Source organism: Pararge aegeria, chromosome 20 (genome assembly GCF_905163445.1).
Source record: "Pararge aegeria chromosome 20, ilParAegt1.1, whole genome shotgun sequence".
Classification (NCBI taxonomy): Eukaryota; Metazoa; Arthropoda; class Insecta; order Lepidoptera; family Nymphalidae; genus Pararge; species Pararge aegeria.
In genome coordinates, this window is record NC_053199.1 from 825,978 (window position 1) to 894,832 (window position 68,855).

General features: G+C 35.2%; 1 protein-coding gene across 3 annotated transcripts; it reads right to left on the reverse strand.

Moving 5' to 3' along the window:
• Positions 1-18,985: 18,985 nt before the first annotated feature.
• On the reverse strand, positions 18,986-38,992 carry LOC120632716 (cytochrome P450 6k1-like). 3 transcript variants are annotated; one of them, XM_039902695.1, is made up of 10 exons: positions 38,917-38,992; positions 33,239-33,402; positions 31,563-31,763; positions 26,001-26,147; positions 24,877-25,061; positions 22,591-22,748; positions 22,052-22,170; positions 21,375-21,480; positions 20,691-20,939; positions 18,986-19,199 (listed from the first exon to the last, which is right to left on the reverse strand). In XM_039902695.1, exons 2-10 carry the CDS (start codon positions 33,392-33,394, stop codon positions 19,027-19,029), a joined length of 1,494 nt encoding a protein of 497 aa, XP_039758629.1. In that variant the 5' UTR covers positions 33,395-33,402; positions 38,917-38,992; the 3' UTR covers positions 18,986-19,026. The 3 variants fall into 3 exon arrangements, with proteins under 3 accessions (XP_039758629.1, XP_039758630.1, XP_039758628.1); XM_039902696.1 differs by lacking the exon at positions 38,917-38,992 and adding an exon at positions 37,094-37,138; XM_039902694.1 differs by lacking the exon at positions 38,917-38,992 and adding an exon at positions 36,782-36,874.
• Positions 38,993-68,855: the final 29,863 nt, after the last annotated feature.

Below are 68,855 nucleotides of genomic sequence, written 5' to 3' on the forward strand. Positions count from 1 at the left end.
TGGAGGCGCGTGCTGGGATTCGAACTCGAATTCCTAAAAGTGACGAGTCGCAGTTCTAACCACTGCTTCCAGTAAAATGTAATAATAATCTTTAAAGCCCACCATCCCGCATTAAAACAGCATGCTCTCTTCTATAAGAAAGCTATGATGACATGGCATAAGAAATCGTTCGGGAGTAGAGTCACTACAAACAGACAGACTTCAAGTCAAGTCATGTCAAGTCAAAAATATCTTTATTCAAGTAGGCCCATAGGCAGTGGCGTGCACTTCATACATGCACAAAAGCACTGCATACCCAAATTATTTTATATATGTCACATTGGAGGGAAAAATTTCCATTTTATGCCACGTACCTGCTTTATGCATACCCTGGTCAAAACCCTGTGCACGCGACTGCCCATAGGTGACACTTTTGATGCGTAGGTACATAAGAATTACACGGTAGTGAGATGATGGCGATAACCACATTCGTAAACTTAAAACTAAAGCTACGAGGGTTCCAAACGCGTCCCGGTCTAAGAAGAAGCCCACAACAAACTTAGCCGGGTGTTTTTTTTTGTTATCGCCATCTCACAATATCATTTAAAATTATTAGAAGAGCAACCTGGTTAGAGCAATCATTCACACCCAAGCTTTTTTATCGATTACGTCGTCCTTTATTCGATAATAGGACTTTTCTGTAAGCTTACGTTTAATACAAACTTTGAACTTCACTTTTCAAAAGTACTTAAAATATATGAATGTAAATATATATTTATATAGTGTGGGCGGGCAACAAGACGCTGTATAGTGACTTTATGTGTTATCACATTTAAACATAAAAAATGTAATAAAAATTTAGAAAATCCATTTTATATTAAAATGCGACCTCCAGATTAGCGCCCTTCTGTCTTAAGCCTTCAGCGTCACTTACCGTCAACTGCGATTGCAGTGAAGCATTACGTTGTAGACGAATAAAAAATAAAGAACATCATAAATTCTAAGCTGGATTTTTTTCACGTCGTTTATTCAAACGCTAAAGTTTCCTATAGCGTAAGGGTGACTGTACATTGAATACTTTGTTAGTTTTTTTTTTTGCATAAAAAATACCTCAAATATCAAAACAATCAAAACAAATAAGAAAATTACTTCACAAATAACAATACTAAAATATAGGGTTACAATTTGTTTTTTATTATTCCAATACAAGTTAGTCCTTTACTGTTATTTGTGTTTGTTTCATTACTTTAGTTATAACCTAAACACACGCATTTATAATATTAGTGTGGGTCTTCTGCAGTTTTTTGTTTTTATAAAGCAGTGATAGCACAGTGGGTAGGATTTCGACTTCACTTTCGGGGAAGCCAGTTCGAATTCCCACACAAACCTCTAACTTATCTAAGTTATGTGCGTTTTAATCAATAAAAATATCACTTGCTTCAACGGTGAAGGAAAACATAGTGAGGAAACCTACATACCTGAGAGTTCTCCATAATATTCTCAAAGCTGTGTGAAGTCCACCAATCCGCAATCGGCCAGGCTGGTGGACTACGGCCTTAACCCCTTCTCTGCCCTGTAGTGGGCCAGTAATGGGTGGATATGATGATGATGATAATGATTGTTTTTTTGTACACCACTACACAGTTAGGAAAATAAAGGACGAATAGAGAGAAACACAAGAGTGGAATACAAAAGGCGGGCTTATCGCTTATTAGCAATCTCTGCCAGGCAACCTTAAAACGTTAGCGTTGTGGCCGCCAAATCGTAAACACTGCGTTGTCATTGCTTCTTCATTGCGTCTTATGTACCTTTTGTTATGTACAGCCGCCAAATCGTAAACACTGCGTTACCATTGCGACTTATGTACCTATTGTTATGTACAACAAAGGTATATGCTAAAGATATATAATTAATTCGTTCATCTTTTAGTAACGGACGAATGTCTGAGTGTTAAAAAAAGAGTATTCTAAACTTGTGAACTTTACTTGCTCACGCTTAGAATGATAGTTTACAATGTGCAATTCTCATTGTGGGAGACGAGTGCCCTGTGGTGGGCCGGTAAGGGGTCGATATGATGATGATGACTCGTTATAACCAGAAACAATTGCTCTAACCAGGTTGCTTCTTAAATGATAACAAAAAGAACACCCGGCTAAGTTTGTTGTGGGCTTCATCTTAGACCAGGGCACGATTGGAACCCTCGTAGCTTTAGTTTTAAGTTTACAATTGTAGTTATCGCCATCACTACTCACTGCTATGTACACATTTTGTATTCTAAACTTGTGAACTTTACTTGCTCAACTTTACTGCAGAATGATAGTTGACAATGTGCAAGCAACCTAAGGCTTACAGATGAAGGCTATAGGCTATATTCGAATAGCCGGGCTTCGTTTTAGCCTTTTGTCGATAGCCCGTGAGTTACGAGCGACACTACGGCTGGGTTTTAATGCTTCGAAAGGATATTTCAATGCCGGTGTTTGACAAACGCTCATGAAGATATTTTTGTTTACGAGTTTTCATAATTCATAGAGTCAAATATTTCTTTATTCAAATAGGCACATAGATGGCACTTTTGATTAGTTGATTATATACAGAATATGTACATAGCAGTGAATAATGAAATAAAAAACCGACTAGCGCGAGTTTGATATCCAACGGTTTCCGAATCAAGGTGCAATATAAAACGTAGTATTATTATAACATTAAAACAGCATGTTAAGCACGTGTAAGTTTTAATTTTCAACTTTTTTGTGTTATAAGGACAACAGAAATCCACATTCTAAGAATAATCTACCAGTTTAGAAGTTTAGCAGTTCATGAGATACAGGCCTGTGACAGGCAAACGGACGAACAACATACGGATAGACAGACAAAGAAGGCTTCGTAATAGAAATCAGAAAATAATCATCCATTATCATATCCAATTTGTTTCTACGTGACATCGCACCGGAACATCGTACAGGAATCTTTCACCTGACCAGAGAAATTACTAATTCCGAAATTGTCGCTACCAGGACATCATAATACCATAACGCTTACAACAGCGTAATCGAGGTCAACACAATGGGCAAGGCCCACCAGTATAAAAGTTATTTATGCAACTGTTTTATAATAAGGGATATTAAAACACAAATGTGGGTATATGATGCTATTAGTATCATGAGTGTTTTAATAACTTATTATCAACGGGAAAAGTAAGAATAAAAATGTAGATAACATACAAGACTTTATCTACCCCAAATATGAATAAAATATTCTGACACAATTCGCTTACTGCTAACGTTAAAGCAGCCAGTCCCAGTAAACTTGTATCATCCATTAGTTAGTAAATACAAATAAACTAAGTATTAATGAAAGAACAATTACTTATTACAGTAGTTATTAACATTATGTATAGTTCAATTATTCAAATACACTTAAATATGTTCTTTAATGTTCGAAGGTTCCGATTCCGATGTAGTCGGTATCGGTAATATTTATATTGACCACTTCACTATTTTTATATATGGAATTCGAAATTTCAATCGTCACGCGGAATGTAATTTGCAGCGTTCAAAAAATCTCGCGGAGCTGTCTAAACCCGAATCGCTTTTTTTTGTAAACGAATTTGACGGCCGATTGGCGCAGTGGAAAGCGACACTGCTTTCTGAATTTAAGGCCGTGGGTTCGATTTCCACAACTGGAAAATGTTTGTGTGATGAACATAAATGTCTTTCAGTGTCTGGGTGTCTATGTGTGTACATTATAAGTATTAATTTATATTATACATAAAAATATTCATCAGTCATTTTAGTACCTATAACAAAAGCTAAATTTACCTTGGGGATAAATGGCGACGTGTGTATTGTCGTAGTATATATATATATTTTTGTTTTGAATAAAAATATATAAGAAAAATGTCGGGGATTCGCAGAACCTACTGTTTTTTAAAGCGCGTGGCTTTCGAGTATTTACGCGCGATTTAAATGAAAATGTTCTTTTTTTTAAATTCATACAGATAACACGCATCTAGCAGTAAGAATTTGGCTGTCTGTTAAGTAAACATTGGTTGTTTTAATGTTGGCAATAAACTAACGGTTACGATTTAAAGCAGAGTACTTAGATTATTAAACAAATACTTTAGCATGTTAAGGCAGCCCTGTTTTTCCACGGTCGGGAAACAATGTTGAACTCCGCCAGCAACTAATGCGGCTAGGGTTGTCAGTCAGAGCAGCCGCGTAATTAAACTTTCAACTGTTGCGGTGCGCATCCGGCATCACTACTCACTGCGAACCGATCTCGCTTTCGTTCGAATATTTTCTACTCATTCAGCTAACATTCTTTATTTGATTTATAGTTTAACTAGCTGTACCCGCGACTTCGTCTGCGTATGATTTTGTTTTTTGATGTGGCATTCAATTTAGTTGTAGTTATAAAAAAATTAAAGTATTCACTATCGCTAAGCCTTAAATGACGTTTTGCTGCTGTCCGCTGAGGAGTTCTGTCCTCTATCTCTATCTACATTCATCAGATCTGCACAAAGTCTTGGAAATTTAAACACATATTATATACTCTATAGTACAAGAATAATTATTTAAATCGGTTATAATTTGTCAGAGTTATGGTGTAAAATCGTCAAACACTTTCATCCCCTCTCCCAAAGGAACCGAGCTTAATGTTGGGATAAAAAGTATTCTATGTTACTTCTTACACTTCCAAGAATATGTGTACAAAGTTTCATGAGTTAAGTAGTTTTGACGTGAAAGCGTAACAAACAAACTTACATTGACATTAGAATATTAGTAGGGATAGGGATATGGCAGGCGATCAGTGGCGTGGAATTTAGACCAGGGTAAGAAGTATAAGGCATTATAATGGCATCATCACTTCAGCCAATTGAAGTCCACTGCTGGACATAGGTCTTTTGTAGGGAGTTCCAAAATCCACGGTCCTGGGCCGCTTGTTTCCAGCGGCTCCCAACGACTCGTTTGATGTCGTCTGCCCACCTCATTGGGGGCCGACCAACGCTGCGTTTACCTTTGCGGGGTCGCTATTCCAGAACTATTCCCCAACGTCCATCGGTTCCCCGAGCTATGTGCTCTGCCCATTTCCACTTCAGCTTTGCGACTCGCTGAGCTATATCTTCTTAAGATCTTCTCATTCCTGATTTCATCACGTAGAGATACTCCCAAAATTGCTCTCTCCATCGCACGCTGAGTGATTCTGAGTCTTCTTATGAGGCCCATAGTAAGCGACCACGTTTTGGATCCGTAAAACAAAATCCACCTCCGTTGCCAGTTATATAAAAATGTTAGGGTAGTCATCGCTTTTGTACATGTATGAAGTGCCACTACCATACCATATTGAAGGTGACCGTAATGAATAAACATAACACATTGAGAAGACAACGTGATTTATCGCCACAAAAGTGTTGAGTGAGCTCAACCTCTGTATGAAAGCTTGAAAAGGTCAAAGTTGACTTTTTCTGGTGATGGATGGGCGGGCTGATGGACGCCGCGTCACCTGATCGATGCGCCTTTGTCCACGCGACAAGTTTTGCGAACCTGTCTAGCAATGTCGAAACAATATTTATCTTTTGTAGTAAAACCCTACCTTTTTTTTTAAAGTGTTTCACCATACGGGAATATTGACTCTGACATATATGAAACAAAAAAAAAAGTTGTTTTGAAACTGGAGGAGTTATCGTGTAACAAATATGCAAAAAAAATACATTCGAGTTGAGAACCTCCTCCTTTTTAAGTCGGTTGAAAATATGAATTTTCCATTTTAAATGCCATTTAATTATCTTCACAACATCTTTATATGCGTATCAGGTGTCGCAAAATTAAGGTTTAGTGTTATAAAGCCAAACTCGAACAATTATAATTCGATAACTTTTAGAAATATGGTTGTTTGGACAACCAATTTTTCTTTCGTTACATATAGTTTGTTTACACTTTTTTTTTCGCTAACCATATAAATGAATACGCAAAACAGATGTTCCTACCATCATATCGACCCATTACCGGCCCACTACGGGGCACGGGTCTCTTCCCACAATGAGAATGGGTTAAGGCCGTAGTCCACCACACTAACTGGGTTAGTAGTCAGATTGGTGAACTCCACACACCTTTAAGAACATTATGTAGAACTCTCAGGCATGCCGGTTTCCTCACGATGTTTTCCTTCACCGTCGAAGCAAGTGATATTTTTAATTACTTAAAACGCGCATAACTTAGTAAAGTTAGAGCTGCGTGCTGGGATTCGAAATTGTCCCCCCGAAAGTGAAGTCGAGCGCTATCACAGCTTTTGCCATAACAGAATATATTTAATTAAACGGAATATTTTAAGTAAGAACTACAGTACTAATAAAAAGTTCGGATTATAAGATCAAATCAGAGAAGAAGTAAAGTGATCGACACAGCTGAGCGAGTAACTAAAATGACTTAGGAATGGCAAGTTTTTGTGTGCTGAAATGGGTCTTGACAAAGCTTAGAACTCTGTCTTGGTTACCTAAGACATCGGCACAAAACCATGCAAATTGACTAGTTTAGGTGTCCTATTTGAATCAGCTGAATATCAAAACATAATAATTATTAAAGGTTTATAATCTTACATGAAGGGTACTGTTTGGAAGTTATATAATTAAGCCATTTGTATTCGCAAACTCGCAGTCACTGTGCTTTCACTTCGATTCGTACTTTGGACGCCGGTGGAAAACTTTGGGTTGCGAGGACTTGCAGATTTTGGGGTTTTGTTTGCAATAATTGTCAAGAGCTTTACCTTCAATTACTTTGATAAACTTATTTGTTTATTGTTGAAATTTATAATTCTGTCTTCTGTACGAGAGGCGTTAAAGCGAGGCTACTAAGTCCATGGGGTTATTGTAAAGAAAAACTTTATTGGCTTTTATCTTCTCAAAAGAAATTACAACTTATTTTTATGTACGTAATATTAAAACTAGTAACAACGTCGCGTAACAAAACAATCTGAAATTACATATATTTATATAGGTTATATATATCATAAAGTGTTTTTATTAAAAATATTGAAACTTTTCCTATTTTAATTTAAACTAAATTTGTCTGAAATTAATACTTTAAATTAGATAGATTAATAATTATTTTGTATTTCTACACTAATAAAATATTTATAAACAAAAAGCCCCTTTAGTAAGCCATGTATGTAGAGATAAATAAAAACAAATTTTAAAAAGTCTTCGTCTTTTTTTAACACTTACTGACTTACTCATAAACACCCAAGACATTGGACATATCAGGCTGAAAAGACCGAGATTCCGTTTATAAAGTAGACAGTGAATGGTCATTGTTGTATTTTTTTCGTATCCAAAAGTGACGTTTGACAGGAAAAATCGCCAGATTTACGCTTGTCACAAGCCTGTTGTGAGATATTCAAATGTGTTTACGGAATAAAAAGGATTTATATTTACGCTTTAGAGTTATCTTATTTTCATTACTTTAATTATTAGATACTTTAAACTAACAATGTAATGAAGTGATAATAAATAATTTATTTATTTACTATACTTACTAGTTTGTTGCAATAATCAATCCAAAAAAGCTCGCTTAACTTGCAGCAATCAGGCGTCCTTTAACTTGATATTTACGATCAGGATTTCGGTAAATGATTTGGCACGTTAAAAGCCATTCTGGTAGTTGGTACTTGTTCAACAAAGTTTCCAACAATAATACACGTGTTACTTAGTACAAAATCAGCTTTTCCGTGTGTTGATACGTAAATCTATTACACAAACAAGGGGATGCAGCCATCGATGGAACTTTTCCAACAACCGGCGTCTTGTAATCCCTGCCTTATGAAATTCAATGAGCACTCCGCCTTAAAACATACACGATCCCGTACCCGAACTTTCACCGCGAGCACCCTATAAATCACAAAGGTTTCCAAATTAAACATACATTGCTTACTCACTTCTAGAAGTTCAAACATATCTGCATTCAATAGCAGCAATGAACGTAATTCACGTGGAGTAACAGATAACGCGCATAGGTTAAAGAGGGTTTTATTTGCTGTCATAATACGGGATGAGAGAAGTAAAGTTTACGGGGATCCAAAAGTTAGAGTCCTTGTGTTAGGGATAAATTCGTGACATCTAAAATATTCACGTTTACTTTAACTTAAGCGGTGAAAGCCTAGTGGTTAGGCCTTCGGCTTCAATTACGGGGTCCGAGTTCGGATCCCAACACGCACCTCTAACTTTTCCAACTTATGTACGTTATGTTCAATTAAAATATCACTTGCTTTTGAAAGAAAGAAAAAAAAAAAGAAAAATCGTATTTATTGTCACACATTTGTGTAAAATGTTACATTTGTGAAATAAAATAATTGTTAAAGTATAAAAATTAAAAAAAAAATGTGTGACAAAGGAGTTGGCTCAGTATAGCTGCAAACTAAAACGCGCAGCACTGGTTTTCAGCCAGCCCCATTAGCTTTGAAACCTGCGTTTCTGAAAGATCTGCATTACATTGTCAAGGGCGTGCGAAATCCACCTATCAACACTGGGCCAGCGTGGTGGGCTATAGCCTAAATCCTTCTCATTGTAGGAGGAGACCCATGCCCTGTAGTGGGTAAAAGGTTGATATGATGATGACTTGCCAATGACTGGTGAAGTGATGTACTTCACCAATAGAATTGCATCAATCTGAAACTGAATTGAAGCAATTCTGGATTTTAGAGATCATAAGGTTGAAAGTTTGTTCCGCGTTTGTTGTCGCATTCCTTCCGTTTTTTTTAATTGATTGTAAACTTCAGCATCTGTAAATCACACATTCACAAAGATAAATTATTTATAAACCAATGCCGTTTGCAGAACGACGATAAGTACGATTATTTTTTAAAGCATTTCTCTGAAAAGTTAAGTTAATGTGGAAAAAAAAAGAAGGTGATAATTATGATTTTAGTGAAAACTGACATTGAAAATTCGGCAACAATTAAAAGGTAGCAGTTACTATGAAGTACGAGTCACACACTCATACTCACAACATAGAATTAAAACAACTTCTTACCGTTAAACAACAAAATATTACGTTTGTCAGATAGAAATAAAAATAATATAGTTTTAGCTATCAAGAGTCTTTTTGCGACAACTTATTAAAGTGAAAGTTCTTTAGCCGCGTTGAGCGATTCTTGGTAGGGGTAAAACTTATGGGCTCGCATCACCGACATGCGACATGCTAATGTGACGGCCTATTTTTGTTTTTGTTTATATAACAGGAGCGTATTTTATACTAGCAGATGCCCGCGACTTTGTCTGTGTAGAATTTCCCATTTTTCGTGCGGAAAAAGATTTTTTTTTCGTCGCACCCTGCCCTGGCACCGTTCTCTAGGTTAATGGCACGTTATAACATAAGATCGTAGTCTATAATTTTCAACTTCTTTTTTTCTACTCTCTGTCTCGTTTTCTATCTATTGTTTTTCTAATTCCCATATCACACTGTAGTAACAGTTTTATTATCTGATCGGACGGAATTTCTTCCTCATCTTCGTCTTTTTCTCTATATAATATAGAGTTTATCTCAAGTAGAACCACTACAAATTATCTTAGTCGGTTAAGAACATGAGTAAGTTAAATATCAATAGTTGTAATATAGTAAAATCTCTTCATACCATATAACTACTAGAACACAAAAGAAAATATAAATACATATTTAGTTTACAACATCATATAACCTAATAATCGGAAGTTTGTGCGCACACACACAAACACACACGTACACATGGACATACATTCACAACATTCACACACAGATGGACGCACAGACACATAAACACAAACGCACACAAGCACACATAAAAACACACACACACACGCGTGTTAGTCAGCATGATATTCTCACTAAACCGTTAGAGAACTCAACAAACCTTTGGTAAGTTTCCAGTGTTAAAGTGCACTTCATAATATTATCTTAATGATTCAATCAATGTGTGAGAGTTCCTAGATTCCAAAGATTTATCGTACTGATATTTTGTATTTCTATTTCTTTAGTTTATTAACAGAATCAACAGTTCAGAGCAAAGTCACCTAGGCATTGAAAATTCCCACATTGATAGGGCAGGGAATTGAATCCGACACCTCCTACATAAAATACACAGCTCACACTAGGCCAGTGAGGTCGTAAAGCCAAGTATCAAGTATAGAGAAGTTATAAATGATTCAATAGTGGAGTGGTAGCCCCTTGCGATAAGGTTTAAGCATCGGTAAAATATATGCAATAGGATTCGTTGGCTCGCGCCCAGTTGGCTGTAACAGGATTCTATCTATTGTTATTATTAAACGTTACGTACGTACTCCGATAGAATAGAACTTTTGTATATTCAAAAATAGTTTTAAGTAAACGTTCATTCCGAACCGAAAGCCTTTTTTAAAACATTATATTTTGGATATGTACTGTTAGAGATTAATTTTCAGAATTGCGTTGATTAATATATTATAGTCTAATTCAAAGTCAAACATGTCTTTATTCGAATACGTACATAGATGGCACATTTGATGCGTACATTACATGTAAAATATGACATAGAAGTGAGTTGATGGCGATATTAAATTTGACATCATAAAACTATAGCTACAAGGATTCCAAACGCGCTCTGATCAAAGTAGAAGCCCACAACAAAGTAAGCCGGTTGTTTTTTTTGTCACTACCATCTCACATTGTCATTTAAAACTATTTAAGAAGTACACAGCAAACAACAACAAAAAAAGCAACAGTGCAGGCTATCGAATTTTGGAATGCTCTCCCTACGAACAAACGACAGGCAAAATCGCTTGATATGTTCAAAAATGCAGTTAGGTAAATCTTATTATCTTGCGCAATAAGACGACTGGGTTTTTTTTTCCATCTATTCATTAATATAGCTTATCATAATAAATATTGGTTTATTATTTTTATATTTATTTTATATATTTTATTTTTTTATTTGTGTATATTTTGTTTATGTAACCGTTTGTAGTTATTTGAATGTAGGTTTATAATAATTTTAGTCCACCTATTTGTTCTCGCACTTGTTGTCCTAATCCTAAGGTTGCCTGGCAGAGATCGCTTTTAAGCGATAAGGCCGCCTTTTGTGTCTACTCCAGTTTTTGTGTTTCTCTCTATTCGTCCTTTATTTCCCTAACTGTGTTGTGTTGTACATAAATAGTTTAAAAAAATAAAAACTCTGGTTAGAGCAATAATTTACACCCAATCTTTTTTATCGTTGACGTAGTCCCTAATACTATAGTAGGACTTGTCTATTAGCTTAAAACTGTAGCGCTCTCCACATTACAGAACTAGATGGATAAATAAAAAGCGGGGATAGCCCTGTTAGGACTTCGACTTCACTTTCTAGTGGACGAGTTCGAATCCCGGCACGTTATGTACGTTCGTACGTTATGTAAGTTCTGCGCGTTTTTAGCAATTAAAATTTCACTTGCTTAACGGTGAAGAAAAACATGGTGAGGGAACCTGCATGCCTGAGAATTCTCCATAATGTTCTCCAAGGTGTGTGGAGTCCACCAATCCGCACAGGGCCAGCGTGGTGGACTACGGCCTTAACCCCTTCTCATTGTGGGAGGAGACCCGTGCCCTGTAGTGGGCCAGTAATTGCTTTATATGAAGATGATGATGATGATGATTGTCTGTGTAATATATAATAATTTATTTTCGACCATAGTTATAGAATTTGTACAGGAGTCATTGTACTAACATTCTCCTCAAATGAAATATAGAGAGACCCAGAGACTGCGTTTTAGGTTTGATTTTAGGATTTCCCTTCTCCTTGTTTTTTTCTCCTAAGAGCGCTCATCTCCCCTGGTGCACATATCCGTATTTCAAAAGTGTAATAAATAAAATGTTAGATACAAAACGGACTTTAATTTTATTTTCGACCTACTTCGTAAGCAAACTGCTCTTTATATAAGTCTTAAAAAAACTTAAATTAGAATTAAATAAGCAACGCTAAAACCCTCCACGAGATCGTGTTGTAGTAGCAAAACAATATACCTACACAAAAGCTATGTAAATAATATGTGAATTCCTCAAGCTTTTGAAGGAATTTCAATTATGTAAAAACAATGATCTTTTGTAAACCGGATGCCGCCGAGTAAACCGACATAAAAGGTTTTTTCCTTAGACTGGCTAATAGCATTAATATCAAAGGGTGAAATTGTTTTACCTTAAAAACGTTTTTGAAGGTTTCGAGTCACAGAACATTGAATATTCATATTTTAAATCCCCAAAGAGAGGCTGTAGCGTAAAAACTTAATTGAATTTTCCGACAAAAAAATTGTTTCAGAAGATTCACCGTGCAATAATATCAGGTTTTATTTTGTTGTTTGTACATACAATTTTATTGTTAGCCTAGTGGTTAGCATGATCGATTACGATTCATCAGGTCGTTGGTTCAATTCCCAGGTCGGGTCATACATTTTTACAGTAGTTAGAAAATTGGCATTGTACCGAAGACCTTTTAGAAAACAAGTTGTCTGATTTGTACGAACATACGAGTACCGACAAATATTCGCACGTATAATACTAGTACGGTTTGTGTGTTAGAGTGAAACAAAACGGCTATTGTTATGAGAAACGTCATGAAACTGCGCTATAGCATATATAACATATATATATATATATATATATATATGTTATATATATATATATATATAGTAAATAGATATATTACTGCAGCGGCAAGCAAAAAAAGCATTGATAGACGAACGTGTGAACGTCGCAGTCGTTAGTCCATCAATACTTACTTGTGGCTAAGATATGTCTTAACCTGAACTAATTTTGTTATATATACTTTCAAGATCAATGACAAATCACGAACAAAAGTAAGCGCAAATTTTTCCAATAATTTACTTTCTATTGGAAAGACAATTCAAATTCAAATTCAAAAATGTTATATTCATGTAGACCTTATCACAGGCACTTATGAAGCGTTCATACATTTTACATTTTACACTAAATATGTTCGTGATGGTGATAACTGCATTCGTTATCTTAAAACTAAGATGGAACGCACCAATTACACGACAGATATGAGTTTATATACGAGTATAATTTATTTTGCCACTTAACCATGACAGGTATTGATTTTCATACAACTTTTGCAGGCCGCTGCTCGCATGTGTTTGGCAAGTACAGCAATTTCGATATATCTCGATGAAGGTTGTCCACATAATACAAAATTTCAAAGCATGTTTGAGAAAAGTTAAAGTTAAGTTTAATTTTAAAAAAAAGCTAATTAATAAAACCTATACACATAAGACTGTTGTTAATTAACTTGATTTGTACCTACCTGCGGAGGCTCCGACTTGGTACACTAATGGATGACAAATTGGATTTGGAGTGAAAGGCAACTAATTATTTCACGTTTAAACGCAAACACTTCGCAAGTCCATTACGGGTGCGGGCGAAGTTGAATGAGAAGTGACACTTCGGATTTCCGTTGGTATTTCAGAAAACGGTTAAGTAGGTAGATAGTAGATGCTATGAAAATACTGAATCGAAGTTAGTCGGATCTACCGGAAATAACCGCGTATCATTTCTCCATACAATATCACGTTAGTTATACAACGTTATTGTATAGAAAAAGTAAAAATTAATTAAAACGATTACCTAATGGCAAATTTGAATGCCAAAATGCTTTTAAAATCGTATTGTACTATACTTTAATAATAGTTCTAAATCTTCCCTAATATTTTACCAATTTAAGAATGGATTCTAAGGGAACCTGGTGTCAAAAGTTCAGGTACAATTAAAAGTATCCTATGTCACGACAACGTACGAGTATGTTTATCTTTTAAGATTCCCTCATACGCGTACCAAGTCGCGGGGTGACCGCTAGTAAATATATAAGCTCAGAGTGAGAATAATGAGATGAATAGCGGAATACGCCATTAGGGCAGCTTCGCGTAGGCCATCGATTACGTCGGTCGATAGAATACCAGAAATAATTAAGCCACTGATGGATATCAAATCGTTAATTGAAGCCCTAATGGGATTAAAATTCGTTTTCTCATTACGAAGGGTCGACGGAAAAAAACATTTGGAATCGATTTAGTTCTATTAATTCCTACAAGTGTTATGACACTTTTTTTTAACAGCTCCTTTTCATTAGGATCTTTTGATTCCTAATTGCCTTTGTGGCCAAAAACTGTGACGAGGTTGAAGGTTAGGAATAATTATCGTAAGATTTACTCATTCAAATTCAAATTTCATTTGTTTTAAGAAGCTTACTAAAATATATTAGTTTAATGATATATATTAGTTTACCAGTTTTTTTTTGTTAATAAATTTCTCTTGTCTATTTATTTATTTATTATTTATGTACCCTAAAATGTGAATGAGAAAATATGACACATGAAGTGTACAAAGGAACGGAGGAAGTGTCTACTTAGTATATTAAATATTTCATAAAAGTACAATGCTTTCAAAGGTACAATTCTTTTCCGCTTTTATTTACTAAACACTATGTTACCCTCGACTTGGTAAAAGTTTTGATAAATATTTATTTTCCTTACAAACTTTCACCGTGACTCTACGCAATACACCCACACCCATTCTGCGCTGTTACTTCCTTTACGCCACAGTCTTTTAGTGTCGTAACCAGATTATAATTATCCTATAACATTTTTCGATTAGTAAGCTATTAAATACAAAAATATTTTTTAATCTGGCAGTTTTTAGTCTGGTAGTTTCAGAGATTACCGCAATCAAACAAACGAACAAAAACGCTAGCGCCCCTTAGCCCTTTGAATACGAAACACTAAAAGTGTGAAAATGAAAGCGATGCGACGTGTGGGTATTAAAGTAATACAATTCTGGCAACTTTGCACTTTCCCGAGCATAAATCAGAAATGGCGTAGCGTTTATTTAAAAAAGAAACCTCTACACATGATTTACCGCGGGTAGATGTAAAATGTAATATCGGACTCCATTTACACCGTCCCGCCCGCTACGTCCCGCCGGGACATATGGAAATGAGACAAAAAAAGTCAATACACTGATAACTCGAAATGTAAGGTTTTCCTTTAGTAAAAATATTGCAGAAAAAATCTTTCTTTTGGTTCTTATTTTCTTGCTATACTTATACCTTTGCCTTATGTAAAAAAAGCAAACCAAATAATTCCTACTTTGATTTTTTTTAAGATCATATTTTCTAGCTATCATTATAAGATCTATGTTAAGACTATACTTCTTAATCACAGTTTTCGCCAAGGCTACAATCAATCTGCCTATTTTTTTTTTCAAACAAATTATAATCCAACAAATTATTTAATAAGAGTATATATGCGTTTATGTGTTAATTACATGGTTCTGATAGTAACATCTTAAATGAAAGCATGGAAGTGTGTTTAATGTTTCTTGATTGATTTAATGAATACTTTATGCAAATTTTAACCGCAAACATTTTCATGTCAAAATTGGCACTTTTAGGAAGATAATTATGGCAAAGTATTTGTTCAAAGCTTTAAAGTTTTTGTTTTTTTTTTTAATTTTGCTGTATAATTTGCGCTAGGTAATTCATTCCTAAGCAATTGTGGTAAATGTTATCGTTTATGTATAACTAAGATGTGGAAACTTCATTGGTTACTTGGTTACTTCAGTACCTACAGTTTGTTTCCCTTTAAAAGGTTATAAAAAAACCTAATAAAAATATGAACATTCTGCACTCCTTCTCTATAAGTGTGGGAAATTACATACTCCTCCGTCCGCGCAGTTTCAGAATAAGAATAGAATAGAAAAGAAATTATTTATTTACCAGAACAACAAAAACAGTTTTTTTTTCTATCTGTGTCGTGCTAGTGTATGATGTGTCGTGCCAATAAAAAGGTTCTGACTCAGCTTAATGTTCCGGATACTAATGTACCCACAATACTTCTATTCTGTCAGTACCTATTTAGTTGAGGGAAGTCCAATTATGAAATCACATATAAAAACAAAAAATAGAAACTTAAAAAAGAAAGTAAACTTCATAATGGAAAGGAGACGAAATTTCATTTTTATTTAAGTAAATTTGCGTTAAAAGGGATACAAAGTTTTTGCTTTACGCATTAATATAGATTATTATTAGTTCTGAATAATCTATGTCATGTTATACTACTTTTTTGACACAAAATTATCGCGTACAATTTTGAAAAAACGAACCATACAACGTATCTGCTCGCTGGATTCGATTTGAGTAAACTGAATAAAGAATGCGTCGTACCTTCGAAGATTACTCGCAACTCGCATCTAAAATATTCCCCCGCAATTTCCACTTTATTGCTATACCAATAAGAGCTTCTATATAATGCGAAGAGGAAATTTTCAATATACACTTGGCAGTCTCGCAAGGGAAAACGCTATTCAATCGAACAGAAAATATTTTATTGCACATGGACGTTCACAAAAGTGCTGTTGGCGCTTATTTCGTACCTTTGTATTTGCACCTAGCTAGTACATCATGTCTCAATGTGTAACTGGTTTCATGCATAACACGTATGTTACTTAGCAATCCCATCTGAACTTATATTAAAAAGTTGGAAGTCAATGAGGGTGTTTCTGATCTAAGCCTCGCCTTGTTCTGCTTAAATATTTGTGTATGAGATAGCATGTTTATTGAAAAGGTTATGTTTGAATGAATGCCACAAATATTCACTTTCAATGTGTGAATATAAAGACAAAAGTATGTGAATAGATATCATCATCAGCCTATTTACGTTAGACTGTTGGACAAAAGCCTTAGGTAAGTGAGTTATAGACGATAAACCAACCAAACTACTCATATGTGGGTTAGCTTACTTTATTTATTACTAGCGGACCCCAGCGCCATCTGTCGGGCTAATTTGTGAATCTAAACCATCCAGGGTGCCACCCAAACGTTTATAAAAAAATCATTCATATCGGTACAGCCGTCTAGGAGGAGTTCAGTGACATACACACGCACACAAGAAATATATATATAAAGATTTTAACTGTACAGAATACATACTTATAAATAAATATGGCAATACCAGTATAAAAGTAGCCCCTGTTTGTACACTTAATTCTTTTAAACTTCGCAACGGATTTTTACGCAGTTTTCAGCAATAGATAAAGTGGTTCAAGAGATATTTGGTAAAGAAACGTTAAAGATTTTTAATGTGATATCGTGACAAGCATATTTTCTTGCGTTACATTGCAAACGCTGGTTACATCTTACTAGATATGTATATTCATTACCTAGCCTACAGCACACTGGGAGGGTTTGCCCATAGTAAATAATTAATTACAGAATATATGGAAATATTGCTCTTACATAATATCTGTATATATATGTGTATTATATTCATAAAAATATTCAACTGCTATCTTAGTACCCATAACACAAGCTACGCTTACTTTGGGGCTAGACGACGGTGTGTGTATTGTTGTAATATATTTATTTATTTATTATAATATTGCTTTTATTTTGTTACAGGCGTTAACATCTTAATATGGTTTAAATCTTTAAAATTATGTACTAGATGTTGTGAAAGTTAGCTGTGTAGCATTTGTTGGTCCGTATTAATATGAATATGGCGTCTGATAATGTAGAATAGTGTAAGCTCGTAGAATACTCCTATTATAATAAAAAGGATTCCATAAAATCAAAAAGCAGGAACAACTGTTTACTGGGGTGGGCGCACTAAGAGTTTCATCGGGCTGATTGGATGCCGTTTGCGGCAAAGGGTATGTGATCCCCGCTCTGGAGATTACCTGGCCCAAATGTTGTCCATCGCTATACAGCGCGGAAATGCTACCAGTCGACAGACGAATTTTTTGGCGAGTCGTAAGCCTATTGATATTTAATTATTTTTATTATTATTACTGAAATTTACATAATTAATGTTTATATTGATCTAAATAAAACACCTATAGTACTTATTTAGTTTTGTAGGAATTATCAAAAACCCATCATCAATATAAAAGTCCTCTGCTGGACTAAAAGCCAAAGACGGGTTGTTAATGGCAGTAGATATTGGTGATAGTCTACCCCTGTCACTTTATTAGAAGCGTGTCGCGTAACGTAAGTACTATGCGCGGTCGGTCTTTTATCTTCAATAGGGTTGTCAATACTTACAATTCTTTGAATTAGTGTGTATGTAAAAATAAATATGCTTCTTTTGATTTAATATTTTTACAGTGTGATATCCTTATGCACACTTCAGTATTTCATTATTCGGTTACACGTTGTATATGTGACGTGAACAATGTGCAATAGGACATACCCTTCAGAAGAATCCAGAATAAAGCGATCAGATGACACTCTCTTCGTCTTCAACCTTCTATCAATAACGGTTGAGAAGAAAAATAATTGAACTCGAACATACAAGTATAAAACACTTATAAAGCATGGTAAACCAAAAATAAAATTGGTTTGTTATCACCAACTGTTCTGCCTTTTGTACCATAGTCTCGAACATTCTTGAGAAACGATTTACGGTTCAACGTCACGATTTCCAATTCCGTTTGTTAACGACATCTCTGTATTGAAATTTATTCTCAAGAAGTTTGGCGCTTAGATTATGATTGGTTAAGAATAAGTGTGATAGGAATCCATTACCATCTGCTTCGAAAACATTTATTATTCCTTTATTTTAATTTGTTATCAGTTTAGCGTGTCTGTGTGTCTGTCAGTAGCATCGTATTATAATTAATCGCGAGTGTTCATAGCTATTTTGTATTTTATTTGTATTTATACTTTGATGGAGTAGTATGGGTATCAAACAAAAGAACTCGATTAGTAGAAAACTGTATTATTAAAGACGGCCTTTTTTCATGGCTATCAAATGAAAGAGCTTGACAAGAATATATAAGAAAAATTGCAAACCCAAGATGGCGCCACCAGAAAATGGCAAATTACATTTTTCACAACCCTCAGTATATCTATAATCTCTCAAAATAATTTAAACTATATTGAAAGCAGAGTTTCTTAATTTTTTTATTTATATATTTATGTAATGTTTTTTATTTATATATTTATGTACTTTAAGAACAAAATTTAAAAAAAAGTCGGAAAATATTTAAATTAACACCGTAAATATTAAACTCTGGGTACAAATTCAACAGATATGACTTGTCCAGGGGAGTAAAAAATTCCTCGTTCATCAATGGTTATGTCAACAGGTTTTGGCATTTCTGGTAATGGAATTACTCTGTAGTTCAAAAATATAGATACCATTGCAAAGCGCATAGTCATCAAGCCAAACCTTTGTCCTGAAAAGGAAACAGAAAAACTTAGAAAATTAAACTTATTGTAATTGAATTGCAGAACGGCGGACATGTATGTCCAAGTAATAATAAAAGGAAATCTTTGTTACAGGCATATGTGTAATGAGTAAGTCATTTTTTTGTCTGGTGTCGGCCGTGGCAAGTTACGACCCTACAAATTAAGACGTGCTGCTAAGCGATTTAGCGTTCCGGTACGATATCGTGTCGAAATCCATTATGGATATGGGTATAATATATCTGTCAAAACCCTTCCAGGTGAGCCCATCCATTACCATATAAGACTGCATAATCACTTAATGAGTGAGATTGCAGTCAAGGGCTAATTTGTAGTGAAATAAAAAGAAACCTGTTTGTATACTCATTGAGAGTACCGGAGCGCAAGCACAGCTAGGCCGGACTGCAGTGTGCACAAGGTGTATTCTGCTCTCACAGTTGACTCACTATTACTCAGTATAGATGAGGAAGAATAATCTTTAACATTATAATGCTTCTTTAAATATTTTTTTATAATAAGTTGAAACGAAGACGCAAAAATGATGTCATGTTAGCTCCGTTATTGCCAGTAAATTACCCTCATATTCTCTGGGACAAAATACATTTACAAAAAATTGCACGATTAATTAATGTGTTCTGTTTTTAAATTGGTCAGCCAATAACCAGCTTTTACCGTTGTAAAATTGATACTGGCAAGTTCAACGATATACGAGTAAGGATATCGTTATTAAATTGGTTTGAAACTCGAATTACAAATGATTACGTAATAAAGTTATGGTAAAATTATTTAAAATGTTCATTATTAATATCTCACTACAGAGCACGGGTCTCCTCCCACATTGAGAAGGGGTTAAGGCCGTAGTCCACCACGCTGGCCCAGTGCGGATTGGTGGACTCAAATGTAACAATAAACGAATTCCAAAAAAAAGTTATTCTAACAGCTTCTTAGTCAGTTTATCTTGATTTTTTTTTCTTGGATTTCTTATCCAAGATATTATATAAAATGGTTTAATTTAGGAAAGCTTTCCAATAAAACCATTTTTTATAACCATTGATTTTTATTACCTTCCTGGCGTGGCGTTGAGCGATGCGGTCTTAAGTTGGAGGTCCCGGGTTCAATCCCCAGCGGGGGCACTTTGGAAATATATAATTTCTGAATTTACTCTGGAATAGTCTGGTGGGAAGATTCAGCCGTGGCTAGTTACCACCCTACCGACAAAGACATGCCGCTAAGCTAAATTTAGCGTTCTGGTAGGATGTCGCGTAGAAACCGATTAGGAGTATGAGTTAAGTATAACTCGGAAAGGAAAATAGATTCAAATAGGACTTTCTTTTGCTTTTCAAACCAAGGTTAACCGTGACATGTTCCTGATGTTTAACCAAGCCCAGTTATGGATAAGTTTATTTTTGCTTTTAATGTTAAGATTCCTAAATTGTATGTTCACCAGATTAATAAAATAGCCTACCTATATATATAATTACCTATGCAAATCCTTGGACCTTCTCCAAAAGGCATGTAAGTATAAGGTTTGATGTCTTTTTCGTTTTCTGGCGAAAATCTATCGGGATCAAACTTGTCTGGATCGGGGAAGTAATCTGGATCGTAATGCATGCCGATACCATTGACGTACACTGGGGTGCCTGCTTTGATTGTCAGCTTATCATCAACCTTGTAGTCTTCAGCGGAGACCCTGTCCAGCCAACTCATAGGAGAATACTTTCGGAGACCCTCTGTTCAAAAGATATTGTAACATTTAAATAAATAAATAAATATACTACGACAATACACACATCGCCACCTAGCCCCAAAGAAAGCATAGCTTGTGTTATGGGTACTAAGATGACTGATGAATATTTTTATGAATAATATACATAAATACTTAGAATATACATATAAACACCCAGACAATGAAAAACATTCATGCTCATCACACAAACATTTTCCGGTTGTGGGAATCGAACCCACGGCCTTGGACTCAGAAAGCAGGGTCAGTGCAAACTGCGCCAACCGGCCGTCATACATTTGTAAATATATATAAATTATATAATCAGTGCCATTAAATAATGTATTTGTAAAATACGTGCTTTCTCATTTGCTCTGTTTACGCCCATATGTTGTGCGTAAGACATAGCATTACCAGGCCATATGTAACATTATTGTTATACCTTTGATAACACTGTTAAGATAGGTCATGTCTGCCAATTGTTCGGAAGTAAAATCATCGCTACCATTGACCTCTTTCGCTTCAAGTAGATATTCGTACAATTTTTCCTAAAATTAAAACAAAAAAAAACATTTTTAGGCAAATCAAAAAAAGAAGTAACGGAAAAATGTTATTAGTAAAAACGCGAAATTTAATTATATGAATATTCATTCAGCCATTATTGCATACAGTGCATTGTGTCCAAAATAAGAGTAGACGTCCCGAGCACGTCTCATAGCTTCACAGCCGCGAAATGTTGCTAGCCCACAAACTTTCCCATTTTCCTCATGTAAGAGTAAACGTTTAGAAAACCAGAGGTAAAATAATTACTGTCAACTGCTAAATGAATAAAGTGACAAACCACCTGTTCGAGAAACACTACTAAAGTGGAGTGGTTTTTGATGCTTCAATATTAATCGTGTACACGGATTCTGTATGTTTTTTATTCTGTGGTTAAAATTTAATTTATATTATAAGGAAATTAAACACTTTTAATGAAGCTTTTATAAAAATTCAATGCCTTAATTATATTTTAAAATTAAAACCTTAAATAAGCACAAATGAATTGCTACGAAATTAAAAAAATAAGATAAAACCTACGTGTTCTTATTTAATATTGCTTCTTAGACTTTAAATTACCTGTAGTTCAGGATGGTAGGCTAATTCATATGTAATAAAAGCCAACAAGGACCCAGAAGTATCATATCCACCGGATAAGATTATTGCTGCCTGGGCAACTATGAAGTCGTCTGAATAACCTGTTCAGTATTAAAATTTAAAAAAAATAATTATCAATTAATTTCAATTATATTACATAATACCTTATTGTGCTGTTGTATTTGTATCTCTGTATTCATTCATTCATTCATTCATAATCGTAAAAAAATATAAAATTAATATTTCTAGCCTATTGTCCTACGACATCAAGGTAAAGTAGAAAAACGTGAATCTTATATTATTTATTTTTATATAATTTAGATTAACTAAGGAATTCTTAGCTTCTATTCCTAAGTTGTTCACTCTTTGATAGCCCAGTGTGTAGTGTTTTATCATTAGTAGGAGCTGAATTGGAAAAGCGCTCAGGCCGCGATTGCAAGAGAGTCGCAGGTTCAAATCCTGTCGGTTCCGAAAAAAAAATTATATGCATTTTATATTTATAAAATTAATTAAAGTGTTACTTTCATTGCGTTCATCACTTTCTTTTTTAATTTTCAACAAAGCATCAAGTAAATCTCTCGGCTCCCCTGCTGCGTCAGTGTTTGCTTCACGCTGCGCTACAGCGGCTCTATAAACCTTTTTAAAGTAATCTGTCGATGATTTTGGAAATAATTTAAATCTGAAATAAATAAAAAGAAATGCATTACATGTATTCTTTCCACGGTATACTTTAATTAAGATGTTATTGTAATACCACGGTATTTAGTGAAATGTTTTACTTAAATTGACTCATCATATGAACCCATTATCGACCGACTATAGGATACGGGTCCCCTCTCACAATGAGAAGGATTTAGGCTCTAGTCCACATTGCTTGTCCAGTTTATTTTTCGTACATCGATAGACCTTTTAATCTTACCGATCAACAGTCAGTTACTAAAGTTTACAACAGCAGTAGGAAAATATAAAAACACTATTTTTTGCATTTAGAAAAATAAGTCCACGCCACCGCACTGCACCCTTACACTAGAAATAGGATACTTCTTACACACCAGATAATTAATTAAATTTTCTTAGCATACGTTTGTGTTTTATTAACACCAATAAATAGTTTGCGAATTAACTGAGTTACTGTTATAAGACGAAAGCCACTATGTATATCTTTTGTGTTAAGAAGCCTCAACACCACTTAAACATACATCTTGACAGCTCTAGCTGAAACTGCAAGCTCTGTAAAAGCTAACAAAGACTGAAGGTTCAATGTACTACTACGGCTAACTTCCACAGCCATAGCACGTAAAGCTTTTACCTCACGTAGCGATCCCCTTTAAAACTACGTTATAACCAGAGAATATAAAAGTAGATTAGATCTAGGAACAGAAATAGATTTAAGTTATGTTATCAGATTAATAGACTAGATTTAATATTTAAAATATTGGTTCGAAGCAGACTTTACGACATACTATTAAAATAAGCTTAATTTGCTATACTCCGCGAAAAGCAGGAGAATCTGTATGGTGTTTTTATAATTTATCCTGTACAATGTTATATATTTTTACCCAATAGGATTTTTTTATTTAACAACATTATTCGGGGCAACCATATTATTTACCTTTTATTTATTATGCCGTTCGCAAATACGCCATCCCTATATTACTCGAGGGCTAAGTATATGAGGGCCGAAGAGGCCTTATTATCCACAAAAGTCACCAACACGTGCCAGATATGTGTTGCTCTAAAATATCTTTCTTAGCACCTCGCCGGAAATCCACCGTCTTATTTCATTACAATTATGTAGGTAGGTACAACCTGATTACCACGAAAGGTTAATTTGACTTTTAAAAATAAAAAATTGTACCTACATGTAGTACTTATCTAAATTACTTACTGATATATTTTAATGCGTTGATAGCCTAATCATTTTACCACTAACTTCACGGAGCATTATGTGCGTTTATAATTTAAGCAATTAAATATCACTTGCTAGAACGATGGAGGAAAATATCGCGAGGAAACCTTTTGGTGCGGTGAAAAAGCTTTATCGCTACCTCTGTCCTCTTGAGCGGGACAGGAGTTGTGTGGTAACCGTACACCTGAACTATGGCTTTACTAGACGCTCGGGAACCCGTCATATAATGCCCGGACGTCTACCAACCGCCCCAGTCGAATGCTAGAACTCCAATGCCAAAGGGATCGGGACCACTTTCCCCGACACCATAATGCTAGAATGTGTCTGGTACCTCCAACCGTCTTCGCTCCACCGTCCGCTCCGTCTTCTGGAGGGCCACTTTTAGCCCCCAACATACCAATTATGTGACCAATTATGTGACCGCGAATTCAGTCATTTTAAATTTGAATTTACTACACACAATGTCACAGAAATCAAAAATAATATGATTACAATACAAATTTAATAATGAAATAAAATAAATAAAGTTGGCAATCCATAAATTAAAATATATAAATATAAATAAATAAATAAGTATAAATATACTACGACAATACACACACCGCCATCAAGTCCCAAAGTAAGCACGTAGCTTGTGTTATTGGTACTAAGATAACTGATGAATATTTTTATGAATAATATACATAAATACTTACAATATGCATATAAACACCCACTGAAAAACATTCACGTTCATCACATAAACTTTTTCCAGTTGTGGGAATCGAACCCACGGCCTTGGACTCTGAAAGCAGGGTCGCTGCCCACTGCGCCAATCGGCCGTCAAAACTATCAAGTTTGTATATTCTTAGTTTTAAGCAAAATGGGTGTTAATGAATAAAATGTGTTATTAACTTACCTGAATAAGTCAACCACTTCCGGAAAGAAGAACATGCTACACCAGCCAACACCCCGCAGGATACTGTATTTCATAAACTCTTCGGTGACTGATCTGAGATGACTTTTGCCAGTCAGGGTTGCATCACAGGCGACACCAAAAGCAGATATTCCTATTACATCGGTAGTGTAATCTGCGTATAATGACTGTAACATAAGACCGACATTAGCTCCTCATAATATCTTCAAATCCACCAGTACATTGCTCAAAATTAAACCAAGTGAAGTTTGATAGGACAGGTTTTCTAGAAAAAATGTGTGTGTGTCTATTGTACACACGTAAGATGTAAACGTCTTTGTTACATCATTTTTATTTTATATATAACAGTTAGACAGTTTATAGATAACAGTTTGTTAATTGTTTATATCGACTGTTTGTTTAAAATTACTACTGTAACCTAAACAACCGCACTTGGCCGACTACGGCTTAAGCCCTTCTCTTTCTGGGGAACCGTACCCTATATAAAATTAAATAAAGAACAAAAACACCTAAGCAGCACTGTCTCCATCCTAACTTATATTATAAATGCGAAAGTTTGTTTGATTGTCCTTCCTGCATGTCCAAAATAAGCAACCAAATACGAGGATCGCGGATTTTACGATGTATTTGTAATGAAAAACTGAGGTTAATCTCACACTCACCCACGTTTTGCATGCATTAGATTAGAAATTAAGATAGCGCGTAACAGAAAAACGTAACATTGCTATAAAATTTCTCCCTTACGTCGATAAAGAAGTGTCACTCCAAAAATTTGTTCATATTTTTGTATTTGTACATCAAAAGTAAGACCCATCAAAATATATTTGAATAAAGAATTTATTTAACTTTGAAATTAAAAATTCATTTTATTTTAAGGTCTAGTTTATAAGCACTATTGAAACGTCAAGTCTATCTGCTTGAAGTTACTCTACCACCAGTATGAAAAGCAGATTCTACCGATAAAAACCCGACAAGAAAGTAGCAGAAAAATTATTTAGGGATAAAGTAGCTTATTGCGCTAATAATTCAAGCGACCTTAACTTTTGTACGCTATGAATTTATTCGACACAAGTAATGCGTTTCAAAAATTCAAAATAATAATTTACCTTTAAATGTATTCCGCTTTTTTGTTCTCTCTTAATTCTTTGAACTAGTTCCTTGGACTTTGAACGAATGACGTTCTGTAGAATCCTGAGTTTGGCTGCTGTGAATGTGCTGGTCAAACGACGGCGTATGTTGGTCCACGCAGGGTCCTTAGCAAATATAAAAGAAGCAAACAGTTCAAGTATAGTCCAAATAAAGTTAATTACAAACTTTGACAATAGTTTTATTAATGACCTTCATAAAAATATTGTCAAAGTATGTCATTAACGTTATACTTTAAAAAAAGCTTGGATGTGAATTGCTCTAGCTTCATAGCTTAATTTAAATTTACTGGAAGATGGTGGTAACAAAAAATTGGTTGCCTGTAAAGTCGGTATACGGGCGAAAGTTTTACGTGACAACGACTTTGAGTGGTAAAATAATTTTAATGTGAATATTCATTCGTATAGTAGCAAGAAGGATGAAATAATAGTAACAATTTAAAACATTTATTTATACAAAGAATTATATTTAAAACATTAATTTATACAAAGAATCTCGCACTGAATTTCATATTAACAAAATTTTATTTTTACCTTTACACATACATACGTATATATATACAAATATACATACAATAACTTGCAATACATTTGCGTACAATGAAACAGCGTTTACTACAAAGGGACGCGTGTGCTAAAAAAATATAAAGAATGGAAGGCCCAGGTATTCAGATATTCACTGCAATACCCACAATGTTCAGGATGGCACTTAATCTTTCATTAATTAACCGTATTATTGAAGCTAAATACCTAGTTTCTTAGCAGTAATCATTTATTCTCATGACTATTATTCTTCCTTCCTATTAAAGTATTCATTTTATAAAAGAAATCTTTAAAGCCCACCAACCTGCTTTAGAGCACTGTTGTGGGTCTGGACACTATAAACCTGACTTCCCAAGGAGTGAAATAAAACAACTGGACTGACTCTAATACTGTATATTAAGCTTCTCTATAATTCATATTACTTGTTACCTTCAAATGACTCTACAACCAGTTCGGAATGCTGTCTTCGGCAGAGAAGACCACTGGCAAGAAACTCTACCGTTGCTCTTTTATTCAATCAATTAAAACAACTTATAAACACAATTACAACATTATCATATGTTATAACGCTAGGCCCTTTGATACAAGACATATAAGACAGGTCAAACATAACTACTAGGATCACTTATAACATCAGGACTTTTGAAGCAAATTGTTTGTATAGAGCAACCTCTGCTACATAAACTGTCGGTATAAAGTTATGCTAGGGCTCCATATATGATACCTAAATAAACCAAAGGATGCGATATACTTATCTGATGCTACATCAGGTACAACCATAGTACCAACAACTTTTAACAACTTATCTCAACTCCATCACCAGTATATACGACTCTTGTTTTGCCACAACAATATTTCGTTAAGTATGTCGTTTCCATTATAAATCATCTATTCCCAATTTGTAACGTTCTATCCACAATACTTTACTTAATCTTCTATCCTCAATTCATTAATTTAAATCCGTCCTCACTTTTTCTTTGCCGCCAATCTAACTTGTCAAACTCGCGTCTCCCGCCATAGATCCTATACTTTTTTTTGACAGTCTACTAAAGTCCATTATTCTATTTTCAATACATTATCAATGAGTATACAAACTATGATTTGTTGATATATTTAATATAATCATCGGGTTTATCATAGATAAAGTGCTGTAATTCCCTATTTCCTAACACGGCCATTCTGACAAGTACTTCGTTCTCGAAGTACATAGGGTTATTCTTTTTAGGTATATGTATTGTATCATAAGTCTTTAGGTTCAAAGAACATCCTTATAAGTACATCATCTTATGTACACCTCTATAACATTAGTTCAAATGGTATATAAGCATAAAAAATCATCAAATCAGTTACATTCTGTATACACTTTTATCAATAAACTGTAAACAATATTTTATCAAAAGATAGGCATAATCATAACATTTTATAATTAAAGTGAAAGAGACCAAAAAAAATTTTCATTAAAATTCCACACCATTTAACATATTATATTACAACAATATAATACTTCTAATAAAGTAAAATGATTAATTTTCAACAATGTAAATCAAAAATACTCATTTTCTATTATCTTGTACATTTTAACATGTACAATCACAATCCAAATATTTCCATCTCAATATAAATCTCAAAACAATTTATCCTTTTGCCTCCAGTCCAACTTTATCAAAATATCCACACAGGTAATTGTATTTCCCATCAATTCTGTCATTGACATTGTTAGTCTCATTTAGTCACAGATGCAATCGGTACAGTCTAATAGTCAAACCAATATATACCAAAACACCAACACCCACTGGTGATATCAACAACATCATCACTCTCAAGTGATATCAATAACATCATCACCCACTGGTGATATCAACAACATCATCACTCTCAAGTGATATCAATAACATCATCACTCACTAGTGATATCCACATCATCATCACTCTCAAGTGATATCAATAACATCATCACCCACTGGTGATATTCATATTTTTTCCACTGTCCAAGTCAAGTAATATATAAGATAAATATAAAACAATTAATATAAAAACGCTAAGATGGAATTATTTCTATTAGTTTACATCTTTTTTTTTTTATCATCTCATCATAAAAGCCAAGGTTTATGTTTAATTGTTATTTCTATTATTTCAATCTAAACATCAATTAAACCACCTGTTTAACAGAATCATTTATCATGCAAGGACTCTTAAAATTTCACATAAAATTTGATAATTTAAACAACTGTAAACCTAAGTATAATCTAATTATTTATAATGCAACTAATATATTTTCCTTTGCAGCAGCAACATTAATTTAGTTTAATATTGTATTTTATTTATATCATTTTTAAAAACTTCTCTCAACCTCATACTGAAAGATCACTGACCTAACCTAGCCCACAACATTTAAGCTGACTCCTTTGTTGACTCCTGAATTCTTTTCTTCACACACCCAACATAGAAACTAAACTATTTCATTTAGCTATTCAGTAGTAATTTTCCCTATATGTATTGTTCTGACACATAATCATATTCTATTCTATTCTACCAAGAAATTTTGATTTTTTTTTTTTTTGTTTTGTTTTGTTTTTTGTGTATTATTTTTTTATGTTCTGAATAATTTACACAATCTCTCCTATCTCGGCTTTCCTGACAAGTACTTCGATCTCGAAGTACATAGAATAGTTCCTAAATAAAAGTCAACAGCTTGGCTAACCTGACTAGTTGCTCAATATAAACTTGAAATCTTGTATGTAATAAATAAGAATCAAAAGAAAAATCTATTACACATTCCGTTCGGCTAACCTGACCAGTTAATTTATTTTAGCCTGGACAGACTAATAAAATAAAAGTTAACACAAATTCCATTTGGTTAACCTGACTAGTTAAATAAAACTTGAAATTTTAAATTTATCACACTTATCACACATTCTGTTTGGCCAACTTGACTAGTTGCTCAATTTAAACTTGAAATCTTGTATGTAATAAATAAGAATCATAGGAAAAATATATCACACATTCCGTTCGGCTAACCTGACCAGTTTATGTATTTTAACCTTGACAGACTAACAAAATAAAGCTCAACACAAATTCCATTTGTCTAACCAGACTAGTTAAATAAAACTTGATAATTCAAATTTATCAAACTTATTACACATTCTGTTAGGCCAACTTGACTCGTTGGTTATCACAAACAAACTTAAATCAATTCTATTTTGGACTTAATCATTTCAGCAAAATAAACAAAGAGCCACTAGGCCATATCAGTTTCAGGTAATAAGTACTATCTTTCAAAAGTAGAAACCACAAAAAGAAAAGATAAATAAAAATATCACATCAATTGGTTCCCCGGACCACATATACTTAAACAGAATTTCACCAAGCATGGTGCTTTGTCTCCAGAGTGTTTCTGTTTTAGCACATAGCAGCAAATAGTTGAGGCATCATAAAAAACATCAAACTCTTTACTATGTCCATATTTGACGGGATGGTTCTAAAAAAAGTAAATCTGCATTAGAGAAAGCCATAAATTGGACATGAATAGGATCCCACTTCTGATGCTAAAAAAATATAAAGAATGGAAGGCCCAGGTATTCAGATATTCACTGCAATACCCACAATGTTCAGGATGGCACTTAATCTTTCATTAATTAACCGTATTATTGAAGCTAAATACCTAGTTTCTTAGCAGTAATCATTTATTCTCATGACTATTATTCTTCCTTCCTATTAAAGTATTCATTTTATAAAAGAAATCTTTAAAGCCCACCAACCTGCTTTAGAGCACTGTTGTGGGTCTGGACACTATAAACCTGACTTCCCAAGGAGTGAAATAAAACAACTGGACTGACTCTAATACTGTATATTAAGCTTCTCTATAATTCATATTACTTGTTACCTTCAAATGACTCTACAACCAGTTCGGAATGCTGTCTTCGGCAGAGAAGACCACTGGCAAGAAACTCTACCGTTGCTCTTTTATTCAATCAATTAAAACAACTTATAAACACAATTACAACATTATCATATGTTATAACGCTAGGCCCTTTGATACAAGACATATAAGACAGGTCAAACATAACTACTAGGATCACTTATAACATCAGGACTTTTGAAGCAAATTGTTTGTATAGAGCAACCTCTGCTACATAAACTGTCGGTATAAAGTTATGCTAGGGCTCCATATATGATACCTAAATAAACCAAAGGATGCGATATACTTATCTGATGCTACATCAGGTACAACCATAGTACCAACAACTTTTAACAACTTATCTCAACTCCATCACCAGTATATACGACTCTTGTTTTGCCACAACAATATTTCGTTAAGTATGTCGTTTCCATTATAAATCATCTATTCCCAATTTGTAACGTTCTATCCACAATACTTTACTTAATCTTCTATCCTCAATTCATTAATTTAAATCCGTCCTCACTTTTTCTTTGCCGCCAATCTAACTTGTCAAACTCGCGTCTCCCGCCATAGATCCTATACTTTTTTTTGACAGTCTACTAAAGTCCATTATTCTATTTTCAATACATTATCAATGAGTATACAAACTATGATTTGTTGATATATTTAATATAATCATCGGGTTTATCATAGATAAAGTGCTGTAATTCCCTATTTCCTAACACGTGCCTTTCACTTTTTATGTCTGTCTCTCTCGCTCTTAGGCGGGCGCGTGCCTCTCACTCGCTCTCATTGTGAGCGCATAACGTGAGCGGAGCGTAACGCAGTTTCTTGAAGTGTCACCCGGCAAACCAATTTATAAGACGTTGTCACGTCAAAAAAGATTTGTAAAATCATAAGTAAAAGTATACAATTTTAGGGCCTTATCGGTACATAGCGAGGTAGGTGGTACATATAAATATATATATATACATAACTACGATATATATATACTTTTATACACATGCTGAATATTTTGTGTGGCCTGGATAAAAATATTTATTTCTTACAAAACTGTATATACAATTGCAATAACCTACTTTAACGGTGAACAAGTTGAGTTTCCCGATAGGGTCCGCGTCGCCGCCTGACACAAATCGATCTCTGAAGTTGGCGGAATCCTTGACCAGCACAAGACGGGCGAGTTCCGGCGAGTTGATGATGAGGGCCGGTCTCCAGAACAACCAAATACCGATGTAGGGCGTTTTGAAACGTTCATACATCCGACGCATCCATACACCCTGTTATCAAATAATACTGTAATTAATTGAGGTGGAAACGTACTTGTATGCGTCATAAATATTATATAATCGGTTTCATATTATGTTATTACTAGATGTGCCCTGCGGCTTCGCCCGCGTTTTTTTGGGAGGCAGCGTACTGCTACGTAGTATACACATATATGAGATTTATTGATTTTTTCACAAACTTTTTTTTATCTTAAGTATTTTTTTTTCAATGAAAAGTATACTATATTATTTCTGATACCTACAAGAATATGTATACAGAGTTTCATGAAGATCAGTTAGGTAGTTTTCGCGTGAAAGCGTAACAAACAAAATTACATTCACATTCATAATATTAGTAGGGATTATGTTTAAAATTTAGTATAACTAGCTTACACCCTAAACTAAATGCGATAGTTGCTATACAACCGACAACCTTTCTTACGCCTTTAAACTATTAAGTTATATTTTTTCAAGTCCAAATGTATATGTTCAGTATTCCAAGACCTAAGACAATTTTATACCAAATTTCATCAAAATGTATTGCCATTAATTGACAAGATTATAATTAAATTCCGCTTGAGAGCTATCCCAAAAATAACCATGCATATTTTCAGAATAAATAAGATTTGCATTTATTTATTGGGTCTACCGGCGATTGCACATAATTAAAAATAATATTCCTTACCAAATATACATTACACAAGTATGCAAAACCATGTAAAGGTTTATAATTTTCAAAGTATTCACTTTGAAAATTATTAGTTAATATATAAGAAAAAATATAGTAACGGGAGATGTGTGGAATTCAATTAACGTGCAGATCTGAGGATATCGCTTCTATAACAGTAATATTCATTTTATTAAATATTATGTCAATCACTGCTTTTAATTTTTAACCTACTTCAAAATAGGAGGTGGTTCTCAATTCGAACAATGAGTATTTTTTTATAGTGGTATTGAATGCATTTTCGATAACGAACATCCGAAAGCCATTCGTCGTTTGAAGCGGTGATAGCCTAGTGGGTAAGGCTTCGGCTTTCCAATCATGGAGACCGAGTTCAAGCCCGGGAACGCACCACCAAATTGTACCTACTCTCTTGATATATATTTAACAATATTTTTTCTTTGGTGTCCAATAAAAGTGTATTCACCAACTTTTCGGAGTTATGTGGGTGTTCATTTAAACAATTTAAATATCACTTCGCTTTAAACGGTGAATGAGAACAACGTGAGCAAAGCTGCATGCCTGAGATCAACCCGCACTTGACCAGCGTGGTGGACTACGGCCTTAACTCTTCTCATTCCGAAGACCGCCCCGAGCCCTGTAGTGGGCCGGTGATGAGCTGATGATGATGATGATGATGATGATGATGATGATGATGATGATGATGATGATGATGATGATGATTGGTCGTTTCATCACCAATTTATCGAAAACCACTAAAGGCTGGTATTTTTATAAAACTAGCGTTGACTCAAACCCTTACCGCATTTTGCTGCTGAAGGAATGTCAAGCTGCCCAAGATCGGGTTTGGAGGCAAGTGTGGCACCCCACGCTTCGCCCAGTAGTTCCTAACTGCCACCCAGCGCAGGTAGAGCCACAGGACAGCCGCCGCAATGCACACCGTTATAATGTAAAGCATACCGGCACCTATATGTTAAAATTACACTAGTACAATGAACGTGTACTTGATTTCACTAACATACACAGTTATTGCCCGTGTTTATTACGGTTTCTAGGAAATCCCGCGGAACCCGTTTGTTTTCCTGGGATAACCCATGTCACTCTCCGTCCTTTCAACTAACTCTATGCCAAAACTCTGGTTGATTGTTAGCTTAGTAGGGACGTGAAGGACAGACATTTTAGATAAAAGAATAATTAATAATTTAAGGTCAGATCATTGTGGTCAACTTATTACTGTTTTAAATACTATCAATAAAAGCAGACAAATTATAAAGTGTAGGCCAATAACTAAGACTAAATTATTGCGATTCAAACGTGAAATTTCTGCGAAAATCCCTGGTATTGCGTGCGAACATTTTCATCCGGACAGTCTTTATAGTGCACTATTTAATACTATAAACAACGAATTTAATAGAGTATTCAACTTTAAGCACATCAATGTCAGTAATAAATTAAAATTTAGTGACTGGGCTACTGTACACAACCTGGAAAATAGTTAATTACGAGTCAGGAAAAACTAAATCTCGTGATGTGGATTTTGAACTTATTGTTGATAACAATAAAGTGACGTCTGACAGGGAGGTTGCTAATACTTTCGAAAACTTCTTTCAGAATGTTCCCATTTTGTTAACAGATTCTCTAAGCTCTTCACCAATAGCAGCTCAGCGTATATTGAGAGATAATGTTAAAGAGTGCAATGTTTTATTTAATTTTAAACATATATCTGCAATAGATATTGTAAAGAATTTCAGGTTATTAAAGTTGAAAAAAACCGGTGATCTGTGGGGTATGTCGGTGATGGTCATTTCTAACATTATTGACGTTATTGCCCCTTATCTAGCCGTAATTTTTAATGAATGTGTTGATATGGGTATTTTTCCGAACCTAATGAAATGTAGTAAATTAATACCCCTTTTTAAATCCGGTCATAAAAATGACCTTAACAATTACAGGCCTATTTCAATCTTGCCAACTCTTAGTAAGGTCTTTGAAAAAATTATACTTTATCAACTTTTAAATCATTTTAATGTAAATAACTTACTTCATCCGGAGCAGTACGGCTTCACTAAAGGTCGTAGTACAACGGATGCAGGCGCAAGACTCATAAAGCATATTTACGATGCCTGGGAACGTTCGCAGAATGCCATTGGTGTTTTCTGTGATCTGTCCAAAGCATTCGATTGCGTTGAACACAAAACGTTGTTATTAAAACTAAGCCACTATGGCATCAAAAACGTTGCACTCCATTTAATTGCCTCTTATCTAAGTGATAGAGTTCAAAGGGTATGCGTAAAAGACATAAAGTCTAAGGGATCATCTGCCTTAATGGGTGTCCCACAAGGCTCAATTTTGGGTCCCTTATTGTTTCTGGTGTATATAAATGATCTGCCACACCATGTCAGGGGCACTTGTGAGATTGTACTGTTCGCAGATGATACATCTCTCATTTTTAAGACTGATAGAAACAAAGATAATTTTGACGACGTAAACCGTGCTTTGTCACATGTGTCAGACTGGTTTACTGTTAATAACTTACTTTTAAATGCAAAAAAAACCAAGTGTTTGGAATTTGTTTTGCCTTACGTAAAAAAAATTGATAAAAACATCATAATAAATGGAGAAACACTTAAAATAGAAAACTCCACTGTTTTTCTAGGAGTGACCTTAGATTGTAAACTACAGTGGGGTACCCATATAGAAAGCCTAGCGAGTAAACTCAGCTCAGCTGCATATGCAATCAGGAAAATTAGACAGCTTACCGATGTTGAAACAGCTAGGCTTGTTTATTTCGCATACTTTCACAGTATTATGTCCTATGGGATCTTGCTGTGGGGAAAAGCTGCAGATATTGAAAGTATATTTATACTACAGAAAAGAGCCGTACGATCAATATATAAACTTGGATCACGCGAATCGCTTCGTGAAAAATTTAAAGAAATAGGTATTCTTACAGTAGCTTCGCAATACATTTATAATAATATAGTCTTTGTGAGGCAAAATATTACTCTTTATAAATCAAAAGCTGAAATTAACAATCGACTTACCAGAAACGGTCATAAATTAGTGATATCTGCATATCGTCTGCGAAAGGTGCAGAACTCCTTTGTGGGGTTGAGTATACGCTTTTACAACATGATTCCTAAGGAAATTCTTGACCTACCAATGCATACATTTAAAAAATGTGTAAAAACGCATCTAGTACAGCGAGGTTACTATACATTTGATGAATTCCTCAATGACAAGGTAGAATGGAAGCAGCCAGCCTCGCTCTCATCTCCCGCAAGATAGCAAAATGATTGTAAATGTTGATGTTGGAAAAGAGCAACTACTGAGTTTCTTGCCGGCTCTTCTCGGTAGAATCTGCTTTCCGAACCGGTGGTAGAGTCACACAAACATGCATACTTGACGTTTCAAAAGTGCTTATATTAGGCCTACTTGAAATAAATGAATTTTGAATTTTGAATTTTTTTTTGACAAACACCCTTAATACTATAAGTAAGGTTATCGGCGGAAACAAGACAAATAAGGGTAACATAATATTGTTATCACTACATCGCAATTTATTTATTTATTTTTCTTTAATTGGAAAACCAAAAGTTGTAAATACTAAATAGTTAACAAATAGAAGAGGAATCACGTTTAGGCCCTTCGTCTATACGTGATTCTTCCACTATTTTTTTTTTTATTAAAATTTATAGTTAGTTACGTTACGTATGCACGGTTTAACAGCAAAATTACGTCATGATAGATGCAGTGGTTGCGCCGAACATATTTAACAAAACAAAACAACTGGTGTACTAGCTTACTAAGAATTTACAGTATCAAACTTTTGAGCAAAAGAATAGATAATGGTTTAAAAAAACTATAAAAAAACACGCTTTATAAAGAAAACCGAGCTAAAAAATAAAAAATAGATTTTAATAAATTTAAATTAAGAATAGCGCAAAAATTGTAACAAATATTAATGAATAATAGTGTTAATAAGAAAAAATGTTTTATTTAAAACAAAGCGTGTGGTGGATGGTGCTGTTATAAATATTTCATTGATGAGAAATGAGAAGAAAAGATAATCATTTCGATAATATCTTAAAAAGCAGCCCAACAGAAATCTTATTTTGCAAATGGAATAATCTTATCAAATTAGTGTATTGTCATCGGTTCTCAATATATCTACATAGTTTGAACAAAATGAGACTTTGGAGAGAGTCAAAATCAAGTCCAAAGGAATCATAAACATACATACAGGTGAAGCTCCTACAAAGTGTGTAAAAAAAGGGCTTCCAAATTTTAAAAATATCGAAACAAACACCGGCTGAATCGCTTGCAACATCTAGTAAATACACACCGCGCAGATTTTCTTGTTGTCGAATTATAGCAAGTTAAATTTGACGTTCATGACTTGCACAAAACAACGCACTGCTTCGATCCAATAATCGCGCCAACATTAATAGCAACGTATGATATCGCGTTTGGCTGTCAGGGACACACTGATAAACAATTAAGTAATTTGGTATGTTATCGTGTTTATAAAAAAAAAACTTTATACTATAAATATTATTGTATAGGTAGAGACTAGAGACTGGCGTTGCCCGTTATCTTGCCACGCGCAGAATTAGTGTTTTCCCAAAGCATAAAGCATATTCGAACACATACTGACCGATAGAGCGTTGGCAATTACAAATGTTCTCAAACGTGTATGGAGTCTACCAATCCGCACTGGGCACGCGTGGTGGAGCACCGCCTTAACCCCTTCTCATCGTGGGAGGAGACCCGTACTCTATATAGGGCAAGTAAAGAGTTGATGTCATGAAAGATATAATTGATCCTTTTTGAAAAGTGCGTGTTGCCAGTGATGACCTATGGTACAGAAACATGGTCGTTAACTATGGGCCTCATAAGAAGGCGCAGAGTCACTCAGCGGGCGATAAAGAGAGCTATGCTCGGAGTATCTCTACGCGATCAAATCAGAACTGTGGAGATTTGTAGAACAACCAGAGTTACCGACATAGCTCAACGAGTCGCGAAGCTGAAGTGGTAATGGGCCGGGCACATAGTTCGGAGAAAGGATGGACGTTGGAGTCCCAAGGTGCTAAAATGGCAGCCGCGAAATGGTTAGCGCAGCGTTGGTCGACCCACAACGAGGTGGACAGGCGACATTAGGCGGGTCGCAGGTAGCCGCTGGATACAAGCGGCACAGTACCGTGGAATTTGGACTACAAAGACTACCTACTATGTCCAGCAGTGGACGTCTATCGGTTGATATGATGATGATTAAAACAGCGTTTATCTGATATTTATATTTAGCTGACCATGCAGATCTGATGGTAATTGGAAAACCATGGCCTATAATCAGAGCAACACTTCCCAGGGTATGAATGAATGAATGAATGAATGCTGCTTAGCGGCAGAAATAAATACGGTGGTAGTAACCCCTGGACAATCTGTCACAAAAAGCTTTCCTACTACTAAACACGCCCGAGATTGAAAGCAGAAATATCCCGCTAAATGTTAATAAAACAGCAATATGCTATTTATTCCGGGGCACAGTATGGCAAGCATTTCTGAAATATGACTGCATAAATTTGCAAGAATGCACTATTTGTGCTGAATTCGTTTCCTATCGGCTGCCATTTTTCATGTAAATATTATATGTTACAGCGAATGTTTAAACATTGCGTCGTTTTACATAACTCCGGGGTCATATAAGCCGGCCATTATCTTATTGCTATAAAGTAATATTACTAGTATATGAGGAAGTGTATTTGACCTTTAACCGCAGCAACGGAGTGACTCGAATTTGTATATATATATACCAAAAAAAATCCAAATGTAAAATTTTTCCATTTTTTCAAGAAGGCCTAATTGATAAGCCCTTTTGAAACTTCAAGTCAGTCTGTCTGTAGTGATTTTTTCTGTTTTTTGAGAGATGAGAGCCGAGTGGCCTGCTTCCAAGCAGCGTTGTCGTTAAGGAATTTATGAATCGTATAGTAACCACGATTTGTTAAATGTACATATTTAATGAGCCGGATACTAACAAAGTTTGTTCTAGTCTTGGGCAAACAACTACAATTTTTTTTTTCAATTGGGCCTGAATATTTAGTATCATCTGCAGCCTATTAACATCATACTAGACAAAGGCCTCGTCTCTCGTAGGAGAGGCGGTTATAGAGCATAGATCCACCACGCTACTTCATTGCGGGTTGGTGGGCTGTAACAACCATTACCACAATTATGGGATATTAACCGAGACTGACGGCTTAATGTGCTCTCTTCGGGCTGGTATTGATAATTCTTTATTAGAAATTACACAATACTTTAAATAATTACGACCGACCCGGTATTCGAATCCATCCGATTTGATCCGTAGCTAAACTGCTAATCACTAAACAAACAAGGTCGTAATACAAGAGAGGAATATTTAATATTTGAACTCCAAAATATTTAGCTTAATTTTTATGGATCCATACATGCTTTACATACTGTTGCTATCCCGCTATCCCGGTGTGCCTGTAAAGGAGTCTAGGGACATAACTGAATGATTGAATACACTTTTATTGCACACCACACACAGAAAATTAACAAAATACACATATAATAGAGCGATATTAACCTGATAAACAACTAAGACACCGGGAGGTAACTTTGCATCGTTCGAGTCCACGTAGGACTGCGGTGCATCGATAATGCAGTCGTATTTATATCAAAATACCCACACACAATGTCATGAACATAAATATCTGGCAAGTATGAATTTATAGTTATCAAAAGTTTAATTATTTACCCACTTTATAAAATTACCGACTAACCAACCAAAAGCGTAGAAGAACATACTATAGATCTACTATGTATATATATATATATATATATATATATATATAGCAGCTATATACTGTATTATGGATGATGTGGTTATATTCGACTGGGTTGCGGTTTGCATGCGAGCACTGCCTTGACCCAGCCACCATGCGACAAGTTGGAACACCTCGGCTGCGATAGCTACAGAGACGTGATTTTGAAGTTATACATCTTATGGCGCGTTAGGGAAAATTAGTGAGAGTAAATTTTTACGATGCGCGCGCACACCGCCACAAAAAACCGACACCATGAAGTAAGCTATAGTCGTCATTTTAGTTTTCCTAAAAAAGGTTTGACAGTTGACTTTCAATAATTCAAACAATAGCTTTTTTCTACAAACGTAGAAAAAACGACGAAAGATAAAATTTTAGAAATGATTTTTATCTTGTTACGCCAATGAAGTATAACTTCTAACGCGTGTACATAAGTACACACATGTTTATTTTTTTATTTTTCTTTTATTATTTTTATTAGGAATAATTGAGGGACCAAGCAGATGTCTCACTTGATGGTAAGTCGAATACCGTCACCTGTAAACAGAGCAACACTTCACAGGACATACACGTGCCGCCTAGAGTCTATTAATTTTAGACAGAGGTGCTAAGCTTCATATACCTTTAACTAAAACTACGCAACGAGCGGCAGAAATAATGAAGACAATAGTACTTCCACGGAAGACAACAAAAAGCTCTACAAAAATTGTATATATTTACAAAAATTTCTATATACTGTAGATACTAGATAGTATTGAGTTATTGTCTCAATTCCATTTTCCAGAAGCGAGACCCGGCGGGCGATGCCCGTAAGATGTAGAGAATAGAATATTACAATTCACATAAGTTTGAATATTAAATTGAAGCAGGCGTTACTATGCGGAATTCCATGATATATTATGAAAATTAAGCTTAATTTGCTATAATCCGTGGTAAGCGGGAGAATCTGTATGGTGTGATTTATAATTGCTTTAATCTTTATATCCACGTCAAACAGATCAGCAATGTACCATCTACGCACGTTTCGCTCCGAAACCGGAGCATCCTCGGGAGATGTTGAGTTTACCATGAATAATTGTTTATTTTTTAATTAATAAGTTTGCGCAGTCAATATTTAAAACAGTTTATTTTTATACTTACACTACCTGTTGCCCGCATTCTTCGTCCGCATTTATTATATTTTTTTAAGTACCCTTTGTTTTTCTGGGTCCGTCCTTTCCGTCCTTTCAACTCACGCTATGCTAAATATTCAATTGGTTTGTCGCTAAGTTAGGGGGTTAAGAAAAGACAAACCAACAAACAAAAAAAAAATTTTCGACGGCCGATTGGCGCAGTAGGCAGCGACCTTGCTTTCTGAACCAAGGTCGTGGTATCGATTCCCACAACTGGACAATGTTTGTGTGATGAACATGAATTTTCAGTTTCTGGGTGTTTATCTATATATTATAAGTATTTATGTATATTATTCATATAATTATTCATCAGTCATCTTAGTACCCATAACACAAGCTATGCTTACTTTGGGGCTAGATGGCGATGTGTGCATTGTTGTAGTATATTTATTAATTATATTTACATTTTCCCATTTTTAATGTAAGTATGGATAAGCCTTGGTCTCTCTGGCACAGTGGTCTTATTGTTTAGGTTCCGGGCAAATTGCCTCAATTTGGGAATTCATAATTATTAAATTTAATTTCTGAGCGTAGCTTGTTATGAGTACTAAGATGAGTAATGAATATTATTCAGAAATACTTATAATATACAGATAAACACCCAGACACTGAAAAACATTCATGTTCATCAAACACAAACATTTTCCAGTTGTGGGAATCGACTCACGGCCTTGAATACAGAGAGCAGGGTCGCTGCCCACTGCGCCAACCGGCTGTCAAATGATGATGATGATTTAGTCGTCTGTAATTCCAAAATATGGACGAAGCAAGCTTATAAGAACCACTAAGAAACTTTCTTACAAAGTCGTTTTTAATCAGCCAAAATAAATACCACTTTGTCAAAAACATTGTGACAGGCTTTTTGTTATTAAAACACTAGAATAATTGAAATATTAATTTTGGCTAAAGTTACGATTTCAAGGAAACTTTTACAATGAAATCTAATTCATTTAGTTAAGTTACTGATTTACATCATAACAGTTGTCACGATGTGAAACAGTTACCGAAATAACTAATTACTGAAGTAGGTACCTATGAAGCAATATCTACCAACTGAAATCTGAAACGTCACTTCTCATTCAACTTCCCGGAAAGCTGTAATGGTCTTACGAAGTGTTTTTCGCTTAAATGTTAAATAATTAGTTGCCTTTGAATACAAATTCAATTTGTCTTATATTCCGGAGTTCAACTCGTGACAAGTAAGTCTTATTATTTAATATTCAAGCTAATCTGCTTTCGGACTGACGTATTTTGTGTGAAATACTAAAATTGTAATTGAAAGTGGCTTTCTCGACTGGAAATAAACCTCTATGTCGCCTAAAATTAATGTTTTTTTTTCTTCATGCAGCTACAGCTGGTGACGCAATGTTGTCTGTTTAACGGTTTTTTACCGGAACTTCACACTCTGGATTCTCCCTCCCCTATCTACCACAGAACAGCGAGACGCCGTAAGTTGTGGTATCCTTATATTTTTGATATTCCTTCAACACGCATGAAATCCACGTTTCTGATACGTATTTTTTGTTTTTTTTTCCACTACAAGTTAGCCTACAAGTTACTTGACTGCAATATCACCTGGTAGGTGATGATGCAGTCTAAGATGGTAGCGGACTATCCTATTAGGGAGTATGACAGTCATACCCCTAATTGGTATCTACGCGACGTCGCACCGGAACACCAAATCGCTTAGCGGCACGTCTTTGTCGTTAGGGTAACTAGCCACGACCCAACCCTCCCACCAGACCAGACCGGAATAAATTCAGAAACTATAAATTCTCAAATTGCCTCTGCCGGAAATCGAAACCCGGGGCCTCCCACTTAAAACTAAACTGTGTTTCCTGCCACGTATAACTTGAGTGAACAAGGCAAGAGTGAATAGGCTTTTTCTAGGCAAGCGTGCTCCAACCTAGACCTTATCATGGCTTTCTAACAGGCATGCTTATCGTCAAACGCTTGCCTATCGTTAATAATAAAAAATGGGTAATTTACAATTTAAACTGGTGCCGGGAGTCAAACCCATGACCTCCGGGGATAAAACACACTTTGTCGTACCAAACAGGTTGTTGAGCATAATCCATCCAGCTTGCTTCTGGTGGGAGGCTTCGGCCGTGGCTAGATCGACAACTATTAATATTAGAGTAATGGGTTTTATATAACTGCAAAACCCCTAACTTCGATACCATCTTAGACTGCATCATCCTTCCACAATGAGAATGGGTTAAGTCCGTAATCCACCACGCTGGCCTAGTTCGGATTCGTGGACTCCACACACCTTTGAGAACATCACGTAGAACACTCAGGCATGCAGGTTTCCTCACGATGTTTTCCTTCATCGTTGAAGCAAGTGATATTTTAATTACTTAAGAGGTGTGTGCTGGGATTCGAACTCGACCCCAAAAGTGAAGTCGAAGTCCTACCCACTGCGCTATCACCGCTTCCCAAACAAACCATAGTTGAAATTCGAAAGCCCTAGGGCCTCGGCGTTCAATATAGCTGAAGCACTACATAAAACACGGTATGAGATGTAACAAATTGTTATAACATTCTACGTAGGCCGTTTTAATTAAATATTTCCTACAACAATGGCTCGTCCCGCCCACAACATTGTTCCGGGAAACAAACAACGCCCAATAAAAGCTTCCTTTCCGGTCGAAAAGGTAATTGACTATTAATCTAGGAGGCAATCACTTTGAATTAGAAACAATGTGAGCATACCCTTAAGTCGATTAGGGCAAAACATAATTAAATTGTAAGAATCTAATTTTTATTTTATTTATTGAATAATAATACCCTTTATTTATACACCATACATATAAATAAACTTACAGTGCAATACACTAGGAACATTTTTTTTTTTCATTGGGCCTTCCAGCGATTTTACATAAATAAAAATAATACTTTTATCATATATACATTACAATTTACACAGAGTATGCAAAACCATTTAAAGGTAAACCCTACATCCTATTTACGCTTATGACCTAATCATTTACAAAGTGAATCAATAAAAAAAAAAACAACAAAAGACGAAACAAAGTAAGTAAAAATAAAAAAGTAAAATAAAAGTAAGTTATGATAAAAATATAATAATAATAAAAATATTTTTAAGTAAAGTACATACAGACTGATCTTGAAAAATAAACAATGATTAAGAAATAGAAGTTACTAAAATAAATTCAAATTCAAATTCATTTATTTCAAGTAGGCCTACTTTATAAGCACTTTTGAAACGTCAAGTATGTATGTTTGTAGGTACTCTACCACCGGTTCGGAAAGCAGATTCTACCTAGAAGAGCCGGGAAGAAACTCAGTAGTTGCTCTTTTCCAACATCAACATTTACAATCATTTTTCTATCTTGCGGGAGATGAGAGCGAGGCTGGCTGCTTACAATCTACCTTGTCAGGAATTCATCAAATGTATAGTAACCTCACTGTACTAGATGCGTTTTTACATATAAATATAAAGTATCAGAAAGTATCCTATCAAACTCGGGATGACTGACTGATCAAGTTAAGATTAATTGCATACAATTCTACAATAAACTACCCATTGAAATCTTGGAGATGTCTCTTAAAATTTTCAAAGTTTGTGTTAAACGTCAGCTTATAGAAAAGTCCTCTAAAAGACTACGTACGCGATAAAAAAGCTTGGATGTGTATTATTGCACTAAAAAAGTCTAAATGTCAATGTGAGATGGTGATAACAATAAAAAATCCCGGCAAATCTTTATCTGATTCAAAATAAATAAATAATACACCTATTATATTAGTTTCTTTATCATCAAGACAATTGTATGTAGATAAACTTTGCCCTTTACAACTCATCTATTATTTGGTTGCATAGTTCATTAAAACACAACTCAATTCAGAGAACTTTTCAGGGAAGGTATTCATTTGGTCTGTGATTCAAAAAATACCTGCTTAACAAATAACTTGAGGCAGTCATACTTTTGGAACGTTTCGTGTTCATCTGTGTTTTTGTCGGGGCTTATCTTGGGAAATGATTTTGACAGATGAATATCAGTGCCCAGTAGGTAGGAATGCCACTTCACTTATGTGGGGCCGAGTTGGAATCCCAGACCTATAACTTTACGAAGTCTTTCTTTTCGTTCTCGTTCTTTTCTCTTATAATTTCGTCAATCTATATATTCCAGCCAAAAAGTTATGCGGCAATGTATTCTGTATCGTACAGATTCTCTTGCTTTTCTTTGTATGTATATCATGGAGTACCGCAAAGTAACGCTTGCTTCTATGCAATATTTTAGTTGCTAGAATTTCCCTATGCATAATTAGAATTCACTATAATAATACTGCACTCGTCTCCACCCACTAATTTCAACTTTAATAAAGTAGCGCGCCGAACTTTCGAGAAAATTAACATTTTCTATGCAAAATGATGTCTTCGAAAGTAGGGACAAACTAACGACAGTTATGCAAAAATTGCTAAAGACATAAGTAGCGGTACTTAGTAGTTAGACGAACTGCCGCACAATGTTGAGCTCACCGCCATTTTAAACTTGCAGGTTGATTGTACGCGGATAGTTATGCAGGCAGGCGTGAGACGGGATTTCAAAAAACCGATACATCATAAACCCACTTTTCACTCTTCACCGGCCAATTACAAGGCACGGTTCTACTCTCAGAATGAGAAGGGCGTAAGTCGAGTTTACTACGCTGGCGTGCGGACTAGACTTCACACGCCTTAGAGATACAAATATTTCCAATAATTTCGTCTGCCATTAGAACAAGTGTTCTTAAATTGCTTTTAACTTTAGGGATCATAATTTTAGTGTTTATTTTTTGTTTCAACTTTAATTTTAATTTCCTTCTTTTTTAATTTAATTACAAGTTGTGTTTTTTTTATGTTTATAGACAAGCGATTGACTGTATTTACACCTGATGGTAAACGATGATGCAGCCTAAGGTGGAGCGCGCTTGCCTAGAAGATGCCTATTCACTCTTGATTTGAAGGTACTCATATTGTAGGCACTGGGGAAATGGAAGCTGGAAGCGCATTCCAGATTCTAGCGGTGCGGATCAGAAACAAAAATGCAAAGCGCTTCGTACGCGTCCGCGGTATATCGACCACGTAGGGATGCAGACTCTTACGGTGCATCGCGGTTCGTTGGTAAAAAGGCGAGGGGGGAACTACATCAAACAGTTCTTTCTTGAGCACACTCTCCGAAATATATGTAATAGAATACCGAAAGGCAGGCAACCTTGCGACGATGTTCCAATTGTGGTGAAGTTTTTTATTGGCTAAATCACCAATTGTTTACACATACTTTACGTTTTAGCTTAGAAAAAAAACCAATATTTATATCTATCTTTAGTTATTACCTGTTTTGTAACAGAATATAAATAAATAAACGCACATATTATCTTCGAATCGTCATAGTTGCGTACCGGGGATCGGAAGTGAAACCGAATCACCGCTTAACTGATATATGCATCAATTAACGTAATTTCGTTTAGATTTTTAGGGACGATTTATAAAAATACTCTATAAACAGTATTGGTTTAATAATAATAACACTATTATTATTATTATTAAACCAATGTTTACATAATGAAACTACTCAATAATCGGTTGACGGATTTCCTTTTCTGATTTCCGTACTGATGAATTTTCTATGCTGAGAATATAGAATAAAAAATTCTCAAAGCAGACCTCTGAAATCAAAAATTTTAAACTTTTTTATCACTATTGATATAAATAAATATACTACGACCATTATTGCCATCTAGTTCCATAGTAATCGTAGCTTGTGTTATGAATACTAAGATGATAAACATTTTTCATAAATACTTGAAACATACAGATAAACAACCAGACACAGAAAACCTCATGTTCATCGCACAAAAATTTCCGAGTTGTGAGAATCAAACCCACAGCATGGGACTCCGAAAGCAGTGTCGCTACCGACTGCGCTATTATAAAATACAGATAAACACACACTGAAAAAAATCATCGCACAAACATTTCCCAGTTGTGGGAATCAAACCCATGGCCTTGGACTCAGAAAGCAGGATCGGTGCTCACTGCTCCAATCAGCCGTCGTAATTCAGATTATCAGAGAGATAAATTGCGAAGCATAAATATATAATAATATATAGTAGTTCTAAGATAGGAACTATTATATATTTATTTGTTTACTTTTTGGCGAAGTGTGATTATTTTATTTGTCGCTGACCCAACTTTACGTAATTATCGTGAAGGGCTTTCTTTCCGTACCATAAATAAATGGACCAAGTGAGCAGAATTTCCACATTTAAAAACAGCAATGCGTTAAATTAATAACCTTTTCTTTTTGAAAGTTGGTTGAAAAGGTTACCTGTAGGTAAAAGTTTTCAATGGGTATAATAAATACTGAGGGAAAGTTCAAGGTGGAACTTGTAAGTTTTAATGAGGGCCCCTCTAGATGCGTAGAGGAAGTGGCCCTCTCGCGGGAGGACCTTCTTAAACTTTGACTGATCAGAGGAAAGGTTTCAGAAAAAATTACACAGAGAATTAGATAAAGGTATTTTTTAGTTAAGATTATTTAAAACATCTCTATACCGTGACTGCTATCTGACCTAGTAGTGGGATAACCTGTTAGAGTATATGGGCATAGCAGATATATATATTTATTTATTTTAGTTATTTTAACAGCATTATGTCCTACGGCATTTTATTATAGGGTAATGCTGCTGATATAGATTCTATTTTTGTCCTGCAGAAGAGGGCTGTTCGTGCGATATATAAAATGGGCCCAAGAGAGTCATTTAGGGATAAATTTAAAAATAGTCAGTTAAAAAAGAAAATTTACTGTAACAATAAAAATATTAGAAGCAAAAATAAACTCGTTGTTCAGTTTACTAGGCTTCATTAAATTTCATATCATTCAAGGTCAATTGTTTATTATTTTAAAACAAATTAGCAAATGAAATCTTTGAGATGTCTCTCAATAAGTTCAAAGTTTATATAAAACGTCAACTTACAGAAAAATACTATTATAATGTTAAGGATTACTTAAACGCTAAAAAAAACTTGGGTGTGAATTGCTCTAACTTCATAGCATAATATTAATTTACTGTGAGATGGTGATAACAAACAAAAATAACCGGCTAAGTTTGTTGTAGGCTTTTCTTAGACCAGGGCGCGTTTGGAACCCTCGTAGCTTAAGGTTTTAGTTGGCGAACGAAGTTATAACTATCCCCTTACAATTATTTATTTATTTATTTAGTATGTAAAATTATATGTATGAACGCTTCATAAGTGCCTGTGATGAATAAAGAAATTTTGAATTTGAATTCGAACTTTATAAAACCAATGTCGCGCTAATGAGTTTCTACGCAAAATCGTACTAGCACGCTAAACAGCTTTATCGTCAGAATGGTTCAACTTCCCACGAGACAGTAATAATAAACCACCAATTAAGGAAAGAATATCATCATATCAACCTATTATCCGGCCCACTACAGAGCACGACACGACGACACGACGGGTCTCCCACAATGAGAAGGGTTTAGGCCGCAGTCCACCACGCTGGCCCAGTGCGGATGGGTGGACTCCAAACACCTTTGAGAACATTATTGAAAAGTCTCAGGCATGCATGTTTACTCGCGATGTTTTCCTTCACCGTTGAAGCAAATGATATTTTAATTGCTTAAAACGGACATAACTTAAAAAAGTTAGAGGTGAGTACTGGGATTCAAAATCGGCCCCCCGAAAGTGATAGCAAAATCCTTACCACTGAGCTATCACCGCTACAATTACAAATATATGAATACATAAGTATTTTTATCTTGTTTAAGGTAATATGTATTTGTGAAGCGGTGATAGCGCGGTGGGTAGGAGATATTATGAAAATTAGCATCCTCAGGAGATGTTGACGGCTGACTGGCGCAGTGGGCAGCGACCCTGCTTTCTGAGTCCAAGTCCGTGGGTTCAATTCCCAAAACTGGAGAATGTTTGTGTGATGAACATAAAATGTTTTTCAGTGCCTGGGTGTCTATCTGTATAGTATAAGTATTTATGTATATTATTCATAAAAATATTCATTAGTCATCTTAGTCATAACACAAGCTACGCTTACTTTGGGGCTAGATGGCGATGTGTGTCGTATTATCATTGTCGTAGTACTTATTAGTATAATTGATGAGTCAATTATTCATTGTAAAGTCAACATCTCCTGAAGATGCTCCGGTTCCGGAGCGAAACGTGCGTAAAGGGTACATTGCCAAAGATTTGTACAAGGTTACATTGAAGAAATTATAAATTACACCATACAGACTCTCTTCGCGGTGTGTAGCAAATTAAACTTAATTTTCATAATATACCATGGAATTCCGCAAACGACTGCGTCTAGCCAGTATTTACAGTGGGTAGGAGCTCGACTTCACTTTCGGGGGGGCGAATTCGAATTGGTTTTCTTTACGGTGGCTCAATATTCTGTGAATATTTCAAACGTCTACCTGTTGCCAGTATCAATATCGAGCAAAAAAAAAAATCACGTTTGTTGTATGGGAGACATCTTAAATATTAATTTTATCCTGGTTTCTAGAATTTATTGGTATAGCAAGACAAATTCATTATCATTGCATTTTCTTCAACGCCTTTGCCTAGAAGATTTATTTATTTATTTATTTATTTATTTGGGTTCACAAACAACAACACAGTATCACATTACACAATGGTATCCATAGTACAAATAATTACTCACTGCGGCGTCAACTGCGTAAACCACATATTACAAGAAATATTTGTTAATGGGGCTTATTCAAAAGCTAATAAAACATTATTGTTGCAACATTTTCTACAGAAATACGAACAAAAAAAAATATAAGAAGGAGATCTGTAATATTATTTATGAATATCTTGTGATCGCAAAACTTTGCCTGTAACAATAATTGATTACCACCCGGAATACTAGTATATAAATTTAATTTTAAGACTATTTTAAACGATCTATGACCAACTTCTTAAAGGCGCCTATTCGCGTAGAAAAAATGTCTATATTATTAAAGTTCTCGTTATATGATTGTGTCATTCTAAATAATGGAGAACGCTTGCCTGCATTGGTGCGACACATAGTAGTAGCAAAAAGCTGATGCATTCGATTCTTTCGTATTGGAGTTCTAAATGGTATTCTATAACAAAGTTTTCGGGTTAAGGTAATACAGTCATATTTATTATGACACAAGTCATATAAGAGCATCGCTTCCAGTTGTTTTCGTCTAGACTTAAGGTCAAGTAGGTTATACTTTTTAAGCAGTTGGTCATACGAGAGGTAACTCTTAGTACGTTTGTAATGCAATCTGCGTAAAAATTTTTTTTGTACAGTCTCAAGGCTCTTATTATATTTGTCATAATAAGGGTTCCAGATACAAACGGCGTATTCTATTTGTGAACGTACTAATGTCTTGTACAGGTGTATATACGTTGTGGCTCGTTTAAAATTATTACTAGCTCTCATTATAAAACCGTACATTTTATAAGCTTTATTTATAATATTTATGACATGTGAATCTAGGTGTAGTTTACTGTCCAAGGTTATTCCTAGGTCTTTAATTAAATCAACTTTTTCCAGACTAACTCCACAAAGTAAATACGTAAAATTGCTACTAATATTTTTTTTAGTAAAAGTTATATGTTTACATTTGTTCAGGCTTAAATTTAATTTATTGTCTGTACAATATGCTGTGAATCTATTAAGATCGGCTTGAAGAAGGCTATGATCCTCTGTCATTTCTATAGTTTTAAATATTTTAAGGTCATCTGCGTAAAGGAGTATTTTACTGTTTTTGAAACATTTATATATATCATTTATAAATATAATGAATAAAAGAGGCCCAAGAATAGACCCTTGTGGAACACCAGAAGTTATCACAGCCGTCTATAAGGCCACCAAATTGTACCTTCTACCTTAACGCTCTATTATTTTTGTATTTTTGTGAATTTTCTGTTTGTGGTGCATAATAAAAGTGTATTCATATATCATCTGCATAAAATTCCACTTTCAGGCAGACCGGTGACCAGACAGATACACAGAGGTGGACGGACAGCGTACTTTATCAATAGGGTCCCGTTTTACCCTTTGGGTGCGGAACCCGTACTTTCTGTAACAATGTGCAGTCAAAGAACCCCTTGTAATATTACAGATTAACTTGTCACGATCTCACCTGTACTTACTGTTAATTAGAAAGTTAGTTAAAGGTCAATTCACCCCTAAGAATTTAAGATTTGGGTCGAAGGAAATCCGCCAAACTTTCCTAATTGCGAAGACAGCTAAGTTAGGCGCGAGGTGTATGAATTTGTCTCTACGAAAAACTTTATTTAGTAATCTGTTTGTTAGTTCGGTCATCGTCTCTTCTTAACAAGTTATATAATACTACAATCTATGATAAGGTTGGCTGGGTGGTATCCATGCGGATTTCCCCACGAGAAAAAAAAGGCCACATAAAATAAATGAGTTTTGTTGTTGTTTATACTTTTCTTTTTTTATGTACTTTTTGTGGTGTGCAATGAAAGTATATTTATTTATTCATGAATTTTGAGTTTTGATGAATTTCTTACTGATGAGGTGGCTTGATAGCATCCGGGTTTGCTTTCATCCCTCACAAGATTGAAAAATGAATGTGAAAATGTGAATAGTTTATTTTTAAATTTTATAGACGAGCGCTTAACTGCATTCACACCTGATGATAAATGATGATGGTAGCTATCTAACCTGTTAGGGGTATGACAGTTCTGTTACACACATATCCCTATGGTTTCTACACGGTATCGTACCGGAACGCTAAAACGTTTGGCGGCACGTCTTTTCCGGTAGGTACGACAATATACACATCGCCATCTAGCTCCAAAGTAATCGTGGCTTGTGTTATGGGTACTGTATATGCTTCAGGTGATGAATATTTTTATTAATAATATACATAAATACTTATAATATAAAGATAAATACCCAAACACTGAAAAAAAAAATGTGTTAATCACTCAAAAGTGTTCCGGTCGTGGGAATCGAACCCACAGCCTTGGACTTAGAACGCAGGGCCCACTGCCCCAACCGAAGCTCACCAGACCAAACCAGAGATGTTCAGAAATTATATATATCCGTTTTATCCCCTTCGGAAATCGAAACTGGGACCACCCACATATAAGGCCGCAACGCTCACCAAAAATTACAACAACTCGGTTATTTCGCGGCTTTGCTCACTTCCGATGAAAGAGTAAAGCTCTCTCCATCGCCTACTCATTTACTCTTATTTTTCTTTTCAGAGGCTAGGTTTGAGATCAGCTCAGATACTATCTTGATTGCATTCAATCTGCTCTGCCCAAAACGTCAGCCAGTCTGCCCAGTCAGAATATGAGGGTCTGCATTTTATTATTTCGTTGGTAATTAATTAAAAATTTTAATTGACTTCTTACTAGTAGGCTTATATTAAAAGCTCTTTAAACGTCAAGTATTTTTATAGTGTAGAGAGTTAGTCTACCATAGGTTCAGATTAACTCTAAAGTATCTAATTTTCAAAAGTATCTCTATTAGGATATAAGGTCGGCGGCCTCTCTGCAACGTTGTAAAGCCGGCGAACACCCCTAAATCAATTAGTCGTTTACTTGAAGCTCTAGCATATTCCACGTTCCATTTGAAATGTTAACCTTCAAGTTTTTCTAAATAACATGAAAAATCCGTCAGTCTATTAATCGCGTTGTTAGTCGGTAATCGAATCCCGGCCCGTGATGGATGGCGGTCGCAATGGGACGCGACTCTCTAAAGCCCACGTTCGAGTGATATTTGTCAAGCGAGGGACGAATTGAAAATGCAAACATTTTTCAAGTCCCGGCGAGGAATCTACGCTTGTGATTATGGTACCTCGTCTGGCAAACTGTACTATTCTATCTCATGCTGACAGCAGATTCATTCAACCAATGTCACTTTGGTATTGGAGTAAGATAGCCTGAATAATTCCGGGAATCTAATCTGATTTTAATGGGTATTGCGCCATTGAGAGAAATACAAAGCCAAATAACAATTTATCGTCATACTAGACTCTGCCCGCGACTTCCTCTGCGTGGACTTCAGAATTGTTTCTAAAGCTTCGTTTGCTAACAATTTTTAATCCTGCCTCGGAAACTATTTGAGAGATCGGTATTGAAAGTTCATGTCCTTTTCCATAGCATAGGTGCCATGCATACCAAATTTCAAAGTTGTCTGCCCGCGGCTTAGCTCGTAACGGAACTATTCAAGTAATCGGGATAGAAGGTAGCCTATGTTCTTCTCTATATCAAAGGCTTCATGCATGCCAAATTTCCCTTAAGCCGTTTTCGCGTGATTGATTAACAAACATCCACCTTGTCACATTTATAATAGTAGTAGGAATTAGTAGATTCCCGAGGAGCATTTATTGTTTCTTAACTATTTTCTCTGATCTGATATGGTAAGAGGCTTCGGCCGTGACCAATACCTAACCCTACAGTGATTTCAGTAGGAGCCTGATCGTAAATAAATTTGCTTGCCCGCTCTTCTCTGTGGAATCTGCCTTCCAAACCGGTGGTAGAGTCACTACAAACGGACTGACTTGACGTTTCAAAAGTGCTTATAAACTGGGCCTACTTGAAATTAATAAATGAATTTTGAATTTTTTGAACGTTGATTGCTTTAAATGCGTAATCTTGTAGATGAGTTCTAACAATCTTCGAAGGAATACTTTTATTAGAGTAACTCGAAATTGGATACGATTTCGTGTAAGCACACACAAACTACGAAGCCAGTAGAAATATTAAATACAAAAACCCCAAATTACATTCTGCAAGTAAACAACGCTCATCATAAATACACAGTACAAGTTGTCTTGACCCGAAAACACTACAAAAAGATAAAAGAATTCCCCGCAAAAGCTCTCGTTTTCATCAATTTAGTTTTCTTTGTGCCCGGATCTAATATCGGGATATTTGGGGAGCAAGTTTTATCGTCGCGCCTCCATTTCTGAAACCACATTTTTACGAATTTTTGTGTGTGAAGGAGTGGGAGGAATTATGTTTAGTAGGCCCACCATTGATGTAATGTGTAATCTATTTTTTCCTTTAAGAAATTCAAAGGTTAATATTTCTCTCGCAAGTGGCCGCAAACATCACTCTTTAAATAGTACTTGTAATGTTCTAAATTTAAAAAAAAATCAAGGAATATAAGCAATTATGAATCAACAAGTCTGTCTGTGACTCTTCCACCGGTTCGGAAAGCATATTCTACCGAGAAGAAGTTAGCAAGAAACTCAGCAGTTGCCCTTTTTCAACATCATTATTTTTACAATAATTATTCTGGCTTGTGAGAGATGTAAACGGAGCTGTATGCTTCCAAGCAACCTAAATTCATCAATCCCTTAGTAACCTTACTACTAAGTGTGTTTCGAGACATTGTTTAAAGGTATGAAAGGCAGGTCTAAAATAAACTAGGGAACCGAGTTATAAAAACGTATACTGAACCCCATAAAGGACTTTCGTACCTTTCGCAGACGAAATGACACTGGGATACTGACTTTTCATTCTGTCTATATTTTTGTGAATATGCTTTACACAAAGAAGCATTTGCATAATGTTTTCAAGAAGAATTCTGACGTTAACATATGTACACCAGAAATAAACATAAGCTCCGATCGAATTCCTACAGATTGGCAAAAATCCGTAAATCTTTTGTCGGGAACATATGTTTTTATAACAAAATTCCTCTTAACATCACTGATCTTTCGGATAGTAAATTTAAGACACATGTTAAAATCGTTTCAATAAAGAAAGCCTACAGTTGTGTTAAAGACTGTTTAAATGATAAAGAGGTTTGGACATTTGTAGTAAATGCATAATATATTAAAATGCAGTAAATAAAAATCACCCAAATATTAATTTATTAATGAATGCTATAGGGGGATATAACAATAATAAATATAAGGGCTTTTAATAATAACATAACAATTTATTAATTTTTTAGCACCAAATTTTATTAGGAACCCTCGTAGCTTTAGTTTTTATGTTTACGAATGTGGTTATCGCCATCGTCTCACTACCGTGTAATTCTTATGTACGCTTTAAAAGTGCCGCCTACTTGAATAAAGATATTTTAGACTTTGACTTTGACTTTGACTTTGACTTTATTAAACATCTAATTTTAAGGTTGTAACATAAACTTTATTTTAATTATTGACCATTGTTTTTATTATTTTTAACATTAATATAAGTGTTATTATTAGTTAGTTGATGTTGGAAAAGAGCAATCGAAAAATTGGGCCACCACCACCCGTAACTAGCGACGGCCAAAACCTCCACCAGACCAGACCAGAGAAAGTTCAGAAATTATAAATTCCCAAATTTACTCTGCCGGGAATCGATCCCGGGACCTCCTACTTAAATTCACAGCGCTCGACGTTGCGCCTGCGAGGTCGCCAAAAATATAGAACTTATTATAGATCGAAGGAGCTGTCCACCTGATGTTCCACAATATAAAACACTGTATATTGTACTAAAATCTTTATTGTTTTTGTAGAGAACGGGTTGTCTTAGATTCGAATAGCTTTCCACCTACATTGAATAAGGTAAAACAAAAAATCTTTCCCCGAAATAAAAGTCAATGTCTCTCGCAAAGCGTCGCGCGTCGATCGGATTGAATGAGGATCCCATTCAGATTCTCTATCCCGAACTCCGGAATAAACAGCTTCTTCTGTTCCTGGGCCTTTTCCGCACTTGGTTGGTCTGGGACCGTCCGTTGTACGTATCGGAATAAACAGCTATTATACATACACTTCGTACCGAGACTTACTTATTACGAAGTGACGCTATGCAAATTCAGTATAACTTTGGAAACTGTTAAACATAAATGATCTACCGCGAAGCCTGATGATAAAAGCGCAGGATTCGCTAATTATTTTTACACATAACTATGTTAAGTAACTTAATAGCCACTCAAATACGCAAGAGGTCTAACTTTTTAAACACATGTAGATTAAGATTCGCGTAAAGCTAAAAATTTAATTTACGGAAACCCAAGAAAAGTTCCAGTCTACAACTGTCAGTACAAATCAATGAGCTGACCGTGAGAAATGTAAACGGGCAAAGTCTCAGAACCACTTTGTCTTTCACAAAAGCATACAATATTTATTTGCATACTTTACTATGACAATCATTTACTATTAGTCAAATGAATAGTAATTTTCTTTATTTTAATTTAAAATGCATATTTATAAAATTGATAATTCCTCCAAGTGTAGGTAAATCACTAATAAAAATAATAAAATTATAAAACAAGCAATGTGTCATCTCTTGTTTCAAACGTGTCTCATTGTAATATGGAACTTTGAAATAGTAGATCGAAACTGCAGCGTTTCCTGCTAGATGACGCTACAGTCGCTATAAGACTGATGTAAAAAACATATATACTAATTTCGGCATCGACGGTAGGAGAGCCGTAGCTTACTTGGAGAAAGCGCTCAGGCCGAGATTGCCAGAGAGTCGCAGGTTCAAATCCTGTTGGTTCCGAAATTTTTTATATGCATTTAAAATTTATAAAATAGATAATTCCTACAAGTGTAGGTAAAAACACTAATAAAAATAATATTTATTTTTATACTAAATTTTTGAGTCGAAGTAGACTTTTTAGGGCCGAAGCGGCAAGAAGAGGGGTGATGAAAACTGTATTCTGATCTTCCGTCACCACACGGCACCTTGTGGCATGCATGCTGCCAAGTTTTGCTTTGTTTCTTGGCGACGGTTTCCATTTACCGTCAGGTGGGACATCTGCTTTGTACCCTTGATAATCATTGTAAATACTGTCATTTTTATGCAATTCATGTGTATTAAAGTGCAGCGAGATCACCAGAAACCCTCAACTCAAGATATTTTAACGCTTGGATATCATATCAACCCATTACCGGCGGTTAATATTTCCCACAATAGGAATGGGTTAAGGCCGCTGGCCCAGTGCGGAATGGTGGACTCCATATTTTTGAGAACATTATGGAGAACTCTCAGTTATACAGGTTTCCTTCACCGTTGGAGCAAGTGATATTTTGATTGCTTAAAACGCGCCAACTTAGAAAAGTTTATCGTGCGTGCTTGGGATTCGAACTCGGCTCTTGACAGTGAAATCAAAGTCCTACCCATTGGGCTATCACCGCTACGAATATCTTCGCTCAAAGCAAATCCCAGAAGGTATCTTGAATGCGGCACACGTGTGAAATCTTACGCTATTCAATCTTGAAGGTATTAGTAGAAGGAATGTATTACGTGAACTATTTATTAGAGCGGCCCCGAAAAGGCGGCAAGCTAAAGTGGGCAATGAATTGAACGGCCTACTTGATAGGATTTACTTAAGAAATGGTTTCCACTCTGATTACACCTACGGAAAATGATCCTTAACAGGCTTTTAGAAGCTTTCGGAGTGTGTCATCACGAACTACTCTATAATGTTCCCCCTTCAGCAAATTACGCAAGACACGGATGTTTTCATTCCTTTTTCATTCTTCTTCTACTTTGTCGTTACACTCTTGACAGAGTTGTCGTGGTCATTATGAAGCGTCTTTGAGAGCAGATGTCACACGCCCCACGAGCATCCGCCACTTCTCTCGGCTGGCCGAAAGCCTGGCCACCCACAGCAGACTTAATCTGATCGGTCCATCGCATGGGTGACCTTCCTCGACCTAGTGCCTACCACCTTGCCCTGTACGACAAGACGCTCTATGGAGTCACTCTCACGCCGGGAGACGTAGAAGAGTTTTAAGATGCGACTCTGTACTAACGCCGAAAGACGTCTTTTAATGCCGATTTCTTAGAGTATAGAGATGTCGGTATTAATACCTAACCTTTGTCACTAATACCTAGCAAAAAGAGAGGTTCATCTCACATCGCGTTATTGATCATACAAATTACAAAGGGCCAAATGACAAAGGAAGGTTTCGTTTTTCGGTCACCTACAGAGAGGATCCCTGTACGAGTTTCCAAGGTTGATCCTTGAAGGGAAAATTACCGGAAATGGGGCACCAGTAGGCTTAGCATGGGCAGGAGACAAAAATTATATCCCCTGACAAGGGATATAATTAACGTGTCACCTGCTAAAACGCGGGAACATGAAATAGGAGGAATTTACACCCGTTCATTATTACACATATATTGTTTGGATATTATTTCCACTTCTGCGCCAATACTCTGAGAGTTAATAATGCTGAGGGAGAAGATAAATTTTTATCTTTTTTCCGGAAAGCCCCTGCCCATGCTAGCGATGCTGGGGGCTGGGAGTCAAAGTGGTTCGACGATATAAGAGAGGGGACTGGACATACCTATTCAGAACTGAAGATGATGACACATAATCGTTCGATTTTATAAATCTAATATAATCAAAGAAAACCGTTAATTCAATAAATCTGGTAAATATGAATTTATATTTATCAAAAGTTTAATCATTTACCCACTTTATAAAATTACTGTAACACAATAGATACGGATGTTAAAATGTTAAAAAACTCTTCATTAAATTCTACGCGAGTAATTTAGTCTTCATATTTTCTAAAGATAGACCCGGATCTTGTTCACAAAAAAGTACCGGGGCCAAGTTTGTTTTGTTTTATTACTTGGACCTTGGCCGAAGTGCGGAAGAAAGGAGAAAATATCCCCAAATTATTTGTGTTTCAAAATTAAAAAGTTACGGCATTACATCGAGCACGAAATTCGGGAGGAAAAAATTTTAAGCATTTATTAAAATTGAGAGGAATTATTCAAATCAGGGAGGCGAGGGGGAGGAGGGGACGGTGAGGCACCCTCGCCTCGTAAATAAAGCATAATTGATTCCGTGGAAGTTATAATAGCTGACAAATTGTTACATACTTTTGAACAACCCAAGTGTTTTGCTGGCGTCAAATTTACCTTCAAAATTACCTCGTCGGTGAACGTTAGATGTACACTCGACAAGGAAATTGGAAATTCCATTACATGTATGAGTATTTTCATCTGTTTTTCCGACTGTGAAGGAAATTTTCAGTAAATAAAGACTACTTAACTTTTATAAGATAAATAAATAAACTACGGCAATGCAAACATCGCCATCTAGACCCAAAATAAGCGTAGCTTATGTCATGGGTATTAAGATGACATACATAAGTACTTATAAAATATAGATAAACACACAGACACTGAAAAACATTCATGCTCATCACACAAACATTTTTCCAGTTGAGGGAATCGAACCCACAGCCTTGGACTCAGAAAGCAGGGTCGCTGACCACTGCGCCAATTCGCCGAGGGAAAGGAAAGTAAAGACTCACCAATAAAATTAAAATATATGAATATGATACCATTTTAAGTTGTTAGTTGTTACGTGAAAGATACTACGTCGCGTCGTGCAGAAAAATTTTAGGGATATTTGATAGAAGGAGTTACTTTGCGCAATTCCATGATATCTGCATGGGATTTTCAAATAACTTAACTTAAGTTATTAGATCATAATGTTATGAGTATTTAAATTTTGATCGGGGACCCGTGCCCTTTAGTGCGCTGTTAATTGGTTGATTACTATGATCTTTAACCCATGAGTAGTTTATAGCTACTTTTTATTTTATTATAAAACATCAGTTATATGCTTTATTGCCTATTACAATCTAGATTATTCAGTTGACTAATTAGTAGCTTATTTTTAAGTTTAACTTCTACTTATAAATAGTTACTAAGTTTTATACTCGTAGTTCAATGACTTTTAACCCAGTCTCTAACTATGATTTAGCGTTAACTTTGTTCACATGAGCTTATTACTTAGCACAAAAACTAGTTTGATTCACTGCACTGATCGACACTACACCACGACTTTTTTTTCTTTTAAGCCTTCTCACTTAATTTTCTTTATTGTGAAGGTTCGAGGCTTCTTCATTAACATATTCGTTAAAGCATACTTTTTTTAAATTAATAATTCATTCAATTATTCATTCATTCATTTATAGCTACTTGACATCGATTTTGTAAATCCTCTTATATTTTTAGGCCATATCTGGTACACTTTACACTCGAACAAACTTCGTTTTCATCTCTTGTATATTTACTCGAAGAAAGTTGAAAGGTTGTTACAACTTTAACCTTCGAGTTCTACGTACTACTTACTACACTTCAAGTTTTGGAAGTTGTTGGCTGTTTTCTTATTCATGCGTACAAAATATGAGATGGACTTATAGAGATACTCTAATTTAAAGTGCCTGACTTTATACAAGGCTGGTTGAAAAAGAGTAAACACCTTCCATACAGAGTATCAGAAAGAAAAGAAAGAAAGAAAATACATTTATTCATGTTAAGTGTTACAAACAGTACATCTTATAATAATATAGTAACAACATAAGTGACAATGACGGCCGATTGGCGCAGTTTGCAGCGACCCAGCTTTCGGAGTCCAAGGCCGTGGGTTCGATTCCCACTACTGGAAAATGTTTGTGTGATGAGCGTGAATATTTTTCAGTGCTGGGTGTTTATATGTATATTCTAAGTATTTATGTATAAATGTCATAAAAATATTCATCAGTCATCTTAGTTCCCATAACACAGGGTTCCCATAACAAATAAATATACTACGACAATACACACATCGCCACCTAGCCCCAAAGTAAGCGTAGCTTGTGTTATGGGTACTAAGAGAGCTGATGAATATTTTTTTATGAATATAATACACATAAATACATATTAACACCCAGACACTGAAAAACATTCATGTTCATCACACAAAAATTTTCCAGTTGTGGGAATCGAACCGATCTTGGACTCAGAAAGCAGGGTTGCTGCCCACTGCGCCACTCGGCCGTCAAATATGGTTATAAATAATTTCAAATATCGTAAATTACATTTCCTAAGTAGTTAAAGTAAACCGTCATCAATAACAGTTCATTACTGGACTGAAGGCTCCTGTGTATTTCGGGTGGTAACGGTAGATCAGATTACAGTTGTCACCACCGCTCCTTTTCCCGCGGGTGTTGCTCAGATAACATAACGGGGAACGAGCATTAGCCTCCTCTGTGCTACTACTACAATCTAGTCTAGTCTATTACTAAAAATCCTCCTCTTATACTAGTTATATATAAATTTTAGGGTAGGCAGTGCTTTTGTGCATGTATGAAATGCACGCCACTGAGTGGCAAAACCACCCGTTGGGAGAGTATATATATATATATATATATATATATAATAATATTTAGTTATTATATATACTTATAAGACTAATTAAGCCTAACTTAAGCATATCCTATTATAGAATTAAAAACTACGTCAACGATAAAAATGCTTGGGTGTAAATTCTTATTATTAAAAGACAACGCGAGATGGTGATAACAAAAAAATAACAACCGGCTTAGTTTGTTGTGGGCTTCTTCTTAGACCAGGGCGCGTTTGGAGCTTTAGTTTTAAGTAGACGAATTTAGTTATCGCCATCAACTCACTCCTATGTCATATTTTCATGTAATGTACGCATCAAAAGCGCCATCTATGTGCCTATTTGAATAGATAAGTATTAGACTTTGACTATACTTCAGAAGAAAGTTTAAATGTTAATATTACAGCTATCATATTAATTAAAATTAAGTTAATTATTTAATGTTTTTATTTTTCTAAATTTTTTTTGTTAACATGACGCTTTCTCAGTGGTATGTGCTCTTGTAATTGACGTGCATGTCGGCGTGCTATATTTAAAAACGTGTAATATGTATGCTGTTAGTGCTCCTAGTAAATAAATACAAAACTAAATAAGTACAGGTATTTTGTTTAGAACACAATAAAAATATATCTTTTAAATTGTGAATGGAACAGTTTTAGTAGGCATTCCAGGTATTTCACTCTTACTTGGCCGTCTTTTTTGATCATTGATCGCATCCGGAGTCCTCGTTTTAGTGCGGTTGTTTTCGAAAAAAACCCGTAACAAATAGCGCGCTAAAAACTTGAGTTGTTTGCGGCGAGCGGGACGCAAATGGACGCTAACTGGCAGCAATTCTTTGTTCGTTTGCAATATTCCCAGCGCCTCTTTGTTCCCCGCGCCCATATTGTTCGGCGCTAGTGGACCGCTTAGCCCGTTATATATTTTTTTATTACTACACTACATTGTTTATTACGCTCTCAAAAAAAACAATTACATTCTTCATAGTCGGTGGTAATTCTTACCAATTGTTACAGTATGAAAATTAAGCTTTATTTGCTATACTCCGCGAAAAGCAGGAGAATCTGTAAAGTGTAATTTAGAATTTCTTCAATCCTTATTCTCCAAACAGATCTTCGGTAATGAACCCTCTATGCACGTTTCGCTCCGAAAGCATCCTCCCGGAGCATCCTCAGGAGATGTTGACTTTACAATGAATAATTGTTTAGTCAATTTAAGATTACACCATACAGATTCTCCTGCTTTTCGCGGAGTGTAGCAAATTAAGCTTAATTTTCATAATTAATCATGGATTTCCGCAAAGAATAACCTGCTACTATCCAATAATTGTTACAGTAATTTTATAAAGTAGGTGAATAATTTTTCGAAAAGTTTTTTACAAATACGCTATTAATTATTATTTAATTAATCAATAGTTTTCAAGAAATAATTAAAATTATATTTGATTAACAACCAATGTTCATGACATTGAGTTGGTGGGTATTTCCTGTTGGCAATCCTGTTTAAACTCGAATGTTGCAAAGATACCTTCCGGTGTCTTAGTCGCTAATCATAATATTATAAATGCGAAAGTGTGTAACTTTGTTCTTTATTTCAAGTCTTCTTCTTCTTCTGTTCCTGGGTCGTTTCAAGCGTAGAATCAATATCAGCAGAATTACCCCATAATAATATACCTTAGGACATAATGTGAAAGTAACTAAAATACACAAGCCTGGCAGTTTCTACATCTGTCATACGACGTGTCTTCTTAACCGAGCTAAGTCTGTAAGAAAAAATATTTATTCTAATTTTAAATTTTGATTTATGATGTTCTGAACTTCAATTTATTTCTCAAAAAGAACACAATAGTTCACTTAGATCGAGAATACAATAATATTTTATAATAGTAGATACAAAAATTTCAAAGTGCGTTACAAATGTACCATATTATTTAAAAGTAAAAATGTTTGCGGGTGGTTAAAGAAAAAGTTAGCGAGTGATAATACAAATCCTTTTATAAGAAAGAGGTCACATTAACTTAACTGAACGGTATTTTGTACATTTTCAATAACAAGTTTTTTAAATATTGTTAAACTTTTAGTGTTAACGATTATATCAGGTAAATTATTGTACAACAGCACTCCCTCACACCGCATGCTTTTCTTTCCATAATTGGTTATAGTTTTAGATAGTAAAAATTTAGTTTTACGTTTTCTTAGAGAGTTTGCGTATGTTTGTTTGAAATCGTAATTGTGAGAGTATATTATCTGTGCTTATTTTTCTTATTGAGGTGCAGGTTTTTAATGCGTATAATATTATTTATTAATTTAATACGAATATTAATTTAAGACGTAAAAAATTGGTTATAAATTTAATGATAAATTAATAAATAATATTATACGCATAATTAATTTATTATTTTTTAATTTATTTTACCTACATTCGTTGCAGGACGTTTTCCTTGCATGCCCTGCTTGCCATGTTTATAGGAGCTAGTTTTTAACTTACTATCAGGTGTCAAGCCGATAGCTTGCTTGGTACAGAGCAGGCTATTGGCTAATTCTGGGTTTTTATTGTGATAGTTTCCGTCCACTATAACAATAAAAAAACCCTATAACCTTCCACCTTTCGAGTTCGTGAAATCGAAAGACCCGGATTCTATTTAAAAGCGCAAAGCGCAACAAATTGCCGGATAAAAACCTGTGTCCCTTTGTGGGTACGCAAATAGCCACTAAATGACGCGTTTTTCGTTGTCCGTTTGTTTGTCAATTGTGTGGCTACAGTAGGCTGGATTCTAGCTAAACTTGAAATTTCGAAATTTTAAGCTTTGGCCGTGGCTAGACCGAGAAAGACGTGACGCTAAGTGATTTACCGTTCCTAATATATACACACACACTCACCGATGTTTATCATGTAAAATTAATGCACTATGAACCTCTTACGGCCAGCTTGGCGCAGCGGCGAGTTCTGCTGGTTCTAGTGGGAGGTCCCGGGTATGAAAAATGGGAATTTATAATTTCTGAATTTTCTCTGGTCTGGTCTGGTGGGAGGCTTCTGCCGTGGCTAGTTACCAATCCACCGACAAAGACGTGCCGCTAAGCGTTCCGGTACGATGTCGCATAGAAACCGATTAGGGTTATTGAATATAATTGCCATACCCCCAGGATAGCCCGTTACCATCTTAGACTTCATCCTCACTTAACAGCAGGTGAGATTACAGTCAAGGAGTAACTTGTAGTGGAATAATAAAAAAGTGAACAGTAAGTAGCCTTAGGACAAGACTTGATAGCTCGCAATTGAGGACTTGTTTTTGAGTGTGAAAATACTTAAACATCGGAGTAAAGTTAATCTTACTTTTATTATGTTAAATCTTAAGTTTGCCTACAATTTTTTGACAATGGCTTTCGACAGAAAATTTGAAACACAATTACAGGATTTGCAACTCTAAGCCGAGTAAAATAAGGTCCATTTTATATTGACGGTAGAGTTTAATATGCCAAAACGACTCCTCGATTGCAAGCTAGCAAATCTTGCCCTAAGGCTACTGTAATACAGTGCTGGTTCTATGATGCAGTTTTGCTTACTGTACACCGTGTTACGAAATAATGTTGAACGATGCACAAATAAATTTTAAAAGGTAAAAACCCAGTAAAAATATTAAATCTTAAAAAGCATATTTAATTTTCCATACAAACAAATTCAAAACATTCTAAATGTCTACTTATGACAACCCTATTGGAGTTAAAACACCGACACGGGCATAGTACCTACACTACGCTACGCCTACCTAATAAAGTGACAGGAGGATTTTAATTTTGCATGTGATGTTAGGGCTGTATCTGATTTCTTTGAGTAAAAACTATGGCAGTGGTTTACTCAGTAACTATTAGGTTTTCGGTATCACAGACAAGTCTCAGAGATAGTACATAATGTACCTCTAAAACCTGGGAAGTGTTACTTCGGTTTTTATTTACACGTTGTATATAGTGCGTGAAAACTTCATGATACACTTACCATGGCCAAAAATCAGCGGTTCCCAGTGCTCCACCTAAGGTACAACACTGGCCGTATTCTATTAACTGTTACTTGCACTACATCTAAAATAAGTTTCGATGGTCTTCAGTTGGTTGGAAAACGCACAACATTAATACAGAACATTACTTAAACTTAATTTTCGTCAATTTTTGAAATCCGAACGCGTTATGATGATACACAATAAAATGGCAGTTACAACACAATTTAATTACCACATACATAATTTAGTATCTATTTTACCTACTAAAGTTCACTTTATTTTAGTTTTTTTTCTAATATGTAATTTTTAACAGGTCTTTCCTCAACTCGGTAGGTACTGACAGAATACCGGTACAGAATACGTTGTAGGTACATTAGTATTCGGAGCATTAAGCTAAGTCAGAAGCATTTTATTGGCACGACACAACACAGACTTAAACTATTAATACTTAAGTATTAAATTATAAGTTAAAATTAATAAATAAACTTCGACAATACACACGTCGCTATCTAGCCCTAAAGTAAGCGTAGCATGTGTTATGGGTACTAAAATGACTGATGAATATTGAATGAATGAATGAATACACTTTTATTGTACACCAAAGAAAAAAAGTAGTTACAGAGATATAAATACATATCAAGAGAGTACAATTTGAATATTGTTATGAATAATATACATAAATACTTATAATATACAGATCAACCAGACTCATGTTACGGTAATTTTAAAAAGTGGGTAAATAATTAAACTTATGTTCATGACATTGAGTTGGTGGGTATTTTGATATAAATACGGGTGCATTTTCTATACAATTCAGTCCTACATAGACTCGAACGATGCAAAGATACCTCCCGGTGTCTTAGTCGTTTATCACTCATCACACAACACATTTTCCAGTTTTGGGAATCGAACCCGCGGCCTTGGACTCAGAAAGCTGGGTCGCTGTCCACTGCGCCAATTGGCCGTAATAAATAAGTTTTTATTCAGAAATGCGAATATCACCGACGCGCATAACATAAGTCATTAAGCTACTTTTTTAATCATTTTATTTAGATATAGACAGAAAAGGTAATCATCGTCTTTTGAATTAATCATGAAATATAACTGTACTGGAAATTTTAACTACTGGATTCTGTTGTCAAAAAGAATCACAACGAATTTTGCGGATGAAAACCTTTGTCCCTTTGTGGGCACGCAAATTCCCGGTACTGCCGCTAGCTGCCGCTCCCTGCCGCTAACTGGCGCGAAACTCTTTGTTCTTTTGCAGTGTTTGCAAATTGTGCAGCAACTGGGACGGACAACCTTGATTTCGGTGTTTCATACTCCATAACTACATACACGCGGAGTAGAGCTTACATTAGCTTCAAATAGAGAATACCTATTCTGTTCGTCTAACTCATCATAAAAGAAAAATAATCGTACTTTGAATAACAGAAGCGATTTTATTTATTTTATTTATTAAGTTTACTTAATACTTAAAATTAGAACAAAGAAAATAACACATACACCAATTAAGTAGCCGCTAAAAATCATACGAATACATTAAAATTGACACCAAACTTATAACTTAATTATGAAACTTTTAAACATTCGAAAAAAAAACACATTCCTGATAGATAATGTTTATAGAGGAAGTCCCTTATTAACATTGTCCATCAAAGTCGATATATGAAAACACATGTAGTACCTTTACGTAGATAATTAGAAGTTAAATATAATAAAGTTATTTAGGATCAATTCAATCGTTTAAAACGCGCATTGTTAATAGAGTATCCAGTTTAAATATAATATTGTTCACTATTTTGGATAAAATGGCTTCCACATAAAACTTTTTGTAGAACTGTAACAATCAATCCTTCAATACATTAATTTCATCTAGCGCTAACGATTTATGCAGCGCATGCTAAGATAGCTCTCAGGTGACAGTTTTTGTACGACTTAGTTTACAAATTACAGCCTATTTGGTATTCTTATTTATAATAATGTAAAGTTATATCAAAATCAGTCTTGAGTTGAAGAGTAACAAACATCAATCCATCCTTACAAACATTGGCATTTATTCTATTTTATATTCGTATTAAGTACGATAGAACAGGATATAAAAAGAATATAAATAGGTTTTACTTAGAAGTAACTTTAAGTGTAAGCCTTCAATAGTTGGAAAATCCAAAACTGCACGCCTCATAATCTCATTAATAAAATTGAGATTATTTGTAAATAATAATTAAACTACAATTATACCGTGAAAAGTAAGAGGCTTCTATTCCTCAAAACACTGAAGGCTCTAAAAAAACCACAAGATATGGGATCCGCACATACAGACAGACGGAAGTCCAAGACAGAACTTTTTTAAACAATTGTTTAATTAGTTTAAATAATATCATGAGTTTTAAAAATTGTTTTTTTTCTCAACATTTGTCTATTTATATTCAGTTATAAAAGCAATAAAGAATAAGAATAATGACATTTTAAGTTGGAAAATCACACGGTGTGCGTAATACCCACCTCAACGCTTCGCTTATGAGGCGTGCAATAATTAAAATTTGCTTGTAAACTCGGTAAAATATTGTACCTCTGCCATAAATCATATAACATCTATTTGATTAAAATGCAATGTTTCTAGTTCACAAACTCATTCTATCTAACTGAGTATCTAACTAAGGCTGTATCGGTCTGTATCTATTGATTTCTCTCCATTTATCCAGGACAACAAAGGTTGTAATTCGGTAGGTTTAAAACCCACCACACGCACCAGTGTAATCCCGAAAGCTTCACTAATTATAATTCACTGAGAGTTTATTTTCATCACAATCCGAACAATAATCGAAAATACTGCTCTAAATGTGAACTTGGTAAGTGACAAATAATTTTCAATGAATAATTTTTAGATACAACAAATAAGCTTGAACCTCAAATTTCTCTGTTAAAATGTATTTAGTTTATTGATTTAATAGTTGTTTTTTTTTCTAAAATTGCATCTCTCTGACTATTGTGGACGGAGTATTTTGACCTGTGGACGTGATGATGACATTCACAACAACTTAACATTTTTTGCTTTACCACGGTTTCCAACTTCCAAGTTTCTTATATTTAGCATTTAAAAATAAAACTCTGAGTTTTGAAATCATGCGCAAGATCTCCTGATCGGTAATAAAATATGTTAACAACTAAAGCAACGAAAAAACATATCAAGATTGCGAGAACAACTCCAGAGCTGACCTACGCCACCGCACCATCAGCACCGTAGCGGCATACGGTTCTTAATTAGAGTACAGTTTTTGCAACTTCGGTGCAATGTAACTAAAGTAATTTTTCATTAAATTGCAAAAATTAAAAAAACAAACAAACATTAGTTTTCAGCACTATAAGGTCAATCATCCTTTACTCACGCTGTGCATATATAGACTTATAATTAGAATAGAAATTTTATGTTTTATTGTTCTCTAAGAAGACTAAGTTACAATTGTAAGTTGTTTTAGTTGCCTAATAACATTTATAAATAATAAACAAATTATGGTGAGGAATATTATCAGTCACTTACTACGTTTTGACTAGTAACAGCGGAAAACATCTACGCGTTTATTTTGTCAGCGACCGCAAATTAAGCCCCCAATTACGTCCGGATAATTGATGAAAATAGCGCTTTTAATTGTTGAGCAGCTCCAACTACTCGTTGTAGAATTGGAAACTAGCTTTTATTTCTTGTTTATTTTGTAGTAGCTGCATAAAAACGGATGGGCAGTGTTCGGGGAACTCCGTGACATCTTCTCGTCCAAAATACCTCAGGGCCTGGAGACCAAAGTCCTCGAACAGTGCGTGTTGCTGTGACCAATGGTTGTGAAACATGATCGCTAACTATTGGTCCTAAAAGAAGACTCAGCTAAGGCGTGAAGAGAGCTATGCTTGGAGTATCTCTACGTTATCAAAACAGGAATAACGCTATCCGTAGAAGATGCAGAGTTACCAACAAAGCTCAACGAGTCGCGAAGCTGAAGTGGCAATGGGCGGGGCATATAGCCCCGAGAAATGATGAACGTTGGAGTCCCAAGGTGTTGGCATCCCAAGGTGTTGGCATGGCGACCTCGCACCGGTAAACGCTGCATTGGTAGGCCCCCACCGAGGTGAACGGAAGACATGAAGCAGCACAAAACCGTGTTATTTGGAACTCCCGACATATTCTCTAAACATACTACAACAATGCACACATCGCCATCTAGCCCCAAAGTAAGTGTAGCTTGTGTTATGGGAACTAAGATGACTGTTGTAG

Bases quoted from the DNA above. Each gene is read 5' to 3' on its own strand.
- LOC120632716 (XM_039902695.1), bottom strand. From the start codon at position 33,394: ATGCTTTACATTATAACGGTGTGCATTGCGGCGGCTGTCCTGTGGCTC. The intron at 26,148-31,562 runs GTAGGTTATTGC...ATATTTGCTAAG, and splicing joins TCAACTTGTTCACCGTTAAA to GACCCTGCGTGGACCAACAT. The intron at 25,062-26,000 runs GTAAATTATTAT...CTTATGTTACAG, and splicing joins AAAGCGGAATACATTTAAAG to TCATTATACGCAGATTACAC.